The sequence below is a fragment of the Rhopalosiphum padi genome, chromosome 1, assembly GCF_020882245.1.
Source record: "Rhopalosiphum padi isolate XX-2018 chromosome 1, ASM2088224v1, whole genome shotgun sequence".
NCBI lineage: Eukaryota > Metazoa > Arthropoda > Insecta > Hemiptera > Aphididae > Rhopalosiphum > Rhopalosiphum padi.
Window position 1 is genome coordinate 672,698 of NC_083597.1, and position 72,089 is coordinate 744,786.

The window sequence follows — 72,089 nt, forward strand, 5'->3', positions numbered from 1 at the left end:
TAATAGTGATTAATAAATTCGTATAGAATATTAGATCGTTATGTAAGTGGTATTTGGATTGTAGACTGTAGTATTAAATCTTTGATTGAGAATATTGAGACGTATCTCTCCCCTTCAAATTACATCTCGAATACTAAGCCACACATTATATTAAAATTATATACGCAAACTTCGGTAGCCTATCAAAATCTAGGTTCAATAGTATATTAAATAATATATTTGAGTGTATAATTTATAATTATTTAACTTTTAGTCGATATATTATTTAATTGTATCATGTTTGAATTGTTGATATTATCACTTTTACATACATATAATGAATAGGTACTTGGAAGACTTGTCAAATTTTTATCATCCTGAAACAAAATCTTGGATTAAGACACTTCAAGGACTAGCTATACTTATCCAATGTTTCGGTGGCGAAGTACCATCGTTTTTTCTATCGGGTATGGTTATCTGGTTAATCGCATAAATTATATAATCATTTTAAAAACTATTTTGTAACCAATGAATGTGTGTTTTTTTCTTTTTAGGTTTTATACTAAAACGCGTAAGTCACATGAACGTATTTTCCATAATATTTTTTGTGTATGCGTTAATGTTTTTCCTATTTTCAATTATCAAAAACCCTGTTTACATCTTACCAGTTGAGATACTTAATGGCGTAACATTTGCATTGTTTTACTCTGGAGCCATTTCGTATGCAAATCTTTCAACTCCTGCCGGCGCCGAAGGAACGTTTCAAGGAGTTATCGGAACAGCTTTAACAGGATTAGGTTTGTCATTTAACATTTTCTACAAATATTCTGACCAATTTATCTATTATTTCATATTTTTACGACTATCAGGTTTGTCTTGAAAATTGTTTTGTTTTAGGAACGCCTATTGGAAACTTAATTGGCGGCTATATGTTCAAAATTGTCGGAAGCATTGTTTCCTTCAAAATATTGAGTGTGCTTGCGCTAATTACGTGCATAATACAAATTATTGTAAACCAAATAATAAATCATTTTTCGAAAAATATAAATATTAATACAACTTCTTGAAGAGGTGAATCAAAAGTTGATATTAATTTTATAACGTTATAGCTTATTAATATTGTAAGTTTAGTGTTTACTAAAATATTTTAATTACCTGAATTACATATTAAATATATTTTTATTTTTTATGCAGCAGTTGAATATTATACTATAGTATAATTATGATTTATTTTTATATACTGTATTAAATTGTATAAGAAAAAAATTTAAAAAATGTTATTTTAAGATACGGAAATATTATTTGTTATACATTAAATGAGTGATGTAAAATTTAAATATTTTTATAGTATGTATAATAAAATAAATTTCACCACAACGATGAGGTACATATTGATTATAGTGAATATATTTTGTAGTATGTTCTAGATATTAACACATTGTATCTTATCATATTTGATTCTAAATAGTGGCGTGATATAGTTATATAATAATAGAGCTATATAATTATTGAATTCAGTCTTGTAAAGTATTAAAATACTTTTATAGTTTTATAGTACATATTTAGAATAATTTTTAAATACTTTTTTATGTAAGTATTTGGAAAGTATTTTAAATACTGTCTAGGACGTATTTGTACTTGAAAATAAAATACTTTTATACAAATACTTTTGATAAACTATAATTATTCGTCAGTTGTCACATATTATTTTTTTTTTTTTTAAATTATTATACTATTTGTCTATTTTATTTATATTTTTCATTCATCAATATTAAGAACCCTTGTCCCCTATTGCTGATCTCTCGTTCATTTGTGAACATTTTTTGGGAATGATTTTTTTTTTTAATTGTTTTTTATATCCTCTTATATATATTTCATTAACAACCTACTATTAAAAAATTGCTATAATATAACAAGTTTTATTTATTTTCATTTTTTAGTACACAATTAATTAATTGGTATAAAAAGTTCTAATAATACCTAGTTGAATGTAACATCACAATTTTAAATTAGTTATTACAACATTAACTTGGGAAGCTAACTAGAATAAAAGTAAAAATAAAAAGTATTTAAAAAGTTTTTAAATACATGGCAAGTATTTGTATTTGTTCAATACTTTTTCTTAAAAGTATTTGAAATTTTTTTTAAATACTTTCTGAATGGATGTACTTGTATCTGTATTTAAATACAATTTTAAAAGTATCTTTTACAAGACTGCTATTGATAAATGATAATTTATAAAATTGAACATTTTTATTTATGAAAATTCAATATAATGTTACTAATATCATTGATTATACTATGTTGTATATTGTATCACTTCTATAATCAATGCTAATATTAATACTTATATTGCTATTGAAATAATTAAAAAAAAATTGTAATACTATCTTTTTAATTTATGTAATTTATAGATCTCCAAATAATAATATTAAATCTTTTGTTGATGAATTAGAAAATCTTATTTTAATTAAGGTCAGATCATCCAAAACTATAAATTTAAAGAACAGATATAAACTTTAATCTGTTATATGAATATGATAATGCAATCAAAAATAAATACCTTATACTAATGGCAATTTAAAAATGTATATTTAATTTATAATAGTGTAAGAATTACTGGACTTCCACACGAGTTCTTTCAGTAGGGCCTAATAGATTCATCGTAGACAATTCATATTAAATAAAATATATTATTTAGTAAGTCCAAAGAACTCAAATTATTAAGCCATAATCTACTTTCAATCATTTTTCAAATGTTTATGAACGCTAGCTGTGTTTAAATTATAATGTGAATAACACAAATTGTTTTAAATTATTTTATTTGTTAATTATAATAGGAGAATAACATCACTGCAATCCCACTGCTTAGGACTCTTGAAAGATGTACTTAACATATTGGAGTTTAGTATATCGAAAAAACTCAGCGACTACGTTTAAAGGTTAAAATATATTAAATATTATACATTCATAAAATGTTTTAATGCTAAAAATATAATATAAAATAATACGACGTTAAATACCTAAACTTCACGAATTATATTTAAAAATCATATTTGAATACATCCTCATGCAATATCATAAATAAGTATGAAATATTTTAATAATATACTATGTGTTCAAAAAGTTTTAAAACACTTTTATTTCAGTATAAATATTTAAATACTTACAATTACATTTATCATTATTCATTAACAACATTACTGTACACTTATTATTATTATATTTTATCATATTTATTAACACAGGTATAATATAATAAAATAATGTTTACCTCATATAAATAATATTGACTATATTAAAAATAAATAAAAATATTTATTATGTAATAATATAAATTGATCGCAAGGTCATAGTTAACAAATAAAAAAGTGTTTGTTCTAATTCTCCTACTTGTTTACTGTTATAATCATTCATAAACAAAAGAAACAATGGGTAAATTGTAGAATAGTACTTAAAATGGAGACTTCAATATGCTTTGTTCTGAAAATAAACATAAATGCATGTTATTCGTTAATAGATTATATTAATATCAGTTTGCTATTTTTGAACAATACTTGGTACAAAATGGATTTAAAAGCATTAAAATCAACAAATATCGATGATATGGGATTAATAGTTTAAGCTGATTTTATGAATAGTTATATTATCATTAACATTATGTTTTATTTTAACTGAAGGATGGAGATTGATTTAGTTTTTAACAATTTATACACACATAAATTACATTTTATCATTTAATTTATAAAAAAAAAAGTGTTTTATAAGAAGAAAAAATTGTAATCAAATATGCATCCACTTGATATTTTTCAATAATAATATTATTAGTTTTCTATTGATTTCATTACCTACTTTTCACACTATACTAAAGTATGAACGAGGACCAACATATTTTGTAGGACATAAATATATTTTATGCAATTATCAATTTCATTCGAAAAAGAGATGTGATGACGAACATGATTTTTTTATAAGTAGTGCCATATATTTTAAATTATTAAAAAAATTTTACTGTGAACAATTATATTACGTTTAAATTACATTTTAAAGATGTTTAACATAAATTTTAATCGAAAACTGATACCAATAAAATTTAATTATTTCTTTTTATTTGGATGTAAGTACACCATTTTGATTAAATTAGTAATATTTTGTTTTTAAAATAATGATGCATAAAAAAAAAAAAAATACTGACTACTCATTTTGCTGCAATAAATTAGATGTCATGTGTACATCGTAATTGAGTAGGTCAATATAATAGATGTGTTAAATTAGACTTCAATTACTTTCAATTTTGTTTACAAAAACAATTCTATATGTGAATAAGTCCATGGTAAAAATAGCTAAAAATTAAACTAAATATTTTTAAAATATAATTAGGTATAATTAATTATAAATTATTATAATAGTTTGGACTTAGTAGCGAATAATTAGGTTAGATTTTCTTATGAATTCTTTATGAATTAGTGTTTTTTTACAACAATAATAAACATTATTTTATATTCTGTTAAATAATTGCGTTAATAAATGTATTTATTTAATAATTTGTATTTTTGAATATATACGTACAAGATAAATAGCCGAAAATGCATGAACATTTTCTAGGTACAATAAAATTTCTAAATATTTTGAGTGTTTCTAAGCTATTTAGCTATTTTTTTTTTACATTTTTCATTTGAAATTATTTTTTTTTAATTGTCTATAAAAAATTATTCGTCGAGTAAAAATGTTTGAAAATTGAATACATGATTTTTCATAGACTGTTCATCTACTATATAAAAACGCTTGCCAAGTCAGAGATCGGCATGTAAACTTTCTAGATTTTCAATTTTTAGACATTTATTAATTGTATGCAATATGTATGTATAATGTATTTTATTTTCATTTTCATTTAGTGAGATAGATCTCCGAAACTTGAGAGCGGATTTTGTTGTTTGGGGTATTGTTAGATTCGCATTGACTAGGAGAAGTACAGTGAAGATTTTGAGAACTAAATATTTTATAGTTATTTCACTGCAGAGCTTAAAAAAAAATTGAAACACATTTTATTGGGCGTTTTTTTTATGTTTTTCAGCTTTATAGCTTTGTTACTACTAAGCAACTCACTACAGTGAGTTAGGTTAGGTTAGGTTAGGTAACAATTGAAGATAAAGTTCTGAAAATCTTCACTCCAATTCTCCTAGCCAATTTGAATCTAACAAGACCCCGTTTAAAGTAACTATCTTCAAACGATTTTTGATATTTTGTCGTAATTAAATAATGAATATACATTAGTACTTGAGATTTCCATCAAATTTTCCTATAGATAGTATAATATTCTAAATATTTTGACTCTTTTTGAAAAATGTATAAGTATGAGACATTTTTAATTTTCTTTAGTTTGTTTTCTATAAATAATGATAAACAATTTAAATCAAAATCACAATAATTTTCAAATTATTTTGCAATAATAAACTTGTAAAATCAAACAATTTTTATAGTTAAGACTTAGAACTTAAGTAAAAAGTTTCTTATAAGTAGTTCATATTGAAACAAATAAATTTTACCTTCAAATTTGTATAACAAAATTTTCCCCGGGTATTTTTAATATTTTTAAATATCCACAAGTACAACTTATTATTATTATCTTGTTTTTACCCTTTTTTTATTAAGTGTAAACATTTTTATCGACATTTATAAAAAAAGAATCAAATTATTTCGAAAATTGCAATTTCCTTTAAACCACTCAAAGTTATATACTCTAAATATTTAGAAAGTTTTTCTATAAGTACAGAGGAAATGAAAATTTAAGTTAGGTATAATGAATTTTTGAAGTTTTTCTGCACTATAAATTTTGTTGAATAATAATGAAAAAATAAAAATAGTTTAAGAATAAATGTCTTCAAAATCGAACTTCATTCGATCATAAAAATATACATATATAATATATATGCTACATTTTTTTTCATTTCACGTGAAAAATTCTTATAGACAATATCATCATTAATATCATATTAAATTTTAACCCTTATCTGTTAAAATTAAAAATGTTATGAATAATTAATATTCACTTCAAAATAATTTACATAATTTGTGTTTTTATATAAATATTTGGTGAAAAATTATTCTAGTTCAAGATGAGATAATGACTCTGACACAAAATACTAGTATACTACACTACACACACATGCACATATTAAATTATAATGATGAAGCGGTTTGACAATGATTGGCAATTTTTACATTTTACAATTACATATTATATTATATTCTAAAAAATAAATAAATAATAAACATAATGATGAATTAATATTAAATCGACAAATTAGTAATAGTATAATATTGGTATGTTAAATGTTTTCATAATATTATCTATAAGTACTTAACTTATTAATAATGGGTTTTAAAAAAAGAAACTTAGTAATTATTAGTTGCTGATTAATAAATTTGATAAACATAATAATTATAATCCTTTATTTTTGTACACACAAACAACTTATTATAGTGTGCATACTGCATGGAATAATCATTCACACAATACTTTCATAGAATTTAAATGTGTTTTTTTTTATCGTGTCCGTCTTCTGATAACTAAACTTGTGTATTACGCATAATATCTAACAACATTATTGTTGTCCTAAACTACTAAGCATTCTATATTATGATAATGTTAGGCAGTCATTATCGCTTTGACACTATTTATTTCCCTATAATCTAGACGAATATATTATATTATTCTTACTATGACTAGTAAATTAATATACCCATTTTTAAAACTTTCTTAATTTTTATGTGGGAAAGCGAAGAGTTGAATACAATTTAATTTAATACGAAAATCATAAATTTAATCATAATCATAAATCATTAAAGGCGTAGGACGTAGGTATACTTGGATAACCACGAGTTAGATCCTAAATTTCAAAAACGGCATGAATTGGGTCACGAGGTATTGTATTAAGTACATAAATTGGGTCCAACTTATTAGCATTAATCAGGAGACACCACATGGAAGTTGGCTAGAAAGTCTCCCAAAAATGTTGTTTTTTATTTCGTAAAAGTGACGGTGTAATGTAAAAATTATTAAAATATTAAAAATATTATTTAATTAGTAATTTTTTTTCTATTTTTTGTACCTTTATTTTGATGTATAAAATTATTAAACTATTAAAATTATTTTTCATTTAGCTTAATTTAAGCTTAAAATAGCTTAAAAAGGCAATAACATAAAGATAAAATATTACCGTGGACCCAATTCCAGTATTATCATATAACACTGCAGACTTAATTCATGCTTGCTTAACCTAAGCGATCAATTATTTCGGAACCCATCTGATGTTTTCATGTACACTAATAAAACCTTATATAAGGTAAAAATAAATATCTTTATAACAATTGTTATGTAAGGAACCTAAATGGCCTATTATTTATCATTTATGAAATTTCCTTAATTATATTTTCCATATAGATTTAAAAATTATTCACCGTCTCATATATCAAACATGTCTTAAGCAATGCATAAGTTTGAAAATACTGACCATATGGAATTTAATAGGAAAATTATTATAAATTCCGATATTTGATTATGATTAAGCTTAATATTAATTTCAAATTGTATAAAAATCAGTATGTCTTTGAAAATAATTAAATATGATCAATTCAAATCGTATTATATATTAATATCACGATCATTTTTCCAATGTTAACATTTATTTTAAAAACGTATATTTTATTGTACTTTTATTACATAGTGTGTTTTATTTAAGTTTCTGTAACCACAAAAAGCTATGCTTTAGGGGCAACATTATAATTTATTTTTCGGTGTATCTAATTATTTAAGCTTATAATTTAAAGTTCTCATTTTGTACAGGTATAGGGCCTATAATTGGATTTTTACCTACGATAGCGAAACAATTGGGATACTCAATAACCACATATGGTATTACTATGACTTTTATGTCGATAATATCAATGGTATTATCACCTGCAGCTGGTATAATCGTCGACAGATTCCGTGTGAAAAAAACATTATTTTTTATAGTAACACTATTGATAGGCGTAATTTCATTTTTCTTCATATTTGTACCAAAAGTGCCTTTGGAGGTGGGCGTGGAAATGAAATGTGACTCGGAAATTATTTTGATTGTTCGTGCTGATAACGTTCAACAAAATACACATAATACATCAATATTCAATCCCGAGAAGAAAGATGAACTTATCACATGCAAGGTGAGATAAAAAAAAAAATATTAAAATCTGTGTTGGCTTAAGACAGTTGAAATGGTTTCGTTTGAACAATTGTAGAATAATGATTGTTAATTTCTGCGGTGAATCGCTTAAAAGTTGTCAGTTCGTCAAAATTAAATATACAGTGTCTCACGACAATTAACTAAAATTAAAATTAAAACTTTAAATCACTGTAAAATTGTACCATGAAACACTGATTGGATGATTTTTTTGAACTTAACATTTTATTTTTGCATCGTATTATTATTATTATGAAATAAACGTTATGTAGGTATCACACATATACATGTATTATATACTACTAAAATTACTGAAATTACGAAAGTTATTTTAATAACTAGATAAAAAAGTATTTAAAATAATCTATAAAAAAAAAAAAAAATACAATTGAATAATTATTTTATGTATGATCACCTCTGTCATAAGAAACTTCAGTTTAATATTTTTAAAAACAAATTGAATTCATCTGATTCAGTTAATTTGTCAAAATACGAAGTTATATGACCATCAAATAAATAAGTTGAATAACCAATCCGATTTCAGTGATTATTGGATGACAACTACCAAAAATATAAACGAGAACGATCATAATCGGATTGATGTTACATTAAAATTGAAAGATATGGAACAAGTATTACCATTATAATTTATTCATATTTATTTGATATTTTCTAGTAAATATTTAATGATTTTTATTTCAGACTGAAAGTTCGTACGTTTTCCATCTATTGTCTATTCAAATGAATGGTACGGAAATTCCTGTAACATGCAAATGTAATTTAAAAACATTTTGCCACATCACAGCATGTTCTAATGAAGCTATAATGCGCGTGGCCACTATACCAACATATAGAGGAAACGTTCTTAATTTGTATCAATTTTGGATTTTTTTCTTTATTTTATCTACATTGTCTGCTTGCATGGTTATAGCAACAACTTTACAAAATCCAATTTGTCTTGATCTTTTAGGTAAAATATTATTCACTAATAACATTAACATTATTTTTGTATTTAAAATAAAATATACATCTACTTTTTTTTTTTAGAAGACAAGCCTGAGGATTTCGGAAAACAAAAATGTTGGGCGTCAACTGGTTGGGGAACTTTTTCTATATTCATTGGATGGCTTGTGGATTGGTTTAGCGTTAATAAGAATGAAAAAGAATATTCACCAGTTTTTTATTCATGTATTTTACTCACAATTTGTAATTTATTTGTCATTTATAAAATCAAAGTACGTCCTTCCACACTCTATACTATAAAATTAATCTAAATCCACTTATATCAATATAGTTTTTGATGTTTAATTAGTCTTGATAAATATTGAAAAATATATGTTATTTTATTTCAATTTATAGATGATTGAAACAAAAAAATCCGAAGGAAAATGGAAGAATGTATGTGGACTGTTTACTAAACATTATGTGATTGCATTTTACGTATGGTCAATATTCAACAGTTTTTTCCATACAATTGTAACTCACTTTCTATTCTGGTATGTTTTCAATACAGAAAATATCATTTTTATTGCATAATAATTTAAATTTAAGTCGAGTTTGTACTTATTTTACTTATAGATATCATTAAATACATTTCTCTATACAAATATTATACATTTTCTATTCTGGAGAGTTTGTAATTAAAGATTTTTTCATTAACCAACTTGCAATTGTTTAAGGGGATTTTAAATTATGTTAAGTTTGTATAAATTATTATCATGAATGTGTAAACAGTCGAAATCGCACGAAAATTTATAATACAATAGACAAGTACCTATTAAGTAAATTCTGGTTTGGCCAATCTTATACAAAAGAAAACAAATAAGAAAAAAATGTAATATTTGTTGTAATATCACTGGAAAGTTAAATCCTAATTAATCAATTTATAGGTTTAAAAATGAATGTTTTTATTTTAAAAGTTAAATAATAAGCTAAATATTTTTACTGAATTTCTGTAGTAATGTTTAACGATAAGCATAACTAAACATGATCTATGATAAATACAAAGTAAAACACGTTCAATGCCGACATCGGATACGTTCAGACACTGGATACTGACAAACCTGACCGATGTTGAAGAGTAGTTATCCGATAAATATTATATATATTTTCATAGTGTTCTAAATACTCGACGTGTATAATATACAATTTTGGTTGGCCACTCAGAATAAATTTTTTAATTAAGTTGCTACAATTGGTTTTAAATTTTCGCCATTTTTGTAATTGTGGGAAGATAATTATTATTTTTAATATATTAGCATGGCGTGTAGCCTAATTCGTCAAATAACGTCGGCATTGAAGGTAAAAATAAAAAATAAATTGTTTTAAATTATCTAATATCGATACATCTTTTTATTCCTACTTTAATTTTTATAAAAAGTTTATCTATAAATATGTATCAAATTTCAATTGTTTTGAATAATATACTTATACTCGTACAACTCGTACAAGGTGATTCTTTTTGCTTCAAAATATGAAAATAAAAATATATGTTGTCATTCACAAAAGTAAAAACTAAAAAATTATAATGATAAAAAATGTATTTTTATATCAACTGTAAATTATGTAAAAGAAATATTTTCAAATATGTTAATAGCTCTTAAAATAATTAGTGGCTTATGATAAAAGAATAACCTTGTATATTATGCTTATCATATCAGTTGTCTAGACTCTAGACTATAGGTATTAAGAAAGTAAACGACGCGCGTATCATATTAATTCAGTTATTCATTAATATATCACTTTCTGTGCTACAAAGAGCACTACTTTCAAAAAAAAAAAAATGTATATCGATAAAGAGTTAAACGAATTTTTTTAAAACGTAGGTATCTATAGTGTAACGAGACCCTAACCTTTGATGAGCTAATGATATAATTGTTATTAATAGTTATATTAATAGTTAATGATTCCATACTCCATACATGAATATGAGGAGATATTCGTATCCCTTACATACATAGTATATTTAACTTTAACGTGTTAAAAATTTCTTTGGAAATTATGTTAGATTCCTTCAAGTATCATTGAGTTGATTACAAATTTCGCAAAATAATATTTGATTATATAGTAATGTAATATTTACTTAAAACATATTTTATTTTAACGTTTAAATATGGCTATTAATTATATAGGTACATGGAGGATTTGGTTTTAGTTAACAATGACCACAAACAACGAGCATGGATAAAAACACTTCAAGGTCTAGCTCAAGGCGTTCAATGTTTTGGAGGTGAAATACCATTTTATTTTTGGTCCGGTTGGATAATCAGAAAGATGGGTCACATTAACTGCATGGCTTTGGTGCTGGGATCTATGGCTATCAGAATGTATCTTTACACAGTCATCTGGAATCCAGCTTGGATTATTGCAATTGAGTTATTGAATGGCATATCATATGCATTGGGACAGTCTTTGAAAATGTCCTACGCAAAAATTATGTCACCTAAGGACGCCACTAACACTATAATTGGGATAATAGCATTTTTCGATTGCATAGGTAAAGTATAAAAAGTTGTATACTTGATATTTTGTATTTTTATTAGGTATAGTAAAATATCCTTACAAAAAAAAAAAACAACTAAGCTGCCTACCATTCATGGTTTATAATATCATAAAAAAATAAAAATACATTGAGGATGATCGTACATAGTGAATAATAAAAAAAATAACTAAGATAATAATTGTATTAAGGTAATTGTTTGAATAGGGTTTTCAACATTTTTCAAGAAATTTTAATACCAGTCTAGTTAATTTCTACAACAGGAGAATTTTCCATATTTTATATAATAATAATAAATATTAAAAATACATGTTTATAGTGTGTAGGTACCTATTATATAATTCCAAACTTAAATTAATTGTATACTTCTTAAATAAATAATAAAATAATAAAAATAAACATTATAATTATAACTAGTAATAACTAATATTATTTAACTTACCCAAATATATAATTATAAATGTTATAAATAATTTAAATTTTCATTATTTTACCAAATATGTAATAAATGTTATAAGCTCACATCACATGGTGATAAATATAATGTACTCATGATTGGAATTATTTTAAGTTACACATTTATATATGATATATTACTATAAAAAAACAGTATAAACACTATAAACTATGGGTTTAACTAAACATATTATGATATTTTTTCATAACCTTAGTAAATATTAAATTAAAATTTAATTTACTTAAATATATAAATATAAAATGGGTAATGTTATTGAATTCCTATAAGTTTTAGATTCTGAGCAGAGCGATACATGTATTGTTTTACGATGTTTGTATTTTTATTTTGGTGTCTGTCATAAAATTTTGGGGGTAGTAAAAATGTACAGATATTAATTTTTAGGGATAAATTTTTGGTTAAAAATTAATATAATTGGTACTTTTAGGGATAGGGAGGTAATAATATATCTAACTATATTTTAATAAATGTTTAAGTTTAAAATATTGATCTCAAGAATTTTCAAATTATTTTATAGTTAGAAAATCACAATTTTCTTTTTTCATTTTATATTTAAGATAGAAACTTTAATACGAAATTTTTCCATAAATTTACCTATCTATAATAAAATAGACAATATTATCGGAAAATCAAATTATTTTTAATTACTGTTAAACACCTGTTAACCGAATGCCTTCTGTGTCCTAACAAAAGACTCCAGAGACAAAAATACAAAATGATGCTCCCCAATAATCTTTGTGAAATACTATCACCAAACAGAGAGAACATCGTCGCTTCTAGAACTCCTCAAAGAGACGAACCTTTTTCAAAAAATATAACATGAACACTTAGATATATCACATATAATTACATTATCTTAAAACTTATGGTACCATATTAATTATATGCATCTTTTTTTTTTTGTTTTTTGTAAAAGTTCAAATCATTTTTTTATTCAAATTTTTATGACAGGATATTCACGCACATACCTGTATTTTAATAGATACTTCTCGTTAAACGATTTTGATATTTTATTACAATTCCAAAAAAATAACCACAAATAACTGAAATTTTCACCAAATGTTTAAATAATCATTTTCTATATATTATTATAATATTTAAAAATATATATTGTGATGCTATTTATATACGAAGACATGAGAATTTTTTGATTTTTTTTTTCAATTATTGCCAATAAAAAAATGCAGTCAATTTAAAATTTAATACATACTGTTTTAATATTAAAAATATATTTTTATATGTGGTTGAAATTTGAAATTTTTAAAATTATTATCAATAAAAATGTTTCTGCTGAGTTAAAAACTAAAATTTAATACACGAGGGTTGTTATAATTATAACTATTTAAAAATATTAAAGATACATATACGTACTATTTTTTTATAAGCATTAGAAGTTCAAATTTTGACAAAATTCCTCAAAATCACGAACAGTAGTAAAAAAAAATGTATACAATTTTCAATCTTTATTTTATTTTACTTTTAGTATACGATATATTAGTTTAATATTTACCAAAAATATTGTATTTATTGTATTATTATTTAATGGTTATCTATATAGTATATATTATGTATATAAAAGAGAGTGGTATGTTCCATTAAACACAAAATCTCGAAAACTATTTAACCTATGAAGATGGAATTCGGTAGGCAGGTAGTATAGGAGTAGAAGATAGCTATTAAGAACGGTTTTTTTCAATTTAAATCCCTAAGGGAGTTAAAAGAGATAAAATGGATATTAATTGGGTAATAATAAAAAACTTTATTTTTGGTTGGATTTTTTTGAAACTTAGCATACACATTCATATTGTAATAGAAATAATGAAACGTTTATTATCCTATTTTCCATTATTCAGCCTTTAAAGGGGTTAAAAGGGGTAATACTAAAAAATGTTATTTTTTCTGTCGGGTTTTTAAAAATTGGTTAGGAGTGGCATGTTCAAAAGTTGATGTTGATACCGTTACAAATACCTATCTGTTCTATCTATATTATATTACCTATTACCACTTCAGTAGTACAGTATTACACTTTAAGTATAATTATACACTGTGTTAAGTTACGCTGTGTTTTTTAAATAAATTCAATCGATAGTTTGCAAAAGAAAACACAAATAGAATAAGTAAATTTTTAATGTAACAGTGGAACATAATATTTTTTATTTTTAATACCCGAAAATATCTGTTAATTCAGATAGTATATATATATTATATATATAAACATGTCCTGACAGATTGATTCATCATCGCCTAACCGAAATCGCTGAAACTATAAGTATGAAATTTGGTCAGTAGTTTTATTTAATATTGTATAGGTGCACTAAGAAAGGATTTTGTAAAATTCGCATTTTAAAGAGGGACTCACACAGGGATATATTGTAGGCTAAAAAAAAAATGATTATTTTTTTGTTTACATAGGTTTGCCATTTGTTATAAAAAATTCCTATTGGTAACAACTATTAGATAATGGTGATTGATGAAAGTTGTATCTTAAAGATATTACAGATAAGTGTTTACATGTCAATTTAAATAATAGTTAATATCTAAGTCCCGGGTTTCAATATAATACAATTTATAAAAGATTTATTATTTATCACTTTAAATTTTGGTGAGTTTTTATACCACCATAACATAATAATGTTACAATTATGACGTCCCAACACTTAATAATTTTTTTTTTGTAGAATATCCATATACAAATATTTTAAGTGATCTAATTAATGATAATAATAATTATAAAATAAAATAAAGGCGACCTCTATCTGCAATATACATTTTTAACACTAAAAAACTGCACGCAGGTAAAGCAGGCTTATTAATCTAGTTTTTAGTATATTTATTATATATAAACATTTTGGCTTTAGTTTTAAAAACAGCTAATTGTTGGTTTTGGTATCTGTTTCAAACAAGGTTTAAAAATGAAATATAAAACAGTTTGCTTTAATTATAATTGTATATATATTAATAAAAATGTTTTATTTTTTATTGATAAAACTAACAATCTATACATATAAAATACTCCGAAGACTTATGGTTACAAAAAATATAGCTCTAAAAAATAATCAATTTTTTCTAGTTACTCTTTACGGTTTAAATTTAAATTTTGTATTGATTCGTTATACAAAAAATTGCATAACACGATTTTAAATGGATTTTTTTTTTATAGCTGAATCTTTAGGTAGTCTATTGGGATCATATTTATTCGATTCATACGGTGGAGTGTGGTCATTTCGATTTTTTCGCCTACAGTTCAGCTTTTATGTGCTTTATAAATATACTAAGCAATCGTTTTGGATTAACAAAAGATTTGACAAATTTTAATTTTGTCACAGTGTCTATGATAGAAAATAACAAAGATGATGATGATGAACTTCATTAAGGACTAATTAACTTCATTAACAACTTGTTAACAAAAACTAATTTAATTTTACTGAATATATTATTTTATAAAAAATTGTAAAAAAATGTAATTTTATTATGCAGAACAATTCTAATATAATAAAACGATGAACAAAATCTTACATTAATATATTACCTACATTATAAAATATTAAAATAATTCATACGGCCATAGTTTAGCAGTTTAGCTTGGTGATTCGCATCTATACGTGTATATGAAGTTCTTCCACACCACTTTGTTCTACAAACTTCAACATACCACTTAGATATTGTGATTGTAAATAATTATAATGTAATTTTTACTAGTATTACGAATCTTCCATTTATACAAACTTTTTTTTTATTGGTGTGTCATAGATACGAAGAATAAATTATCATAATATAGGATTTAAATAGTCAAAAACCTAGTGCTTAGGTTTGCTGCCAAAGATTCTAGATTTGAAGACACGAACCTACATGCATTTAAAAACCTAAATAAGTTATGTAATAATGTTTACCTATGTTATTATATTAATAACATAATAAACATGATAGCATACTTGTAATTATTCATTGAACTCTGGCAAGGTTATTAATCTAATTATTATAATATTCAGATTTAAGGTGTTAATAATTACGTATTTGATCAAATGTCACTTTATTATAACTAGCCTCTAAGCCAGTGGTTTTCAACTGAAGTGTGCTGCGAAAAAGCTATTAATAGTTTTATAAGTATGTATTAAATGTATATATATATATATATATATAATATGCTTCACATATTATAAGGAGTGGTGTGCTGCGAACATTTGATAGGAGATGAAGTGTACCTACCGCATCGTTAAAAAGGTTGGAAACCCCTGCTCTACGCCTATGCCACTGTATATTTTGACTAAATCACAACTCACAAGATGTGACCTTAAATACAGAGAAATTAACTGTTAATACCCGACTATAATAGGTACAAAGTTGGTCGACTTAAGTTTTCAATTCGGGACACACGCCGATTATCTTAAATAATTGACAAATCGTTTGAAAAACAATTTGCAAAATGAGTACATAATTTTCAAAAAATCGGTCATGGTGGAGGGAGGCAACTTTATGCACATTATAAAATGTCATCAAAAATTAATTTATAATCAACTCACCAGGTATAAAGTTTTAAATTCGTGCTTACAAATACTTACAAATTGCGCATGACAATTTGGTATGGTCAAAGTTCAAAAAACTCGACGAAGCACGGCCAACTTTCTTTTGGGGATAAGTAAGGGAGGGGACGACTTACAAATTTCAAATTTGTGCTTACAAATACTTACAAATTGCGCATGACAATTTGACATGGTCTAAAACTTTGAAATGATGAAACGGCTAAGTTTTGCGGCAGTTAGCCGTGATTTAAACTTTTGGGGATAATTGAAAACGGCTGAACTTACAAATTTAAAGAAGTAGGCAGTAAGAATCTTCGGAACTACCAACACCATACGTATTTAAATATTTATTCATAACCTAACAATTTAACTACGAGTGTATTTCAAACAAAAAATAAAAATGAAAGCTATATTCATAGTCAGTTATGAAAATGTCAATACTTCAGGTCAATAGTTTTTGTTAGTAAAAAAGCATTTCTCATTTTAAAAAATAAATGAAAAATAAAATATTTTTATTACATATATATTACCTATGTCCTATAAGATGACAAATAACAATATATACCAGTTCTTTATTGATTTATTTTATGCTTTTTAAATAAATGAAATCATTACGCACTATACACAGAAAATACATATGCGTATTACCATTTAGGTACTATTATAAATATAAATCAATAAATAATAAATAATAACAATAAACTAACACAAACTATTATAGTGAACGTTATAAACAATTATTATAAAGTATAATTTCATATGTACGTTTAAGTATAATTATTATTTTAACTTTTAAGTATATATGTAATTTATTAAATTGTGTGTAAGATTCTCAAAGTTTTCAAGTATACAGCAAGTTTGTAGTATCATTTTTTCAGTTAGTATCTAATGTAAAATTATAATGATTAGTGATACTGATGTTTTTTATAAAACAAGTTTAATGTTAAGTAGTCTACCAAATGAGTTATTTGGTATAAAATCTTAAGAAAATAGAATGTTATTAAATCAATAAATTTGTATATTAATATTCAATGAACTCTTGCCTTATACGTTGTACCACACAGAAACAGTATTTATATCACGACAGATTCGTGGAGCTACAAAATAGATGTGTAAAAAGTTATATATTTTCATACTTATATGATAAGAATTTCATTGAAAGACACCACTTTTAATTTATAAAAATATATTTAATATTTTTTTTCTAGGAGAGACCAAACATTGGGTCGTAGGTAATATGTATATTCTTTTATATTAATATAATAATATATAAATATTAATAAATAAATACAATCAATTGTATATTTGTATGTTAAAAATACCAAAAGTCAAAAAATAATTTTCCTTGTGCTTGCGTGCCTATTAAATAATGTGGTTAACTTTTAAATGCATTATTGATGTTGAATTTAAATTTATATGACATTCTCAGAACGTTTTTTGATAGTTTTTACTTTTTTAGGGTAAATATTAAAAAATTCGGGATTCGGGTCCTAATTATTATTAAGTAAGTATATAAAATATTAATATTAATTAACTTTTATATTGAGGATTTTGTAAGGATTTAATTTAGGAAAGTTTACACACAATTCAAGATTATCTATTATTATTAGATACTCGATCGAGTACTTGCCGATGGGCGATGGACGATGACATTATCTACATTCGAAAATATCACAACAATCCTTAGATAGCACCATGGAAGAAGTATAGTATGATTAGTATGAACATGTACATTTATACGCGTACTGCGTACATGAAGTTTCTCCCACCACTTTTTCCCACCGACTTAAAAATACTATGAAATAATATTGAAAATTGACTTTCACTAATACTTACAAACTGCAAGTCTTCCATTGGGTATTTTATTCATTTGTGTGGCGTACAATTAATGATTAGGGTCAAGAATTGATTGACCATATATAATTGTTCTCCACACAACCACAAACAACCAGTATTATTTGCACGATCAGTGCTAACTGTTAATGCATAACATAGTACAATATTATACCTATTCACTCGAATATTCATGCAATACGGAGAATATATATTTTGCTCTCCGCGCGACGCGCTACTACACAGTGAACGTTACCTAACCATAATAACGCTAAAACCGGTTCTAGAAATGTAGTAGTGAGGTATAATATACGATTTTAACATGACGCCGCGGCTAACTACAGGTATATTTTTGCAATTAGGTACATTTTTGTTAGTGACCACGTAAATATTAAATATTAATAGTAGGTATACTACGTTAAAAATCGTCTAAAGAACCTGTGCAATTAACAATAAAATCTAAAAATTCCTCGTCGATTGAAATTTATTATTTTGGAACATGCTTAAAACTATAACTACTTATAACTTCAATAAAATAATCATTCATTAAATTTCTTAATACAATAAAATATTATAGCAATAATACTTATAATTTCGTCGTAGGTTGATCATAATGGTCAATAGTTATTTGGATTTATTAATAACAATCATTCTGTTGGGAAAGGCATTTTTAGCACACAAACCGGGAACAAAGGTATACGCGTATAATAATACAACAAATACATAATGTATATTATATTGTCGGCCCCCCTTAATTTTTTTTTTACATTTACCCACGCGCCATGACGCGTTATTCGATACACGATCGTGCGGTCGATTACTTTACTACATTTTATTTTTGTTTAGTAGTTTAACACTGAATTTCGTGTAACCATCATGGAAGTATACGACGAATAACATCTGCAGCTTGGTTACTGATTTTTCCAGAAACGCGTTTTATTATTATTTCGTATAGAAGTAACAATTTAAAAATTTAACACGATAATAATAACGACTACATACATCGACTTGGAGCGTTCGCGTAACAACAAAAACATGCCTTACATCCAGATCAATAGAAAACTTCTGCTGATGAAAATTCACTACTTTTTAGGAATTGGTGGTAAGAATATTATGCATACAAAATTTAAATATACAATATAATATGCTCCATTGAATATTATGCAATTTATAGGTATAGGTATATTTTAATCTTCTAAAATGATCATACACTATTTTATTTTCGTTGTGTAAAAAGGATTGATAAACTAGCTGGTTTTGGGCTGCATATTAGTCGCGGTCACGCCATTTGTAGATAGTAAAAGAGTTGCGGTCACGGCAAAGACAAAGCTTTTATAGTGATATTATACTGAGTTGAAAATTTTTAATTAAAATTAAGTATTAGTAGTAATAAATATAATTATAATGAGTACCTAAAAAATTTAATTTGAAATTTGTATCCCACAGTTTTCAAGTAGTCCAATCTGGAAATTTTTTGTCTATGCATAAGTTCCATGCTTTTATAATGGAGTTGACTTTAGAGTTATCAAATACCATTTGATATAAGTTTATACTGTATGGTTAATAGTGGCGGCTCGTAGTAGTTTAGCACAGGAGTGCGATGAAAAAATTATAATACATCAAACAAAAATTAAACACGTCATTGCCGTCCGATTTGAGCGACAAAATTCACCGCACATCGTAAAGCTTCTATGGCTGCCGTGCCGTCGTGATATTATTACTGGTATATTATAAACCTATAGTTTATACAGGAAACCGGTATTTTTATGTGCATTCACAATGTCGCACAAGCTGCAGCGTTGCATAAGCGTTATTGCTATCCATATACTCGTACAAAATATCATGATATTCGTGCACGAGTACGTAACGATATTATAATAAACTATGAAAATAATTTTAATAATTAAAAATATATTTAATTATTAATTTGCTAATATATAATATACTATATACTAAAATATGAACCTATTTATTTTATAAATATATTTTACTATATGAATTGATCATTTCTGTAGGGAGTGCGACCGTATACCATCGCACATAATATGCACGAGCCGCCTGATAGTTATCTTAAATGATTATTAATCGTCGCCGTAAATTAATTTGTTACGACTAGTTAGTTATGTACAACTAATATTTCTTTATACAGAATTTGATATTAATATAAAAAAAAAAAATACAATATTTTTTATATATTTTTTATATATTTAATATTTATTTATTTAGTTTATGGTCAAAGGTTATTTCATTCGATCGACATTTAAGTATGAGCCCAATCTTGCAGCTTATCATTGTGCTATACGCTAATTTTTATAATATTTAAAATTTACAACCATCTACGAATTACAAGATAATTATGAGATATTTTCAATTTAGACAAATAATAAAATGAGATTTACTACTAACCTATAGATTAATAAAAAAAGTATTGATATGATTTCTTCATGATTAAAAAATTGAATTACATTTTTATTTCGGATTAAAAAAGCATAATATTTTATTAAATTCCCCACTAATTGTATACAATATCTGAGGTTTGATAACATTTGTGATTATGTAACAAATAGTTATGATAAAAAAAAATTAGTGTGCAAGTACATTTTTTAAAGTACTCCTATACCTATAGTGTTACTTATTAATTATATTGTTAATATGTACAGTAATTACTAATTAGTATCATTTAGGTATATGCGGGAGATATGTTAGACGTGTCCATTAATTAATTCATTTAATATTATACCATCAATTCCATACAAATATTATCTGAGTTTTTTTATTAAATTATAATTTTTATTTTACTACAAAATATGCATACTTAAACGTATATACTTGGTAAACCTTGCACTGAATAATAGTTAATAATATATCGCATAAAATAATATATTTATAAAAATGTAGTCAATACCAGAAAATGGAATGATTATGGTCTTGAGATGATTCGGGTCAAAAAATTGTTATTTCTTGTTTCTTATTTACATAGGAAATTAAATAGATATAAGTCATGGACAACTTTAGTCTTTAATTTTTCATTTTGTGATAAATGTTAAATGTAATGTATATTATTTTCATAATATATCGCATTAACAACTGGTTTTATCATAAATTAATAATTATTAATAACGTTAAAATTGGCAAAACTGTTATAAATATTTATTAATTTTCTATTAACTGTTGTTATTTATATTTAGTATCTAGTACATATTAAAATAATATATTTTGTACTATTAGTTTATGAGCAGACTGCAGTGATAAATTTATTGTTTTTACGATGATGTGTGGTTTTTTTGTATATAATGTGTATATAATGTACATGATTAGTAAAAGTAATTTTCTAAAATTAATTAATTGATTTTCAATATAAAAGTGGTTCTGATGTCTGATCGGTTTCCGAATTGGATCTTGTTTATACTTTGAAGATGTCAAAATAAATATTTCCTAATATTTTTTTAAAAATAACCTGGAAAAACCAAAAAAATACGGAAAACGATAATTTTTACGCAAACCCACTTTTTTACAAAATCGGTTTTGTTTTTTTGGTGTAACTCAAAAAAAATATTCATATATATATATCTAAACTTTACACCAAATGTTAATAAAATTTTCAAAATATGTAGTTTAAGAGGACATCATACACACATGTGTTGTCTTTGTCTTACTAACTTACAACATGGCAAATTTGCGTTCAGCAGAATCTATTTTATGCTGTTTAAAGTCAATTTACATACTATAGAACTTAAATGTAAGAATATTATATCATATTATAATTTCAAGATTCGAGCATATCATAATTGATAAGCTTTTATTAGTATTATAATTTTAAAGTGAATCATAGGCATTTTAGTCGTAATATTTTACATAGCTATAATTTACTTTAAAATTATATCAATAAAAGTTTATGAGGTGCCTTACTTTGGCCTAAAATAAATCTTATTATTTTTGAGTTTCATAATAGGTAGATCTATTCTAATACTAAAGCTATAATAGTATAAAATGGATTATGCTGAACGAAAATTGACCATGTTGCACGTTAATAAGATGGAAACAACACGTACGGGTACGTCTTCTTACTTCTTACTCTTGGTACTAAAATAGCTAGATATATGTATATCAAAAAACATATCATGAAATATACCCTGACAGTCTTCGCTCTGCAGAATCGTCTATCCGATAGACTCTATCGTATACAATAATGATATTATATTATAAAATTTAGTTTAACACAGTGGCGGTCATATTGGGAGGGGGATAGATCTCTCCATGACTTTTTTTCTTTAATATTTATAACAATTAAAATTATGAATATTGTACAATAATGTTAATGTATTAAATTTTGTTTTATTTTTTTACGCCTTACCCCCCCCTCCCAATGACAAAATCATTTGACCGTCACTGGTTTAACACACCTATTATAGTGACCCATCTGACACGTAAAATACAGTAAAGAGGGTACCACTTGCCTATATTTTTTTAATGTACCTATTTTTTTTTATATTGGGATTTAATATTTAGTATTTACCTATGCAATTTATAAGTAAATCATTTTTTCTTTTTACTTATTCAGGTTATGCGCCGTTTTCTCCATTTATGACAACAATATTAAAACAACGTGGTTATTCAGCATTCATTGTTGGATTAATATTCATGTTACAACCAATTCCAGGCATTTTGATAAGACCACTTATTGGAGTAATTACAGATAAATACAAATGTCGACGATCAGTGATTATTTTAAGTTCAATAATCACGTTTGTATTAGTTTGTTTACTATCAATAATTCCTGGTACGATCTCAAAAGAAGAGATGAACGATTTAGATGTAATCAAGTCGCCGCTGTTTTGGTTATTCATAACTACAATTGTCCTAATCAATACGGATGGAATGGTGAAAAGTGTTATAGAGGACACAATTTGTATGGATTTATTAGGTAAAAATAAATACTATGATTTTATTAAGTTATTGATGAGGAATATATGAAAATTATACTTTTGGGAAGTAATAATGTATGGAATGTATGGATACATTTCATATCGACGACCATGTATTTCTTTTTATCGTATTCTCATCGAGTCACTATTATAAACTTTAAATCTCTACTTAACATGTTCTAAAAGACTGAAATTGTTCTGTAGGTAGGTATTACCTAGCTAGTAGTAGAATAAAACTATTACTTTCATTGTACATTAAAAAGCTACTTGAAACGTAGATCAAGTACGATGCTTAGTAAAATTTGAGTTATATTCCGAACACAAATTTACAAAAATACGAAGAAAAAAATGTTGCAATTATAAAATCATAGTTTATCTCCTGATTAACTATAACACTAAGAAACATGAAAAAATATACAGGTTGATGAGTTCACAATGTTCACATTGCTTAAAGAATAATCACATAACTCAAAATTTTCGATTTTCAGATATTGATTGATTAATATAGAAATCGCTCTGTTGTGTTTTTCAGTTAATTTGATAAAATCTTGTAACATTACTAGAAGTCAACTGCTCTAAAACATTTAATATTTTATTATTATTGCTGAACGTTGTTATCACTTTAGCGCATGAGTCATGAATAATATCACGACTCAAAATTATTATTTATATTTTAAGTTGTGACACTATATTTGATTGACTTTAAACAATTTCATTTTTAGCAAAAAGAAAAAAAAATTAGGTACTTTTGTACCAACTCATCGTTATTCGTTATAATTGTTTGTCAATAATATAAATGATGTAAATACTAAATAGCACCTGTCAGAATTTATATTATAATCATAGAAATATTATGTTGAATTCCTATTATTAATTTTATGGATTGTGTAAGCAACAACTTGATAATCGTAATTTTATAGGTATAAAATATAATATTATTATATACTGTAGTGGCTTATGTTTTAAACGATATAACAAATACCTATTATAATTTACAACCATTAAGAACTGTGTAATAGTATTTGTGGAACAATACAAGCTTATTACTCAGTTTTTAGTTGTGTCACTATAGTCACTATTTTTACGGCCGGGCCCACACACGTTTTCCGCCGCATTTTGTACGTCGCACATTCCGTGGCGTTTTCTGTCAACAGTATAGTCCCTCCAAATTTAAAACAATGTAAAATTAGTAGTTTGAATTTTATTTAATTGGGCGTTCGTCCGTTAAAACACAAGTTTACCGGCGTTTACGACTGCGGATGAAAACACCGCATACATCGTATTCGTCGTGTGTAGCTACTCCAATATATAAAACAACGAATTTTAAATTCGACGAAAAACGTCACGGAGTACACAGCGTACGAAACGCGATGGAAAACGTGTATTATAGCCCCGACCTTTAACAATGCGAAATACATAACAACGATAATTTCAGTTTTAAATAGGGCCATGTGTGAGCAACCGTTGAATGGCGATAGAAGTCATGGTAAAATAAAATAGTCGTACATTTTTCTAATTGTTTTTATTTGAAATTATTTTAGGCCAATTAATTAAATTCTGATATAGACTGTCGTTAGGTTCAAATTATTATACGATAAATTCTCGAAATACCATTTTAACTATTCTTGAGAATTTATCGTATATAATAATTAATAAGCGTTACTCAATGTCCTAACTTATTATCATTAATGGTTAAAATGATTTATCGATGTATTTACTAGTGTGTCATTATTGCCTTCGGATAAAATAAAATCACGGTTATAATAAAAAAAAACTAATAATTACTGATTACGAGAAAAAAATTGAATAATGCATTATACGCTCTCACAAAATATTTAACTGGTCCACTAGAGCAAACCTCACCATTGTGATTGTGCATAATCATCATATTTTTAATATAACAAATACCCATGACGACAAATAAGATCAAGTGTAAAGTTAAGCAAATAGTCCACATATTGTTTACCTACTTGGCACTTTGGCAGGATGTGTCAGTATACTTAAATAAATACAAAAAGTAACCACTATAGTAAATTTCGTGAATTAATTTATAATTTATAAACAATATATTGACTAAGTATTTAACTTTACAATTGATCTTATCTGTCGTCATAGAAATTTGTAATATTAAAAATAGCATTTTACTTAGTTTCCACCACGTCTTTTAAAGGTTTAATCATTCCCTACTAAATATAATGTCACTAGAGGAATTTTTTTAGTTTAGCTTTTTTACACAGAGTTATAAGTTATAACGAAGTGTTTTTGGTGGAATATAATATAATAACGTTCAAATATTAGTATAATATATACCTATTATACCTGCATAACAGTCATCGTAGGTCGCTATAATTGTTATAACTTAGTTTATACGCGTATTTCAATTATTTTGTAGTGTAACTGGAAATAATTTAAGTGTTATAATTTATAACTATTAATTAATTTAATGATTTAAATTGAATACAACTAAAACCACATTGGACTTTAATATTACGTAGGTATACCAATTAAAGCTGTGGCTCGTGGCAATATTTTTGTATTCGTGGGCCAAAATCGAGCAACAAACATTTTTCGCGGGCCGGGGAAATGTTTAGGCGTTCAATAAAATACTTATTCCGTCAATGCAGGGCCTAGTAATGAAATAATCATGGAGGCCACCGGTTTTGGACTGAACAGTAGCACCACGGCTAATTATATTGTATGTGATACAATAAGTACTAATAATAATATTAAATATAAATATATAATAGTGATATAATATGAGTAGGTACTAGGTACCTATACTTCCTTGATTAAACATATAATATAATTTATAAGCAGTAATCACTGTGTTTAATTGCATTAAACACTAAAACGTAAGAAGGTAAATCACATTTATATATTAACTCGGTTTTTAGGAAAAATACACAATTTTTGTAACAGCTGAAACATCCACAAGAATGAATCTACATGTCATCAGACGCTATCACGTCGGTCCCTTTATAATTTATTTATGTTTTATAATTAAGATAACTTTATTATAATATATAATATATCAATATACTATTATTAAATAATACATACAATGTCATTATAGTTGAATCGTCTTTGTGTTTTCTATCAAGGCAAAGACAAAAATAATTATGGAAAACAAAGGTTGTGGGGATCTATTGGTTGGAGTTTGTTTGCCATTATTTCCGGTGTATGTATAGACTGGTACAGCGCTGGGCTAGAATACAAAAACTATGCTCCAGGTTACGTCATTGCATTGATATGTTTTCTTTTAGATATATATGTGGTATCTAAACTCAAGGTATAGTATATATTATTATCTAAAATCGAATAGATTTATTATATTTATAATTATCCACCATGTGCGTTAAATATTTACTTGTGATAAACGAATTTTAAATTTCAATTAGATATTTCTAAATTTTACTAGTATAAATACAATTTAATCAAACTTTATTTTTATATAGATAAAACAATAATAATAATTTAGAAGTTAGTAATTTTAATTGTAATTTATTTTCGAAACGTTAGCACTTAATAGATTTTGTTCAAAATTATTTTACAGTTAGTTAAATTGGAAATAAATCTATCTCAAATTGAATATTATGGTATAATAAATCGATGTCCCTTCTAATAATCTATTTCATGCACAATATGTCAAAATTATTGTTGTACTCGTGTCATTAATATAATTATATATTTATTTATTGTGCATTACAGATTGTACAAGAAACTAATAGCAACATTGTAGCTTCTGATGTGAAAAAAATATTTACTCAAGGTAAAGTAGTAGCGTTTCTTCTTTGGGTTGTTTTTATTGGATTTTTTATATCTTTCATATGGAACTTCGTATTTTGGTAAGCAACAAATTACATAAATTTACATAAATTACAAGAATAGTACTTCAATAATACAAAGATATGAACTTATGTTTTTATTATTTCATAAAACACTAAAAATATATACTTTTTAAAAGGACCATAACAAATGCATTGCGAACGTATACCTACAATCCACATGAATGTTGTATCTTTATTAAATTAAAATAATAGGTATTATAATTTTTGATAAAATTAAAATTATTGTACTTAACAATCTAATTTTTTATATAATATACGTAGTTCAAAATAATTGATATATGTGATTACTATTGTATTCAATTACGATAGGTACAATAGATTATTGATCCATGATAATAATTTTAATTTATTGCTTAAAATATAAAAAAATACAACTGTATAATATAGTATATTAATATATTACAATAATATTCGTTTATATTTAAATATATTTTAATATCAATAACTATAAACTGAGTATAAACATATATATAATATTATTAATATCATCTAAAACGTATTATATTTTATTAAAATAGCAATACAGACATATTTCTATGTAATGTAATAATTCAATATTATATTCTCCACTTGAATTAAACGTAATTTATAGATAAATAATACAATTCTATATCTTAATATCATATTATGATATACCTATACTTAATTAGTAATTACTATGATAATTATTACATATTTCAATATATGAATAAAATGAATATAAAAATAATTTGTGATTTAGAAAATCAATTATTTTTAATATATGTAATATTATATTAAATCTTGTTGATTAAAAATAATAAATTACAATATTATATTATATATAGGTACCTAGAAGACTTGTCGAATGTTTACCATCCCGAAATGAAATCGTGGATGAAGTCCCTCCAAGGAACAGCTTTATTAATCCAATGTTTTGGTGGAGAAGTACCATTATTCTTTTTGTCCAGTAAGTTCTTCCTTAAAAACTGTTTTACAACTACCCTATATTGATTATCTTTTATATATTTTAGGCTACATACTAAAACGTGTCAATCACATGACCATCTTCTCCATAGTGTTTTTTATGTTCACATGTATTTTCTCTGTGTACACGATCATCGAGAACCCTTTTTGGGCATTACCAGTTGAATTACTTAACGGTATGACGTTTGCTCTATCTTATTCGGCCGCCACCTCGTATGCGGCTCTTATAACTCCTACAGGCGCAGAAGGAACGCTCCAAGGAGTCGTCGGGACAGCGTATACGGGAATAGGTTCGATATTTAATGTTTACATCAAATACTATTAAATACATAATATACAGGATCAATTTCCAAGTACATAATATACTCTCTCTTTCTTCTTAATTAAGGTAGTTATTTAGAATCTAATTTTTAAATTAGTTTCAAGTCTCTATTTTAAAATTTCTAAACTACTTAAGAAGGAATATGATGAGATATAAAATTCTGTTTTTCATATGATAACCCTCTGTTTAAACAGTAAACTATCTATCAGATTATTTTTCCAAAAATTATATTGCATCAAAATTTAAATTCGAACGAATAGTTTTTAAGTTATTTAATTGTACATACTAAAGATAATAAGTCTATAATACGAGTTTGGAAGATATGGAAGCTATATTAATTTAAACATTTTATTAATTTATATAATTTTTTATTAAATGGAAAAATAATGGTGAGTATTGAGCATGCTTGTAAATTATATTATTTGAAATAATTTTAATAATATATTAATAACATTTATTGGTTATGTCTTAGGCGCGCCCATTGGAAGTTTCGTTGGTGGTTATATGTTCAAACATATTGGAAGTATTGATTCATTTAGGCTGTTGGGCGTGGTTGCATTTTTCACTTGTATTATACAAATTACTGTTAATTATTTGATAAATCGTTTAACTATAAATGAAGATCCTAAGGATATATATAGTAAAGTTGAAACTAAAGATGATAATCTCGAAGAAGACCTAACTTTAACATAACCTAGTATTATTTTCTAGAGTATTATTTTGTTATTACTTAGAATATAAATAGCTGCATTTTTGTGTTATTTATTATAATATTATTTGTATAATATTATGTATTTTAGATTTCTCAAACTTTAATATCCATCAAAAAATCCCAAATACGAACTCTTATTACCGGTAAACATATAATAATATGCCTATTAAAATATGATTTTTAAAAACAAATATCATAACATAAATAATTTAATTTCAATATTAGATACTGGTTTTTTTTTAATTTTAGTCCTATTACATAATCTACATTGGAAGAATGTTTTTTTAATAAATTGTTATACAAGAAAATAAATTGTCTGAACTTTGAATCCCATGAGTTATTATTAAATGAAAAAAATAAATCACAAATATTTATAAACGTGGAATTTTCCACAATAAAACGATAATTGATCACTTCGATAATTTAAAATTAAAATTAAGTTTTCATTTGAAACTTTTAAGTTTAAATTAATTTCGAAGAGATCATAATTACTATTATTAATTGGAAAAAGTATAAAATTTATTTTTAATTACTTTTGGTATTGTATAATTCACTTTAAATCACATTCTGTAATAAAAATTATAATTCTGTAGTCGAGTTTTCACTAACGAATTATTTTTCAAGAGTATAGGTAAAAATAATGATGACAAAAATCGTCTAAAAATGTGTTCTCAACATCGTAATATCATCAACATTATGAGAGATAAAAATAAAAATTATAAATTAGTAAATCAATGAAAATAATAATATAAGAATATTTATTTAATAAGGTTTTTGAATTTTTGTTTTGATGTTTGTAATTTAGATTTGTATTATTTTTATTGTTTCTTCTTAACAATTAAAAGTAATGACTGTATTTTAGATTCTGAATGGAGCGTTAATGTATTTTAAAATGTATTTTTATTATAACTCATAGGTATATTAGGTAGGTATAGTTCAGCACACAACATATAATCACTGCTCAAAATTGGTAAAATGAAAAAAGTAAGTATAAAAATATTGATATTAAAACTGGAAAACGAAAAATGTAAAAAAAATAATAAATTAAAATTTATAAAAAATTCACGCTATCCTTTTTAATACTCATATTCCATCATCTAAATTAAATTCTTTAATCAGTTTTGTTAAATTCTTAATACTTAATAATAATAATAATTGATTTAGGCAAAATACATGATATAATTTCTACTTTATTTTGTGCTGTTACGTAAATAATCTGTTATATTAAAGCTCTGCAAATAAATACTAAGTCAATCGTCGAATAAAAAGTGGCAAGTAAATAACCGCTCGATTGTAGATACGCAGGAATCTAGATGTAGAGAAGTATCGACAATTTGGTAGTCGTTATTACTTGTTTTGACTTATGTATTATATGATAGTAGTGCTATATTATAGTGCCAATAATATGATTTTTATAAAATAAGGTTACCGTTTTTTATTTTGAGCAAAGCTGTAAATGTTTCACATCATTACAGTACCTATTTATATTTTACTTTTATCATATACAATATTTATATCCTCTAGAGTCTAGACGGCTAAATAAACGTAACATTTTAGATTCTTTAAATACATTTATTCTGTATTATATCACGGGGTCTCACCATATATATATATTAGGTATAACTATATTTTGATCACTTAACAATATTTATGATAATTATAATATAATTCTTTGGTCTGCTACATATTCGTGTACCGATGTAGTCTTGTTTCATATTTTGTTCCGTGTATTGTTACACTAGCTAGGTCATCGGTAAACGAAAATATATTGACATTTTATTTAAATATACGTTAAATCATACTCAGTTTAAATATGTGTCTTGTCTACTATTATTAATATCTAAATCCTCTCATATTCTCCGGTCTATCACTATTTCAAAGTTCAACAACATTTTAAATAGGTAACCTACTACGTAACAGTACTAAGTTTATTTTTGTACTAAAAACAGATTTTATTGTAGAAAAAATGCTTAAATTTCCATTTTTTATTTAATATCTTTTAATTTTGTATTGTTTGTTGAATCTTTTGGTATATAATATCGTTGGCACTTGCTGATTTTAGAATGTTTTAACGCCATAAGTTTTTGCCCATACGTACATGGTGAAAAATACTTTTGCTTCGATTTTCCAGTACAGTTTTTTTTACAAATAATACCAAAAGAAAAAGAAAAATTCACCTTCTTTCGATCGATTTATAAATGTTTAAAAAATAATTGTATTTGTTACTCAATTTTCTAGGTTTGTTCGGAAATATATTTACGATTTTATACTTAGTTAATATAATCTAATAATGCATGGTAACTGATAAGTTTAATTTCTTTCTCAAAATAAACTTATAATTGACTTAATTGTAGATAGTAACGAAACGAAAAACATACTATAAAAATTAATTTCCGGGCAAACCTATAAAAAAAGAGTACCTAAAATAAACCAAATTTAATTTTAAAAATTAAAATTGAGCTACTGGAAGTATGTTTAATTTATTTTCGCTTATTGGGCTCAATGCATGAAAAATGTAGGTTGGTCCAACCACTAGGTTCCCCGACTTAATGATACTATGTACACTGTACACATTTACACGATAGTAGCATACGCACGAACATATAAAATTGCCTATATTAAACTCCTTATAAACAGTCTGTATCAAATCCTTATTATTTTTGTATTATTACACAATTTTACAATAGATTTATAAATTATATAAATGTATGATACATTGTATTTAAAAATAAAATAAATAATATTTATATATTTAACTTTACAGGTTGTTAAAAATATAGAAATAGAAAGGTTAAGAATTATAGGAATAAATATAAGAAAACTTTTTTTTTTTAAATTTATTATAACTTAGAATGTTTCAAAACACTGGGTGTTATTACAAGTATTTTGACAATTTTAAAATTTATAAGTAACATATTTATAACATTAGTAATATTGATAATAAATAATTAATATTTTGGTAAAATAATTGAGATTGTTATTAGGAATACAATTTGTCGTTTTTGAATAGAGTTAATGAGGATATTTATTAATATAATGATAAAAGGAAAAGATATAAGATTGTGGAGTACTGCTATTAGCTTTAAGTGCATTTAGGACTGACGTGAGGAGGGAGATAAGGGGACCAATTAATGAGTTTAAGTTTGATATAAAAGTTGATATAGTGTCGGCGATATTATTCTCCGTGTGTGATAATTAAATTTTTGTGGCTTCCGCATGTTTGGTCTTGGACTGGGCGTTGGAATCAGAGCCCTTGGCTGGACGGACTCTTGTGACTGTTTTTTTTTAAATAGCTTTATAAACTGGGAATCCCTTGAAATTTTCAGTGTGTTCTTTGTGCAAAGGGCGCATTTGGGCGGACTATGACGGTCTTTGGAGCACTCGTTCGTGGGGTGATTACCACCACACTTTACGCATTTAGGTTCGTGGCAGCAATTGTTTCGCGTGTGGCCGTAGAGTTGGCAGTTGTGACATTGTAGTGGGCTGCGTACCTTTTTATGTGGTTTCTCAATCGAAACTTTGGTATTGATTAGAAACTTGATGTCGAGAGCATCTTTGTTATTGTCTTTTGTTATTTTATCCACAAAGAATAAAGGTAAAGGACATTTGTTTTTATTCTTAACATTGTATATGTGTTTAACTGAGTGTCTTAACTCAGCTAAGGCACTAGAAATGTCATTACTTAAGGTGGAAAAGTGTAGGTTTCTGATAACTATTCTGTATGGGCTAAGGTGATGGGGGGGGGGGGGGTGTATGAATGGAAACTAGCATTTGTTTCGTGTAAGTGGTCAATGATTTTATTGAAATATTCCCGATTTGCAGGTTGTATGATGTCATTGATGATGTATGACGGCGTTGACCTACAGGTAAAGCCATTTGAGTCGGTGATATTGGTTAATACCTTATTGAAAGCGGAGTAGTTTTTTATATTTTTAACATGGATTGGTGGAGTTGGAGGCCCCTTGTCTCGTTCAACGCGAGGCGAGTTCACAGGATCTTCCTTGCGGTTGATTAAAGGCGTAGTTGTTTCTACATCGTTGGTGTCATTAGTGGCGAGTAGGGCGAAACGGTTTGGTGTAACATAGACTTTGGTTTTTTTGTCATTTTGACTTGGCGAAATTGACGAGTTTCATTTTGTGGGTTTTGGTGTATGTGATAAAGCGGGACCAGTTTTCTGAACGTTGTTCATCATAAAATTGGAATTGTTAGTCAATATAGTGACCGTAATAAATTACTAATGAGCGCTCACAGCGATAACGGAACGAATACGATACAATGCACGTGTGTTCATGATGAACATAGCGTTCATAGCCGACCTGAAGAAAACATATAGCATCAGATGTTAATAATTTCTAAAAAAATACTTATCGTCAAGATATTTTAATTTAAGTACAGAATCCAAACAGCCTAATGTAATTTAATTATTGTAATTTAAATCTATTTATACAATATATCATTTATATTTTATAATATTAAAGGTATCTGGAAGCATTAGCAAACATTTACCATCTGGAAACGAACCCATACATGAAGGACGAAGGTGATTTAAGGGTTGTCTCTTTTAATTCAATTTTCCGCGAGTGAATTCCCGTTCTTTTGCTATTTAGTAAATAGTTTTTTAGTACGATGACGGTATACTATTTTAATATAGTATAATGATGACTGTGTTTTATATAGGTTTTGTCATCAAACACATATAATATACTACATGAATGTATTTTTTTATGTTTGTTGCTTTCGTTGTTCAATTTTTCCTATATTCAATTATAAAGATTCCATTTTGATTTTATCAGTTGAACTACTCAACAGCGTGATATATGTACTGGAGTACCTACTTAGCATACACTTCGTATGCAGCACAATTAGCTCCTGTTGGTGCCGAAAGCACACTTCTATGGTTCGTCATCAAGGTGGCTTTAATTGAAATAAGTAAGTATGTAGTATGACAAGTATATTAATTAAATCGATGAACTTGTTCGGCTATTAAGAATTAAGTAATATTACGAATAATGTATTTTCTTTAAGGAACGCCATATTTTGGAGTTTCGTGGTTGGTATTATTGTAAACAAATTGATAAAAATAGGTTTTCTAATGAGAATTTCAAAGTAGAAGTGTCTGGTACTAATGATGTTTTATGAATGACATTTTAATACGTATTTAAAATTGTTTTTCTTAAATATGTAGACATTATTAAAGAATTTTAATACTTATTAATTACCAATATTAGTATTAAAAAATTGATAATTTTATTTGTATATAATGATACAAGAAAAGTTATAAAAAATATTAATGTTTAAAAATCAGCAATTAAAAAAAAATTAAGTTTAACGTAATTATATACATAGAACCATAATGAAATCATATCATTTATATAATTAATTTATTAATATCATTAATATTAGTTTTCTCTGGCCTTAATTATTATCTTCGTAGAATTAGAGATAAGGATAAAAGAATCTTTAGCGGAGACTTTAAAATCGATATATCACACTGTAATTACTAATATTATTATACATCGGCAACAGATATGGTTCTAGGTCACTTAGTACAGACGAGCATTAAAAGTGCAAGACGCGGACACTTTGTACTAATATAGTATTATATACATAGAGTATACTTAAAATGTAAACAAATCGTTATAGCATCTGTTTGAAACACAACTTATTATAGATTTTGAGTTGGGCGTAATAAATGTAATAAATCAATTTTTTAATAATTTCAGTGAAGAATGGAATGATTCGTTCAATAAATCAGTATGAATAACTAATCCGAATTTTTAAGCAATACAATTGGATAAATGTGGTAATAGACTTCATAAGAGACAAAAATCCAATTGTGACAATAATAAACAATTAAATTTATGTAACCCGCGCCAAAAAAAAAGGAAATAATAAATTTCGAATTTTTAAATTTCCTATAACATTTCATACATGTAGTTTTTAACGATTTTTTTCGATATTATTTTTTATTTATTTTATTATTGTACACATTTTTAATTTACTTCTTAACATGGCTTTTAACAATATAGTAGTATAATTAAAAAACTGATTATTTTAACTTGTTAATATACTATATTTTATACGTTTTTAGCAATATTTTAATTAACTTTTAATTTTTACATTTAAATAATTGATATTATTTATAATTACTACTTAGGTATACAACTTATATTTACAATATATACTTTATGTATATAATAGTACAAAGTTGTTCTGCTCTGAAATGTACTTTTTTACTCGATCATACTAAGTGTCTGCGTTATGCAATTTAAACAATAGACTATACAAATTGACCGTTTTCCACAGTATATATCGATTTAATGAATGAATATGATTATAGGTCTTGTATAAATTAATTTGCAAAGGTTACTCAAAATTTCAAATCTTGTATTAACCATATATCAATGAAAAGTTTTTTAAATCCAAACATTAAAACTTATGATGTAAACTCAAATTTCAACTATCGAATTATTATTTTAAGTTTTTTTTAACTAATAGCTAGAAACGGTTGTAACTCAGAAGTGAATTTAATTCTTATAAATATTAAAAATATTATATTGATATCAATCAACTTAGTCTATTAATATCTTATAAAAGAGAGTCTATGATATTAAATTTTTATATTGTGAATACTCGTAAATAAAATTTTCAATAATACAACTATTTGGGCAATTTTATTTATGGAGTCAAATATTTAAAAGTGAGTATTAAAAAGAAAGATCAAAAATTAAAAAAATATCATACAAAAGGGTTGATAGTTTCAATAAGAAAAAGAGAAGAATTAAATTTAGTTAAAAAATACGTTCCATTTATAATTAATTTCTAAATTATTATATGAAATAAAAGAATTTATTACAATTATTAACTAAAAAATCTCTAAGTATATTTTAAAAAAAAATTTTGAGGTCAATAGTAGAATTAGACACTCTTGGAGTTTAATTGATGGAGCTATAAAATAGATAAATAAAATTAAAATCATGGTTATATCAGCTTATATGATGAAAATTAAATTTATTAGTAATGAATGAAACTATTATTTTTGTAAATTAGGTAAAAATATTTCTGAAACAATAATTATTGGAAAATAAGTGGATTTAATGAGATTGATTACAAAGAATTAAATGATAGATAAAAGACTAGAATAGAAGACTAGAATAAGGAGACCAAACTCATTTGGTCGTTCGCATGAAAAAACGTACCGAAATGAGTCGCACGATGAAATGGCCACACTTGGCGCTGCATATGCTAGGGTTGCTACTTTAACCCGCGTAGTATAGGGATTATTCATGTTTTTGCATTTTTTTTTAAATATATGGATTATTTTGAAGTATGACTCATTATTAATGTTATAGCTCGTGAAATTACGCATTTATACATGTGCATATGTGTATATTTCATTACATTTTTTTAATTATTATATAAACAATCCTATTATTATAAAATCAACCCTTTATCACTATCAATATTTTTCACTAACAGATTAACATCTTGTACCCTGTGCACTGTGATTCATTACTCAAATACTTAATACTCTCTAGTAGTCTGTATAGTCTTTTACGGATGTCGGGAACTGAATAATAAATCTGATACTTACTTCTATGCAGAGTACACATGAAATATATACATATGCACATGTATGAATGGGTAATTTTACGAGCTATAAAATTCATAATGGGCCATGGTTCGAAATAATGCATATATTTTACAAAAAACGCAAAAAAACATGAATAATTCCTATACTACGCGGGTTAAAGTAGCAACCTTAGCATACGCAGCGCCACCTGTGGCCGTTTAATCGTGTGACTCATTTTGGGACGTCATCAAAAGCGGAGTTTGGTCTCCGTATTCTAGTCATTATGCCTAATACAATATTCTTATCTTTCTGTTCTACTCGTGAAATTATAAATTATGTACATAAGATAAGAGATTCAACTACTTTTTAAACACTTAGTTATTCAATGAAGTATTAAAAATTACAGCTAATTGTATATCATTATCTCTTTCTTTAATAATAAATCTACTGATAATCCCTTATACATTTAACATTTAAGGAACCAATTATTATTCCTTTATATACAACTGGAGATAAAAAACATAGAACATAATAGAAGCCACAGCTATCGAAATCCTATTGTTCACTGAAAAATATTTCAGTAGACCTTGACATTTTGCCAGATGTTCGACATAATGTAATACTATCGTCATTTACATCATACATGCTCCGTCTATTAGTATAAGGTCTATGATTAAAACACGTTCTATGATTATGCCAAACTTCCTCTACTAAATTTTTCTCAAAACTAGAAAAAAAGAAATCAGGAGATTAATGAAAATAAAATTTTGTAACGTCAATATTTTAAAAAAAAATGAACCATAAAATGGTCATCTTCAATATTTTCGAAAATAAGTATATTTTTATTTTTTTTACCAAAACATTAAAATAAATTAAAACATGAAATATTTGTAGTTCTTGTCCTTGTGAATCTTAATAAAAACCAGAATTATGTTATCATAATAAAGCAGATATCGCAAAGGGTAAATCCTCACGGGACATCCTGTATAGACATAATGATACACAACGATTGAATTAATGACGATTACATAAAAATAATGAAATTTTTAGCTGAAATATCAAAAGTAAAAGGTGTTCCAAAAAGAACGCTTTTTTAAATCGGTAGCAATTTTTTATTTCTTTTTTTTTTTAGTTTTTTTCACCATGGATCGAACGTCAATTGAAAAACGTGTGTTGGCTGTTAAGACCTAGCTATTACCAATCTAACAAAAATGGTACGGAGACCGTGCAACGACTGTGTATCTCACCTGGACGGGACGTTGCTCTCAATGTGTTATTGATTCGTCGGATAATACAAAATTCGAAAAAACTGGTTCAACTATTGATCTCAAAAGCCCCGATTAGGTTAAGGCGACCTCTTGAAACTCACCAGAGAGAACTGAGAGGCAGTTATTGTTAATTTTCTTGGCTTAACTTCGGCCTATCAACAAGCTAGTGAAGGACAATCGAATAATATTATTTTTCATACTTAAACGGATGTTATATTGAAGTACAAAACCTTTTTTTTATAATTGTTTGAAAAATAATTTTTTTTTGGCTAATTTAAAAAAAGTATTCTTTTTGGGACACTGTATATTGAATACGATTTGACCTTTCGATTTACGTATTATAAAATAAAATAATATAATAATAATAATAATAATATATTGCAGCTCTGATATACAGGTTGTCCCGCGAGAATCTACCCATTGCAATATCTCATGGAATAATGGGGATATCATAATAATTATGTTTTTTTTAAAGACTATAATGTGGAAAAGGACGAACAAACCCTCAGGCTACATGTTTGATAACACCGACACTTATATCTTAGTATAAATAATTCACAATTTTTCTAACTAGAAAAAATATTAAAAATCACGATGTTAATAAAATTATAATATTGAAATGACAAAGTTTTCAGTAAAATAAACTCTTCGATTTTTTTTTTAAATAATTAAATGAAAAATTTAATTTTTAATTTTCTTACCAAAACATCAAATTAAATTAAAATATGAAATATTAATTGCCCTTGTCTCTGTGAGTTTTATAAAAAAAACAAAAATATTATATTTTCATGATTTCAGAAGATATCCCAATGAGCAAATCCTCGCATGCCATCCTGTATAGCAGTGGTTCTCAATCTTTTTAGTACCGCGGCCCAAATTTACCCTGAAAAATCTTTCGCGACCCACATGGTTTGACTTTTCAAAAAGTAGTTATAAAAAACAAAATTTGTATTATATAAATATGTATAAATTTGTAATATATATTTAGTATTTTATAGGTTTATAACCAATTTATTTTTATAAATGTACTTTTAATAATGAGGTGTATGCGAAATATGTGCTTGTTTTCTGTTATGGTTAATAACAGCATTGACATCATAATTCAAAAAATTGTTTACGACCCACTAAAAATTGACTGACGACCCACCAGTGGGCCGCGACCCACACTTTGAGAAACGCTGCTGTATAGTATATAGTAACAACCCCGAATAGAGTAGGACGCGAGACATATGGCCAATGTTACCCTGTTGATAAACTGGTTTCGTCTGGTGTGCGTCATAACATCAGTAGGGAGAAACCAGTTTATGGCGCGATAATAACCTACCCGAAATCGTATTGAAGTCTGGCCGAACCACAGGTACACGCTCCGTGTTTTCTATTGTAATGAATAATAATAATCAAAGGTCTGTATTGCATCACATTGTGGTAAACATTCCTCTCCTACCATTCCAGATGCAATGAATCCATTAGTTTAAATAAGTAGCTCCGATGGTACTGCCACCCTATGTTGTCAAATCTTGCATTGTCGTAACTTGCACTTGTCTGTTATTTTGCTTGTTAGATTATAATATTTTTTGTACTAGTTGTAACTTGTAATTAATATTATTATATTCGTTTCTCCACGACAGTGAAAAATAAATTAATAAATAAACGTTGCTGTTTCTGCTAATATATACCTATAACCTATGATATACACCCGCATAATATTGTGATCCGAGTGACATCATATTATATGATTAAAAAATTAATAATGTTTCGTAGAATTAATATAATAGAGAAAATTGTGTTTGATTCAGCCGAAAGTGATTGATAAAATATTTCAATTCTAGACTTAACTAAAATTATGACGATTTCATTAAATTGAATGAAAAAAATGTTGTACATGAATTCAAAAAAAAAATTAACCAACGTTTGTCACCACTGAAATTCTTTTAACATAAACGAAGGAATAAAACTATCATTCGATTCCCATCCCCGTAAGCCGTGTCTTCTGGTGGGGGGAGTGGAATTCCATACTATTGTCAGTGCATCTTTTGACCACTGTGCGCGACGGGTCTCATTTCGAAATTACCGTAGCCTTCGTTCCGTTGTCCGTTCATTTCTTTTTGACCATGTTTTCTGGTAAGTAAACATTTTAAATTCTTCCTAGCGCACTTATTTTTATATAAAAAGTAATATAGTAAATATATTTTAACAGTTTTTAAATATTATTATTGATTACACAAATGAGTTTTAAATTTTAAAACATTTTAGTTTTTTTTTCAGTTGATTAAAATCGGTTCAACGTATCATATTATACATCGTTATAGTGTGTACGAAAATTGAACGTTGACACTTATGAACCTAACGATATTTCTATCATTTTTCGTAAGTATTTAATTGGGTTTTTATCATTTCCTGCAGTTAAGTTCAAAAGATAATTACATTATATTATTTGTACGTACGTATACATTTATATAATAAAATTGAATTTTAAGTATTATTATACTTATTTACTCGACAATGCTCAATAACAGTAAAAAAAAATCGAACCTTAAAATAGTTTTTTTACATAAAAAATGTGAAGTTAACAATAAACAAAATTAAAATTAGCTTAAGTGAGGTAAAAAAAAAAAATTATAATAATCTAATTAATTAAAATCCGCATATTATAGTTTTTAATAAGAATAATTTCTTTTTAATTCACCTACATTTTCAACACTAATTGTATTACCCATCTTTTCGCATTTTTATGCTGTTTTAAAATTAATGAATGTTATATTATACATAAATGTTGACACATACATAGAAAAATAAACGACTGTTTATATTTTTAAGGTTATACTAAGTATAGCAGGATCTATAACCACTTTAATGACACAATTGTCAATAGTAACTGTTATAGTATTTATCACTATTAATTACGCCAAATATTAATTAGGTTGTGAAAATAATATCGTTAATTTTTTAACTTTTAATTATTTAATTAAAAATAAAATTTTGAGAATAAACCTACTAATCTTGTGAATATAATAATATTACATTTGTGATAGGTGTAGGTATATAATATTATATATATTTTAATACATAATAATGTAATTAATTTAAAAATATATATTTATAGAGTGGAATACTAATTTGAAAGAGTCATCAAAGGCAAGCTATTTTTCGTAATACCGGACATAACAAAGGATAAAATGGAAAGCGAAGGTAGTATCCAGCTCAATACAAAGAAGAATAAAAAACACCATTCAAAGGTAATCATAAGTTCTATCCATGCGTTATTGCATATATATAATTACGGATTAATCCGTAACGTGTACTTCTAAATGAGAATAAGAAAATTTATTTTGCATATTTTTGTAATTTTTGATAATTTTTGATTTTAATGTTATTTTCTTCATGTTTTTACGCCATTATAGGGTTTATATGGCATTATTGGAGTTTTTGAATCCAAAATTCAAACTAGATATTTTACTTTAAGATTTTACATGCTAATGCGGGTTTTATATACATTTTTATATTTTTTTTGTATAACAAACAATTATGTACTATCAAAATAGTTAAAAAAAAAATATTTGAAAATAATTGTTTTTTTTCAAATTAAAATAAATCCAAGTTGAAATTTAGCCTATAGAAAAATTATTTTAATCACTTTGTTTCAATTTAATTAATTTTATCACATATTATTTAAAATTTATACTAAATTTATTAAAAATAAAAACAGTTTACCTGCATTTTTTTAGTGGATTATTTATAATTTTTAGGACATTTAAGCATTTTTTTAAGAGCATTACATTCCCCGCCCTAGGTTAGGTTACCAATGCCCATTGTCGAATATCTTCAATGTATTATCTCTGATCCCCAGATAGTATTGTGAATTTTCCAAGTATACCTATTAGTTAGAATTTTAATTTAAACTGCAATAAAAATTAAATATTCTGTACATGTCAGTGTTCTATTCAATGTGGTTAAAAAGTATGTTGAACAATGGTTATTCACCTTTCTTGTCAAGCAAAAACTATTTTTATTTCATGTTGTACCTTACAAGTGGAAGAAAAGACACTTTAATCATTAAAGTGTTTGGTTGTAGTGCACATTTTTTAAATATTAATTTAGTATATTCGTGATAATGGTGGAATTTTCTTCACATGTCCTGAAAGTTTTCTCTTCAAGAATTGTATTGGAAAGGTAATATCATCTGCATACTTACATATATTTCTCCAATTTTATGTTATGTTTAATAGGTCACTTGATAAATTGCAGTACATTGTTTAGTGCTCTCAACTTTCTGATCTTATCTCTTAAAACTACTTTTTTAGTTCCCTAACATTTTAGTGATTTTGTAACAGAGATTCATGCATAGTATAGTTTATACAACCTTAGTGATGTTATCATATAGTTCAATAGTTGAAGTCTGTATTTTATGTTGTTGGCCACTATAAGTTCAATAAAAGCTAATGCAGTTTTAATTTGATTTTCTTAACAATATTCAATTTGTATTGTAAGGGATAACATTTGATCACAACAAATTTTATAAGGCCTGCGACCATTAATAATAATAATAACTTTACTTCAGAAACATCAATATATCTAGAATATATCTATATATTTAGAATTTTAACAAAGTACTTTCTGGCCCAACCTTTAAGTATGTATAGGTACTTGTTTTAGGTTGGATGAGTCTTAATATAACAATAAATATAAAAAGAAAAAAGAAAAATATAAGCATTCATAATAAGTCAGTAAACTGTATGTTTGTAGTTTAAAACTAAATATCTACTATTTATACAGAGAATTAATTTACATGTTTAATGTGTATTTTGAATTTAGTAAATATTGGGAATGAATCAATATTAATATTCTTAACATTCAAAAAATTAGTAACAGTATTTATAAGTAATATCATACCAAATAATTTGTTACATACAGGGGGATTTACATTAGGTACTTTTTTTTTTTAATCTAGTACTAAAATTGTGTACTGATTTATTAACAAAATGTTTATATTTATGTAATAATAAAAGTAAATAATTTCTATGAAGTATTTCTAAATTATTAACATTTTATATATGTATTATGATATAGTTAGATTGAGATATGGCTTTTTAAAGATATATTTTACTAAGGCGTTAATATAGTGGCATTTAATGATGTAAAATTAGTTTTGAAAGTACCATCTCATATACTTATACTATATGAAATAATTTAATTTACGACTAAGAAATATATTATTCTTAAAACTTTAGCATCTAATATTAGTCTAAAGTCTAAGTGTTTTAAATACCCATATTTAAAAATGTCCTTACTAAGCTAATTAAATTTTCAATATGGCATTTCCAATTTAATTTATTATCATGGACCAGTCCTAGGTATTTTATTTTTGATAATTCTTTTATTTTAAAGCAATTATAATCATTCTTTTGTGTACAATTATCATTATGAAAAAATAACTTGTAAATTTTAATATTTTTAATATTATTTTAATAAATATTACATTTTAGAAAATTAGATTTGTTTAAATTTATTAAAATGTAATTATTATCAAACCATGTCTTTATTAATTTAATTGATGTATTAGCTAATTTGAACAATAACTCATTTGATTTTGCTTTTAATAACAATGGGGGGGGGGGGGGCATAACATATTATTTTACATCTTATATTTACATTGTAATTCATTGATATAAATTATAAATAATAATGTTTCTAAAACTATACCCTGAGGTACCATGTGTTAAAGTTAGAAGTTTACTATGTACATTTTTATTTTCACTATTTAAGTTCTGTTATTTAGATATGATTCAAAAAGATCATTTTCTAATCCTCTTATTCCAACTTTTCCAAGATTTTTAATAGTAATCTGTATCAAAGACTTTTTTTATGTCTAGGAAAATCCCAATAACTTTATTATTATTTTGATTTAAGGTCTCCCTAATATAATTATTTGCTATAAAATTATATATTTATTTATATTTATTGTAATCAACGCCAGACGGCTTTTACAAAATTAACAGACAAGAAATACATAGATAACAAACATATAACAACATATAAGATGCATAACTTATACTAACTTTAATATTAGAGAGAAGAAAAAGAAATAGCAAGTAAATAAATAAAACAAACATGGTGAAAATTATATGAAACAAGATGTGAGTTTTCGTACTTAATTTGGTTTAATAGTCTATATGATTATTTGCATTATGCATCATCCTTAAAAGTGGGGCATTCCTGGAGAAATGTATATGTAATATGTAAATGTAATATGTTATACCATTATATTTTATGTAGATATTTTTATGAGTAGTGTACTAGTGTTTTAAATTTTATTATAGTTAGACCTTTCTATTAGTTAACAATTAAACTTTAAAGTGAGATAAGACGTTGGCTCTTAACATCGTTACTTGGTATACAAATCTTTTTATACTCATAAAACTTTTTTGTAATTTTAGATTTTTGCTTAGCTTCTTTCATTAGTTGTCTTAATTCACTCTATATAACTTGTTTGTAAAATTATATTTTTAGGGTTGTGGCTTATTTTTCTTAATTTTCTTTACTTCTTAAAATACTAGGTATAATAGATACATTTGTAAATTACCTATATTTGTTTTTAGAAAGCATCAAAATATAAAAAACGCAAACGCTCAACTCGAAATGTAAATAAATATAATAATAATGGAGATTCATCTTCAGGTAAACTATTTATTATTTATAATAAAACTTTGAGTAATAATTATTATAATAATAATAATATATAATAATAATTATTATTCTTTTAGATGCATTTCTTTCAGACTCTGAATTAGACAGTTCAAATGCTGTATGTGCATGTTGCTATGAATGGAGTGAAGAATTGTATGAATGCTATCTCTGTAATAGAAAATATCATGGACATTGTCATATTCCTGAAATCACTCACAGGTATATTGTTGTTGTTGATGTAATTTAAAATGAATAATTTATTTTTATGAATTATGAATTAGTTATATTAAGATTATAATATAATGATTGTACACTCATTATAATAGAAATGAAAACGAAACAGAATGGCAGTGCACATTGTGTGAAGACATAGCTGCCATTTCTAAGGATTTAGGAAAATATCATGACCTCAATAATATTTCCATTGGTACGGTTGGACGAAAAATTGTTGAGCGTATATTAATGGAATTATTCTGTCAATTCGCAGAAATTGATTATTTCAGAAATTCACCAAATAAATATTTTGTAAGTTAAATATTAACTAATAAATAAGTAACACACCAATAATTTCTGTTTATGTTATGTGTTATTTTATGCTGTAGTTTCGAGAGAATTTGAAACACAAGACCGAACATAAAGGATTAAACAATATTAGAAATTTGTTGAGAAAAAATAATCGTTATGTATCACTTGATATTTTTTTGGAAGACACAAAACGAGTATTTATTAAAGCTTTGTCACACTATAATGTGAGTATTAATCTGTTATTATATATTTATTGAATTATACGAGTGCAAACTCTTGTCCATATAATAAAGGCTATTTTGATGTCAGGTTGGATATTATTTTATTTTATATTTAAATTGCTAAGTACATTAAGATCTGAATTTTATTTTTATACTTACAAAATAATAATATAAGTATTGTTTATAAAAATTAAACTGGTGTTTCTTCCGATGATTTTGTTACTTTTATTAAATCATTGTGCTTTGTGCAGATGTATGTGATGTTAAGTTAACTAAATTTCATGATTGTGACGCTAAATAGATTTTTTGGCCATTAATAAAAGCAAGAGATGTGTGCATTAATAATTTTTGAAATTTATAATCATTACCATAATTATGATTTCATATTTTTTCCAGAATTATTATGTATGTTTTTTGCTCATATATCTTATATTTTGTATAATCAGCTTGCTAAACAATATATTTCTATTGAAAATGCCATTCATGATTTATCGAGTTATTTTTAAGGTTTTTTGCAAATAGTAAATTCTTGTGCATGTATATAGAACAATATTACAAAGAATACATTTTAATTTTTGTATTGAATCATTTATTCTTTGTAGATATATTATTTATAATTTAATTTTTTCACATTTTAGGTTGGCGATCCATATTTTAGATCAGCGACTAAGCTTCTTAAATCTCTCAACAATATGTATAATAAATGGATAATGTCTCCTTTGAAGAAATCCTGGAAAAAGAGGTAATTGAAAATGGTTTGTTATTTATCTTTACAATAGTTACATAGTAATAGTAAATGATAGATTAAGTTGTATTATTAACACATACTGCATTTTTTACTGGTAAATAGTAAATAAAACAATTGTTTTAAAATACTATAAAATAATAAGGTATTTTTAGATTTTAAATGTAATGAAAAATGTATTGATTTATATGATAATGATGAGTGTGTTTTTTTATATCTGTTTTTATTTTTTTGTTGCAATAAAAATACTATGATTTTCAACTTTGAGGATAGTTTCTAGTAACAAATTGGATTAAGTTAGAATTTTTGGAAGATTAAAAGTTTAAAAATTCTTATTACTTTAAAAGATGATTGGGAAAAATACAAAAATAGTTTTGAAAAAAGAGATTTTTTTATGGAAAATTAGTACCTATTTTACAATATTGATTATGATTTTGTATTGTGATTAAAAATAAATAACAGTAGACATTTTAAGTTTTCATCAACATTTTATCCTAACATTTTCTATGCATGATAAAATTTTCAAAATATTTTGTATCTTTAAGCTATTTAACACATTATCTTTTTTATCTGGAATTTGAAAATTTAATACATCATGGTTTTTTTTTATCTTTAATAAAAATCAAAAATATATTATAATATATATTTTATGACAATTTGAAATTAAAATTAAAATGGAAATCAGGTTTTAGTGCTTCTTTTAATTTTTGTAGTCTGTGGTGTTTATTTTCGAATTTTTAGAATTCAGTTAAGATGTTCTAATCTAACGGTATATTCCACTCAACATGATTCACAATGTCATGTGAGTGGGTAAGTAAATATTATTATATTAATAATAATAATAATAATAAATAATAATAATATTAATAACATATATTTAAAAAATGAAATGTTTATTACAACAAAAATTAAATCAACTTACTTTAGTAGCAATGTCATGAAATAATATACTTAGTAATATGGACTAATAGACAGTCTCCGTTCAGAATCGTTTTTCATAATTAATAATATAATATTATTGAATATAAATTTAACACATTATTTACAGACTATAGTGACAACTTGACACTTACTGTTTTACATTTAAATATGATATATGTTGAAACCAAATCTATTATTAGGTACTAAAGTTTTTTGTCTAAAATTCTATAAGTTCTTTTATTTTATGTTGTATTTCTATTATATTGTTATAGGTAGGTATTCCAAACAATAACATGTTGCTAATAGCGTTTGATTTTATATAAGTTTAAAAAAAATAACATATTATACTGATTAATATTTATTATTTTATTTATATTTTTTTATTACTCCTGTTGTTAGGTACGTATAATGAAAAACGAAATATTATTGGAAAATCTATTCTGCTAATTTAATATACTTGTTAAAGTTACATAAATGTTATTTTTATTTGTACTAATATTTTAAAACAATTATAGGAAATAATTACACTGTTTTTTAGTGGTGAATCAATGTGATTTTATTTTAAATATATGATACGAGAATTTAGTGTTCTAAAAACTAGTAAAAACTCTTATTGTTGCCATCTTGCCAGTAAATGGAAATATTAAGCACATTTTTTTTTAAAAAAATAAACACTGTTTATAACTTACATTAACATAGAATTTTTTAGACTGAGTGAATGAAAAATGTTTTACAATTATTTTTAAATTTCTATTTTTTTTTTTCATATTTACGTTATTTTAGGTACTATATATTTATAATCAGACTATCAGAATTCAACGAATTATCTCAATAGCTTTTTGTAAACCTATAAAACTATATAAATTTATAAGCTATTTATATTTTTCTTTAAAGAGTTGAAATGAAAATTAGCACAGTTTTTTACTCGTATACATAGATGGCAACAATTTTAACTAAATAAATATTGTATGAAGGTTTATCACTAGATAGCGTTAATATTTTCGGTTTTACTTTATTTTAAAAGTGCATGCAATGTTAAATGTATTTAATGCAGATTAATTTTAGACGAACTTTAGATCAAATCATTTTCATTTAGAACCGAACTAAAAAGAGCCTAGACTGGACATAGTTGCTAAGTATTATAAGCATAAAAGCATTCATCCCATTTAAATATAAACATAAATATTCACTTCAGTTCAGGATATTAGTATTTCATTCATATAGTATTTTCAAAAGCATTAAAACACTCTTCAATTAAAAAATCTATTTTAATTCTGATTTATTCTCTTAAAATTATTATAAAAATTAATTGCAGTTTGGCACCATTTAAAATTTCTAAATTGTTCTTATCATCAATGGGAGTTTAAAGGTTAAATTAATAGTATTATTGACTAAAATAATGAGTGTTCACTATACAGTTAAAAGTAGTATAATATTAATTATTAATTAGTCATTACCAATTATACATAATTAGTCATAATATCCTCATTATTCATACGGCCATACATATAGATAATATTAGAAGGGCATGAAACATTAGTCACAATACCTATATAGTAATTACAGTATTTATAATATGCATGGAATCCGCCATATATCATTAGAAACGATGATCAACGATTGACACATGTATTTAGTACTTACAAAAATGTTAAAATGTTGGATAACTGATAACAATTTTATCATTTTTTTAGATCGTTGAATTGCTTAAATTTGAAAGGTGTTAAACTTATTATTTTTATCTTATCAACCACCCGATAAAATATATTCAGCTCGAGTGAATTGGTTTTTGAAATCATTTTGAAAATCATATTCTGATTTCTAATGTCTAGAAATAATCAATGAGCAGCCAAATAAATTATACAGTTCTGGGTAATTTGCATTTTCGGAATAGGAAAGAAATAGTTGTCTGTTGTAAAGCCTGATATACCTAAGCATATCTTTATTAGAGGTTGGTAGGTACTTTAACTAGTTAAACTGTAGAATGAACAAAAAAATGCAACTGAATAATTTCGTAACTAATAACCATACTTGAAGGTTTTTATCGTGTAGTTAACATTGTTAACAATACCATTCCAATGAAATATCGAATTTATCGAATATATATATATATATTATTGTTATTATATATGATAGTATTTTTAATTCAGAACTTTTTTCTTTTAATAAAGTTTCTTTTCTGGATTTTTTTAATGTACCCATCAGTTTAAGTAAACTTGTTTTCGTTGACATTTTCCAGATAAAATATAGATATAAATCATAAATTCATAATTATAAGTTGCATGCCGTACAAACACAAACTCAAATATTATAACTTTTATAAGTATGTTGTAAAATAAATATGTTGTAACATTTTATTTAACATTAATAACATTTTAAAATATTGTTTTGAAATTCTATTGATGAGTTATAAATTGTATACTGAATGAAAAGAAAATAGTATTAATGTATTATAATCATTATCAAGTTAAGCTCTATATTTTCGGTATTATAATAATATAATATATTTTATTACTCTGTAAAAGAAAATGTGTTTTATTCGTCTTTGGCCAACATTAATTTGACAGAATTGGTCATTAGCATCTTAATTACAAAATAATTATTTATTGCTTAACTTTTTGTATACGAAAAATTCCTTTCTTGTTATACAATCAAGTATTATTATTTTTTTAAATGATCTAGAAGCAATATAACTTATAAATAATTTTTGATTTGTAAAATGGAAATAATAAATATCTATCACAGACTATCGATCAAAACAAATCAATTTATCTACTTGGTTCTGTCGTGTGATTGATGATTGAAAAGTGCATAATAAATGAATGACAAATATTGACATGCATAATATAATGTGTTATAATAATATATTAATCATATAATGAAAAATTCATTATTTATTGATTGACTTATAAAAAGGAGCTAAATAAATTTATTTACAGTTGTAGGTCAATATTTATTTTTTAACGAAACCCTCGTGTACCTACAAGGCTACAAATATGCCTTGTATCCGGCTTGTGATATAGCTAATAAAGTAGTAAATATTGTTGGGATTTTGAATCTAATGCTATTTAAGCAGCCAAGCAGATAGACTGATAGAAAGAGAATATTCTTATATATTTTATAAAGTTCATTTAGTTTTATTCTGATTATGACGCAGTCAACTTTGTAATGCTTTTTCCACTAAATTTACTTTTTTGAATTATCTAATAATATCTTTTTTGTACGTTTTTGCAAAATGTTCATGAAAATTTCACCAATTTCTATAATATTACCAGAAATAATGAATAAATAATAAGTTAAATCATAATAATATTATTAAGGATGACTGATAATAATTATTCTAATACTGGAATTGTAGTTTTATCTAAGTGATAAAACGTCATTAACATTTATACAAGCATTTCATCAAACACTAATGTAGTACAGATATCTATAGTTTAAATGAAGTATGCTACCATAAAATTATAGTCGATGACTAATGTATGTAGAAAGATCATGTTCAAGGTATTGAAAAATATATTAGAATAACCCAATAGGCTAAGTCTTAATGAAAACAATTTAATTATTAATTATTGTATATATTTTAAGCTTAAATGAAATAGACGATTTATAAAAGAAAAAATGGATTTATTATTAATAATAATATAGTTGTTTTCAAAACTCTCGTATTTCACTTTTGAATCATAACTCCATTTACTAAAACGAATTTTTAAGTCTGCTGATAATAACAACTTATTATTGCTAATAACTTTACTCATAATAATTAAATACATGACATGTTTATTTCATTTAAATTTTAACAATCGTTGATCATTATTTTAATAATATATATTAACGAAATCCTTGTCAAAGCTGCCTCAAAGACTGAAAATGAATTAATTTTTTTTCTCATAAACTCTACATATAGGTACGAGTGCTAACGCGTATGTGCTTTAACATTTGTAATGTTTAAAATAAATACGCATGATATTATCGATGCATGTCGATTACATTAACTAGGTACCACATAATGCGAGACCCGTTTAAGTAGATATTTAATTAAACCACGAATTAAACTCTATAATTATATTATTATGTCCATACGGTAGGTCACAACTCATAAGTATCATAAATACAGAGGTAGTAAGATACACCTGGTACAGAAAAGAGGTAAAGTACTTACAATGTATACAGTATACACCATATTGTGTATAGGTCACTTGTGATAAAATAATATATATATAATTGCTCGGTAGGTCACACTACTTTATATATATATGGATGTATTGGTAATAATTTTATTGGGCTATAATTTAAAATGTATTAACTTGAGCTCCATTAAAATAAAACGTACAGCATGTAAGTAACAATTACATAACGAACGTAAACTAAATCTTTGCTTTTGTCTATTAATAAAACTATTTCAGTCGCTTGCACAATATTAGACTAGTAAAATAGTAACGATTATTTTTTTTTTCAGAAAACAAATGGCTATCTGAAATATCACACAACGGTTTTAAAAAGGAAATAATCTTGAACATAATTGTTTTTCATTATATACGACAAGTTACAAGTTCATGGATTATATCGTACATTTAGAAATTATTTCGATTTTATAATAGTATTAAATTTATAGTATTAAAATATTATATGTATAAATGTATTATTATGATAATCTAGTTATATTATTAGGTACTGTACTATATATTATTATATTACATTTCGAATATATTAAAAGTAAATTTACCACCCATTTTACAATAGGAAAATAGTAAAGTTTAATAATATTGTAAATAGTATAATATATATTTATACTACATTATAATTTATATTAATAAGCGCAAACAATACCTTATCCAGAATACATTTTTAGTGCACGAGGGTTGAACTCTTAATCCCTATAGATACGACCTTGTATGGAATATAATATTATATTTCTAAAATATTAAATACGCATGTATATGAGTGTACCTGTTCACTCTAAATATGAATTTTAAATAAACGAATTTGAATTATCAAAACATGATACATCAATGTATGTCCAATTTAGAATATTTTGGAAAACGATAAAACTAAAACATTTAAGATGTTTTTTTAAATATTATATTATTTTTATTGTTATTCCATAATTATAATTGTTACTTATCCATTAAGTTATTAATATAGGTAGATAAACTATAATAAGTTAATTTGAAATAGTATTTTAAAATTGTATTTGTTAAAAAAAATGCACTAGCTATTTCATATTATTTAAATACTATTATTTATAAAAAACTATGTAATTATCAGTTTATATATAATGTTAAGTAGATTAGTCTAAAAAAATTTATACAAGTTAAAGTTAAAATTACTTATATGTATGTATAATCAAGTAAGTTCGTATTTAGTTATAAAATTGTGTTTTGATATAAACAATTAATTTTCATTACCCTTTTTTATGTCTGATATTTTAGATATTTTAAGTTAAATAAATCATAATATACTTATGTATAGAGTAAAAATAAATTTATACTAAATGCTTATTTAAAATATATTTTGGTTTTTCAATAAAATAAGTTGCGAATCATAAACAACGTCTCAAACTCTAATACCGTATGGAGTATAAAAAGAATGTACCACAGCTATACTATATACATTTTTTAATAGTTTTGAATAAATATCTATAGGTAAGTATTATCTATAGATATCACACAAATTATAAATTATAAAAATCAAAGTACTGTTAAAATATTTTTTAAATTTCTATTAATATTATTATTGAATAAGTACAGCAAATCCTTTAAATTTATTAATAATTAATGATATAAAATTAACCAATCTTATTCATAACCGTAATTGGTCAGAAATAACTAAACTTAAAGATGTAAACAAGTCAATTCAATATCTTACGGAATCAATTAATAATTTAAAAAATAATGCCTCAATTGAAATATAATTTTCCTTTAAAACCAAAAAATTAAAACCCTGGGTTAACACCATGATAATTAACTTCATAAGGCATAGGGATCGCCTCAATCTACAAGTTAGAAAACATCCTCGTTACGTAAAATTAAAAGAGTTTTACCTTAAATTTAGGGACAAAAATAGTATAAAAGAAGCTAAAAGCATATATTACAAAAAATAACTACAGAAATCCGGTAATAACACAAAATGGAAAATAATTGACGACATTACTATAAGAAAGAGCAAAACAAATAACGTCAAAGAATTATTAACTATAATATAAATAGTAATAGGTACCGTACTCAATGGATGCGAACCAGCATATATTTTAGCAAATCAATTTAATAATTATTTTATAAACGTGGTCTCCGACTTGGTAGTACAACTAAAAAATCGCAATAATAACCCTAATATTTTAGTGCTAATATTTTTACTACTTTCAATACTCATAGTAATATTCTATCTATAATTACATACAGTATAATAGGATGGGGAAGGGTATATTATTATGTTCTAGTGCAGCTTCAAAAATGTCAAAACTCAATTATAGGATTGCGAGTAAAAATATTGAAGATATCCAACAAAAAAACTGTATGAAGATTTTAATGTTTATCATATAATTTTATTGTATTTTTATTTTATTATGTCTTATATTTTAGATATGTAATATTGTATTAAGAATCTAGAATACTGTACACTCAATAACCCTGGTCTCTGGGCCTCTACACAAGTTTTCTCAGTGAGGCCCAGTAATATTTTTGATTTACAAAATAAATATAAATAGGTATATTTATAGCAAATATTGTATTCATCATAAATTCATAACCATTGGGTATAACTCCCTCACCCCTAAATGATTTCAATATATATATATATTAGTTGGAAATAGGTATCGGGGTAAATTAAACTGGTTTGAATTATTCATTTATTTATTTATGCGTATTATATGTTTATTGTTTATATAACGATTAAAATAATAATTGTTTAATGAAAAATACTAGTATACTGACTATAATATAATATATAACCATTAGGTATAATAATGTAACAATATTGTATGAAAAACTTTCAAAACTTATCATTTACTGTTTAAAATATATTTATAATTATACTTGACAACGTAATTTCTGATTTCATGACGTCACAGTTCACAAGATCACACGACGTGGTGGCGATCTTGCTTTTATATACAGGAACCGCTAATGCGGTCGATCTAGACTCTAGGTTATTTATTTACATTTTTTGTTAAAATCAACAATTAAAAGTCTGTGAGTTTTCATAAATTCTGGTGTACAGTTTTTTTTTTTCTAAATCGAAATTTACGTAATTAATTTTCATTATATCTATATATATAAAAATGGAGTCAAATATGTATAACAATAATTCATCAATTGAGAACGGCTGGGCCGATTTGGCTCAAATTTTTATTTAATTGTTCGTAATTGCCAGGAAAAGGTTTTTACGAAAAAAAATTTTTTGATGATTGATTTTTTGAGTTCCGGAATTTTTTTTTTGTGTATTTTCTTTATGGCAAAACAACGTTTGCCGGGTCAGCCAGTATTATTATATATTAATTATATTTTTATTATTATATCAACTATAGTATTAGTTATAGGTGACGAGCCAATATTTTTTCGATATTCCACATAAAAATATACTTATATAATATTATATATTTATTATTTATTATACTAAAAACTAAAATTAACAAAATAAATATTTCGAACAAAAATATAAAATTAAATGGAAAATCTGAAATATCTTGTAGAATGTAGAACGTAGTGTTTCTTCAATATTTTGTCTTGGTATTGGAGCTACAGACTGTAGTTTTGTAGAATATACTCTTTACTAAATCCTAACTCTTGAATTTACTTGAGATACATCGATGATCGATAGCGCTGACTGTTATAGATAAACTTGGCGGCTTTAGGGTGGACTAGGGGGTCATTATCAATGCTCCACAAACTCTTTCCCCCTACAAAAAAAAAAGAGAATAAATATTCACCTCCTAGTAAAACAAAAAAATAATTTTATTCCTTTATAATTGAATTTTATGTAGTATAGGTTTTTGTTATTTCAATACATAATAATATAAACTATAATATTATGTCTGTATCTATCGTTTAAATCTTAAACTGGCTTCGCTATAGCGCATATTTAAGGAGCAACATATAGGCAATTTCTAATCTCGTCACCGTTGACAGGATCTGTGTAATACACATGAATGGCAGTTCTTAAACAGGATCTAGGCTGATCTAGCAGATAAAAAGAAATACATTTATTAATTCCTACACAATGTAAATTATGATATAAGTTCCTACACGGTAAAAATATTATTCAGGTTATTGTTATCTGTGATTATTGAAATTTGGTTGTTTGTATAAAGTTTTAATTCAAAATGATACTAATTTCTTAAAACAAATAAAAATATATCATAATATATATTTTAATAAATAAATAATTAAAAACTATATTTATAAATTATAATTGATCGTATATATTAAATATAGTAAAACAGATGAAAATGTCATGAAAAAAATAATCAATAGGATTAGTTTAGAAATTGACAATTACTTTTTTTACTATATACAAAGTATATAGAATTTTTTTACTGTATAGTAACTTATATAATATATAGGACATATAGGTACTCTCGTTAGCTTACTTACTATTACCCGCAAATACAGTGCCTTGTGTATTTTTGATACATCAGGGCTTATAGTCCCGGGTTAGATGGTTTTAAATTAAATATTCACTTAAAAAACCATGTATTTTAACTTTTCGATGACAATTTTCTAGGAACCTACGAATTAGCTTGCAACGCTCTGATTCTGTATTTATCAAGGCTACCTAACGTACATTATCGAAAATATCGAAAGTTTTTTTTGTACTCTATAGTAGTTCAGTGATATAATAAATTAATAATATATTCAATAATGGAGAAGCAAATACTATATAATTTAGAAGTTACACACGTCACATACGTACTATAAGGAGGTTAAATATTATTTAGTTATCATTAATATTAGATATATGTATGTATGACATCGTGATAAATAATTTCAAATAAAAACTAAATTAAATGAAATTAAACTACTTTTTTGTTATAATTTCTGCGAAAGCTTAATGTCAATAAAAAATTCAATTTCAATTATGGTCTATATAAACAAATTATACGGAATAGTCTACCCAGAATCGCTAATAATATTTATTATTGATTTTCCATCTGACGAAATTTGATGGGTTTGTTTTACCGTTATACGTTAAAATAAATTAAGGACATATTATTTGACACAATATGAATTTAATTTCGTACCTTACCTATACATTAATCCGGTGGGTAGAAATGTACCACCTACAATAATAATAAATTATAAAACGTCAATCAAATTTAAAACGGTATAAAAATTAATTCATCTAATTAAGATATAGAAAAAACAAATATTTAAACGTTTTTTTGATATATGTATATTAATAATTAAAATAAATAATTAGTAGTATTCGGTATTGGACCTCGTCTATCGCACACTCGTTGACTCTCATCAGACGGAGAAGTATGAATTTCATATACTTTTTTAATTGTCATTTGATTTATTATTTTCAGTCAATTGAGAATGTACATGTACCATAAACTGATTTTGAGGGCCAAAACACAACAGTTTCGACTGAGTTGGTAGCCATGATTCCAAATAATGATGAAAATGACAATACGAAAAAATATAGGAAGCGGAAAACCTCACAGGTAAAAAATTATATTTTTAAAATCCACACATTGCCAATCTTAATCCTCTTATACAATTTTAATCCAATACTACTATTTTATTCTATTCTTTTCAATTCTTCTTGTGTTCCAATTCTAAATTCAATTTGGGTCCAAAAATGTTCCTAAGAATTCTATTAATTAAATCATTTATGAAACATTCTTATCATTGTTTTTTATTAAGAGGATGCCACACTGATATTTGTTGCCTCCTTCTTAAAAGTGCGTACATTTGCTATGTTAAGCATTTGTCAGACTGAGGCAACAAATATCCGTGGGGCATCCTCTTAATGCAATTATTTATGAAAAATTATTACTATTTTACCACCAATATAAAAACCATATCGATAGGATATAGATCACTACGTAACCAGAAAATCTAAAGAAGACATTTTTGATGTATTGAGTCCGAGCGAAAGGAAGTTACCAGGAAGAACTGGCCAAAAAGATGCTCAGGACAAAATAAATGTTATGGTTTGTATTTCGATAACACTACAATAATACACAGATGAACACAATGATGATAAGCAGGGTTCGGGATTTAAAGCATTTGCTTATTTTTATGGATTGACTTAAAATGTAGCAGAGTGCTATGGAAGTGTATGTCATGTTAAAACACGTTCAATTATGAAATTTGAAAGCGCTTTTTTTTTCTTTTCGATGACTTTTTAAAAACATGCTTATTTCCAATTTTCCTGATTACTTTTGCTTTTTTGACCAGTTTTTCTATTTTTTATGGTTTTTTCAGAAAATCCCTCGGAAAATCTAAAAAGAATAAGGCAAAATGCCTAGAAAGTATAGTTTGATTTTTTTTATAAAATAAAGATTTATTCATTTTTTTTCATTTTTTATTAGAAACTTTTCCTAATCATTTTGTTTCAATAGTTTTTGTAATATTTAATTATATTATTTTTAACACAGTTACAAATTATGTCTAGTACCTACTTTATCATGTAAAAAGAATTTTTTTTTTTTTATTAAATATTTTTGCTCAAATTTAAGTTTTTCAAATGCTTATTTGAGTGTTTGAGTGCTTATAATGATGTTTTATGTTTTAAAGTGCTTCTTTTAGAGATTATAAGTGGTATAAGTCCCGAGCCCTGATGATAAGACATCAAGAAAAAAAGACAACTGCTTGAAATAGCTGCTACTGGTTCCATTGTTTATGAAAATAGAGACAAAAAACTATGAATTTCATATACTATCTTCGACTAATATTTAATGCGTTATAGTATTATATACGCTAGTATAATTTAACTTAATTTAACTAGCTACTGATTTACGCACCTACATAACTCAACCCTCTTCAATATAATATAATGTATGGTGTAAATTTATAATTAATTAACCTTGAAAGATGAGCCTCAGTTTTCACGTTATTGTGCAAAGCAACTCTGAAACTCGTTCAAAGCTTCATTATTTAAATTTCCAATTACTTTTTCATTATTAATGTTGTTTAATTTGTTTCAAACTAATCCATTATATTATGTTAACTTATTATTTAGTAAGTAAATTCTTAGGGAGGTGTAAATTAATGATTTTTTTAAACTAAAAAAATAAAGTTAGACTTATACTTTTCTATACATAATACATTAATAGAACATGGGTATCCAAACTACGAAACGCAAACAATTTTTAATCGACCTCCCAAAGGACGGTAAATAATCTAAACATATTTGCAATATCCTAAGTTATTATCGCGCTAACGTGTTGATTATCGCCTATATCGGAGAAAAACATCAATTTCGTACTTCTCATTAGTCATTAGTAAAAAAACTATTATTAAAATTTAAATTTAAGAATAAGCATTTTATAAGAATTATTTTTTAATATTTATAAGTATATATATTTTTATAAAATTAAAAATTATATGTGTTCATACATTTTGGCCCGTTAAGAGCTTTTGATATTTTATGTGGCCCTCGAATGAAAAAGTTTGAAGACCCTTGCTATAGTATATTCGTCTAAAAAGGTAATTAATAATATTTATAAGCTCATAGATTTGTCTGTTAAATAAATACCAATTTAATGTAGTTATTATATTTACCAGTGATTTATATCAAACATAATTTTATATAAAATATTATAATAAACATATCTAGTAGTAAAATAATATGTAGTTTCTAATCTAGACTAGTTATAACCGCGGCCAGCTCTTATTTATAATAAATAAGTAGTGCCTTCACGATTGAGGTAGGTAACATAAATGAAGCACTACCTCTTGAAATAGAATTATATTATATATTATAAAATAAAAATAAAAAAAATATAACAATGATTAATACCAATTTTTGGGCATTTTATTTTTGTAATAATAATGCATTTTTTATACAAATATATTTACAATGATTTATAATAAATAAATAACAAATTGCCAGGTAGGTTTACAATAATAATAGCAAAAAGGCCCTGATGGCATATTATAGTATAAAAATGTTTATAACAATGACAATAAATATATATGACTTAATTAAATAATTAATTAAGGCCCGTCGGCCATACTAATACAAATATTTGGTCGACCAATACTCACATAACAGTTGGGACACACACCTGGTTTTACACCCTGCACGCTACCACACCAGGGCCTGAAGTATATCAACAGTAATACAAATAAAACAAGTTGACTCTGCTTCCATACGAATGTGTGCCTATAACTGTTCACGATGACTTAATAATAATAAAACAATGAATGCAGCCAGGACAGGAACACAAAGTAAGTGTTGACACTACTGTCCTCAAGAGGTACACCACACCACGTTGAATCACGAAGACAAATCGCTGGTAATTTCGAGAACCCTAAACTAGGAATGAATAAAACGAATCGAAACAATGAACGATAGTTACCAGACGACTTTCTTGACAAAATTCACAAAATCACAACCACGTGGTTTGGGACGACTGCAAATGACACAAAAACTTGCACATGAGTTGTGCGAACCATAGACCTTGATGGCAAAGAGAAAAGTGACATTAACGGACGAACAAAATACGATGAAAACTATACGAACGGTCTTTCAGTGTCACCACACTAAAACAATAAAGACTGGAAAAACTAAGAATTTTAAGACACTGAAAGCATGACCTAACGAAAATAACTTTGAACAATAACGAATCTTAGAAAACATAAATTGATAACGATCACGTAGCTAACCGGTCACAAACGGAAACATGATAACCTTCCGTCGATCAAAGCTACAACTGCGGACCGCACCGTTACATGCACACGAAAAATGAAAATACAAACAAAATGAAAATTACACAAACATAACAAGCTTAAACATAAACACTAGTGATTTGATTACGTTATTTGTACTTGCAAATTATTTTCTCCTTCAATGCATGGAAATTAATTTCTTGTAATTAGAATTTTTTATTTTATTTTTTAAACAATACATCAAATACTTTGTCAAATGAAAAAAAATGCTTTAGATCAGGGACGTACATAGGGGGGGGGGGTGTTTTAGGTGTTCAAACACCCCCGAAATATTTGGTTTTTGTATGGTTATTTACTTATTCTATTTTAATGTTAATTGTCATAATTATTATTATACTTTGATAAACAAGTATGATATTACAGGGGCTAGGTAAATTGAATTCGAAATACCGTTTTTGTGGTAAACTGAATCCCGGATTTGAAACGGTATAAGGTAAACTGAATCCCTGGTTATAATAGATTTAATTTCCAAAACAGCACATTTTCTTCCTCACTTTAACAGGCTTAGTACTATCTGTTATGTTAAAAATAATGAGTGGTTAAAAATGTGCTTTTTTTGCTTTTAATATCTAATATTTAAAATACATAAAAATCACAATTAATTATGTATATAACTGACGTGGTTAAAAATTTGATTTTTTTGTTTTTAATATCTAATATAATTCACTACGACTATGTTGTACATACAAATCACAATTAATTAAATATATATAATATACAAATTCAAGTCAATTTTTTTTTTATTTATTACTATTTATTGTTATTATGTACATGGTAAAAATTTATTTGATATGTTCTTAACGAATTCAAATCTTGAAATATTTTTATTTTCATATTTCAACATTTCTTGTTCAAAAAAAAAAAATGTTTCTATTGTAATTTTTTTCATTTTAATTTTCTCTTTGCTACGTATTTTTATATATGTATCTATTTGAATGTATTTAAGTTAGCAAATCGATAATTGTTAGTCATTAATTGGTGACTAGTCACTATACAGTACTCATTGAATGTATCGACTTTTTATTTTTATGTAGGTACATCGTCGTTATTTATAAATTATTCTTTTGAAAAATGTTATTACTCGGGACTCAGTTTACCTAGCTCGTTAAAGTGTTAACACATTATGTTTGTGAAAAACCGGTTAAAGCAAAATAAAAATTTAATATTGACAAATTAAAATAATTAATATAATTTTAATAAAAATAAAAATAATTAAACAGGGTTTATAAATAAAATAAAATTATACCTTTTATGTATTAACGTGGGTACTGGGTACGTATTTACGTAACAAAACTGGAGACGAAAGATTAGATAAATTAGTATTGTTATGTACATAGAGACATAGCCATAGGTGTTAACTGTGAAGATATTCTTAATATAATGGCTAAAACTTCGCGAAAATTAGATTTAGTATTGTAATTTTTTCTTTATATCAATGTTTATCTGAAAAAAGTAAGTAAATTTTGTATGTTTATTAAAAAAAAGTTCTACTTTTCTAACTGATTTTCAAAAACACCCCCCACAACTTTTTCTGCATACGTCCCTGCTTTAGATAAATATAAAATAGTGTATTATTCTACTATGAATCATATCTAATTACAAAAAATACATTTTATTGGATAAAATAATACATTTTTCAAATTAATCATATTTTTAAAAACATTTCTTAATTTTTTTTAGCTTAATTGTCGCTAGCTTAACATAAACAACTTTACTTATTGATACATATACTATATACCGAAAAACCGTATATCTTAATTAAACAATTAATTTATCAATAATTCTGTCGGAATTTTCATTTAAAAATTATTGTTTTTTATACGTTAACACAAAAGGATGCATTTTGTGCAGGTTCTCATAATTTATTGGGTCATAGAATTTTATTTGGTGGTTTTATTATATTTAAAAACCTGAACAGAACTGAACATTAATAATATTATATAGTCTATATTATTTAAATAGACAATGTCGAAAAATCAACTCGATGCTTTATAGTTTGTACTGCACCACTGCCAGTCCAGTGGTATGTGATTTGTATATCAACATTATAGTAAACAATAGTCTCATCGTTCAAGTACCTACAAAAAATCTCTATAACACTTTTGGATATTTAACGAAAGTGACTTTTATTGCTGAGGTACAGGAATGGAAAAAAAACTCTCGAATCGCTAAAGTGTGTCTTCACAAAACGTGACAATGTGACTTACATAAGATTTCTGGCTACACACATACACTCACATCATAAACACAGAATGTAACAGAGAGAAAAATAACTATACATTTCATTAACTTTTGTTTTAATCAATTTTTAATTTATAGTTTTGATTCTTAACAATTTCATACTAATAAAAAAATTAAAAGCTCCTATTATAACCAATGTTTGTTGGTATTAGTTATCAATTACATTCGTCAGTTATTTCTGTTTTCTGTATTCTGTTACATCCTGTAGATTTATAAGATTATCCCGTAGGAAGTAACGATACACACCACAAGTCCACACACGTAACGTTACAACTGAACTGTGTGTTATTATACCTGTGTATAAGACAAAAACGAGTTAATCGCGAGTTTGATCGATTGTTTCTCTTGTTGGCTCTTGAAATAACTGAAGATATTGTGTTCGGGATAACGAGAAATAACATCGTGTATTCATGTGTGTGGGTTCGTTGAGAACAATGGACAAGGAAGCTGACGAATGACGTCCGCGGGAGGGGTTAAAACGCTCGCGATTTCACTCGGGATCTACATAATAATAATATAGGAAACGGGTTCGGTTCTCTATCGCGTCGCAGACTCGCAGTACGCAAGTGAAATATTGTATTATTACGAATATAATATGATATAATAACGATAATAAAAACAACACATGTGACGCTTGTATATTAACTATGAAAGTTATTGCTATGCGGGTGGAAACCAGGAAGTGCGCGATCGGCCGTATAGGAAGGTATGCGTGAACGACACCTATACGGAGATACATACAATAATAATATATACATACTAAGGGCGAATCGCCGGCGAAGGTCGAGGGCGTGTGCCCTATCGTCCATCGTACATTCTTGTTGGCGTCGTCGCTGCTTTTTTCCCGCGTACCTATTCGACGTTTAAATAATTATATTATTACTATGTAGATGGTCGCGACTACGAGTTATGTTATACGAGTATTATCATTAACAATAATAAAACGATACTTACGATAGTAAACAAAAACCGGTCGACGGCCAAAAGTCGTGACATTGTTTACCCGGCAACACATACACGCTGCCCGTGTTATACATAATATTAATATTTATAATAACATATTATATAAAAATTGTATAAATACCGACACAGGTTTCCGGACTTTGCTTGACTTTGACCTTATTGGGTACGCGTGATTAATTTTACGAGAACTGCGAACTAAGTCGTGTGAATCGTATTCGTAAATATTAATTATTGTTTTTACGTAGTGGGCACAACAACAGGAAGCGTAGGTGGACGTCGTCGTACCTATAATAGTTGCCCGAAGCTTGACCACATGAAACCTGTCAGACATTGACATTAACTTTCGACGAGAAGCAACAGTTTTACCGCCGATAATCAATGTTACAATTCTGATTCTTGGCAATTCGGTGTTCGGACATTACAGTGCCGTACCCAGGATTTGTTTTCGGGGTGGGCTTAAACATTCATACTTAACAGTTAACTCTATAGAAAAATAAGAAATAATTTAAAAAAATATACTAGGACGAGTAGTATATGAGTTATACGTATTTAAAGTTTAGACAAGCGTGAAGCGGAGTAGTGGACAAACATTTTGCGGGGTAACCCCGTACCACTCCACTCCGAGCATCTAAACTTTAAATACTTATAACTCATAAACTACTCGCCCTAAATGTATCAAAATACTCAGAAAATTTTTCTGTTTTTGAATATGAAATTAAAACTCTATGTTGTCATTCAAAAAAGAAAAAACTTAAAAAAATATTTAAAAATATAATTTTTTAGTAAAAAGTTGTTTTTTAACAACTAGAAACTATATAAAAATCAAAATTTGAATATAATATATATGCATAATTTAAGTATGCTTAAAAAATCACCTTGTATAATGTATATACACATATTATTTAAAATAAAAGATTTCGGGGTGGGCTTAAGCCCAAAAGCCCCCCCCTGGATACGTTACTGGGACATAACATTAACAGATTTGAGTTTTACCAACATCCATAATTTCACGACGATTTTGTTCAAATATATTAAACGATGTTTATATAAATTATAATATCATATAAGTGACTTATTCACTTAGATACATATTAAAAATGACAATTATTATAAACGTAATGACAGTCACATCATAGAACGTGATCCTTAGAATTATGGGGTTTAGTCATCTCAAATAAAAATAAGTTTCAAAGTTCCACATTTTACAATTTAACTATAGGTAATTGAGTATGTATACCTAGCTTGTGTTATTGTAAAAACAATTTTTGTTCTTTAAATTGTTTATAAACCAAATTTTATTTTGTTCTTTTTTGTGGTCTACAGTTTTCAACTTTGACTACAAGTCTGGTGTTGAAAATAAAAACATTTTGTTCTAAAGATATTCAAAAAAGGTTTAAACGTATTTTTGATTTTTCACCATTTTAAGATTATTATGTCAGTTAAAAGTATAGTGTAGTATAGTATAGCAGTGGCGTAACTGGGAAAAAATCTAGGGGGGGCAATATATAATGAATGTAATATATTTATTATTATCAAAACCCCTCCACTCCTCCCCACCGGTTAAAAAATATACCTTTAGCTTTCAAAAAATTGTCAGGGGGGGGGGGGGCAAGTGCCCCCTCTTGCCCCCCCCCCAAAAAAAAAAAAAATTACGTCACTGTTAAGTATAGTATAGTATTAACACTATTAACCACCGTTTTTATTGCACTATAAGTAGGTAATATGTATGATGATACAGCTATAGTAGGGAAAAAGTATTTATAACGTTCATTGTGATTATATAAATTGGTTTGCCTGTTTAGTACCCATTCATTGAAGCTTTGTTTAAAAAAATATTAAATCTCTCCTAAAATAAATCTAAATCTCCGTCAACGGACTGGTAATTATATGGTTTTATTTTTTAATTTTAAATCAGAACGGTAGATTCGTGTCTTTAGTATATTATACTCACGCAATATAGTATAGATATACAGTGATTGGTATTATCCAATATTATAGTATTTCAATAGTCTAAAATCGGGTTCCTTTATTAATTAACAGTGTTTTGTCTATACTCTTACGGTCTGTGAGATTGTGAACATTACGTGCGCATCACTCCACAGGTGTACGCAAAGTGTATGTGTACATGGAATGGTTTAGAAATTATATTATTGTTACAAATAAAACAGAATATCTGCATAGATACCCGCGTGTACAGTCCGAGCAGACGGTTCGTATCGTGAATTGAACCGAATCGAAATGTTTACTCTACGGTTCCTCTCGAATATTATTACGTAACGCGTCACAGTTTTACCGACGGCGTTTAATATTATGTTTATAATTAATGTGCACGTGCGGCAATTTGTCATTTCAAAATTAGGCACTGTCATTTACATAATGTTTTTCCTATATTATATCCATCAGTGTTTTACCTACATAACGTCTTCATGGTGACCCGTCGGGCGTCGACTACATACAAATGCATTACTTATCCAGTTATGGCAGTTATGGTAGTTATGCATATCGGCGATACGTACGACTGTACGAGACATGCTACTAAACGAATTAAAATGTTTATGATTTCACAGTAAAAATGAATTGTACACTAAATTACATAGGATGTTAGATATACTGCACTGACTTTTCTGTATGATTATTGATTATACATATGCATAATATTCATTTTTATTATACACGTAGCATTTTGTACGATGGAGTTATAAGACATATTTTTGTTTATTTATCTATTTTATGCATAAAATACGCATGCATAAAAAAAAAAAATAATAAAAGTCGATATGATGTTAACAGTTAACACTTAACATATTGATCATGTTATTAGCTACTGCGTTCTTCTACTCCTAAGTGTCGTCCGGATACCTACTATAAAAGTGCGCCGAACTACCATCAGCTCTTAAGCACATTAAAGCCTTAAAAACAAACAGTTGTCAATTACGGGAAAACGTAATTCATGATATGCTTTGACAATAATATATAATACACGGTATTGTCGTCAAAGGTATTGAATGATTTCAATTGTCACCCGAAATAAAGTCAACAACATGATCATTAAAATATATATTGTAAAGGTAGGTTGAAAAATGAACTGTAAGAGTAAGACCATATCAAATTTTAGCCTTTAGGTTGGACACTGTACAGACTATATATATATATATTATAATACGTATGCTGCTTTTTGTAGTAGTTTATACTTTCAATTATGTATGTATACCACAATTTATTTAAGATAATATTATCTAAAATCGTGATGTATACAGCCATACAAAGAAACAAAACTTTGTCCACTTTTGTAATATTCATATTCTTCAATAACGCATTTATTAAAAATATTATAATTTTTAAAATGTCTGATAATCAGTTAGTACTGGGATTATTATGTACAATAATGTATACATTTAGTTAAATTATGAATTTTGAAATGTTTTTGTACCTATGCTTAACTCTGAGATAAGAGACAATTTTGTAAATTTTTTTTCAATGATGATATTTAAGGGCGGCATCGCCGCACCAAATTAAAATATTAAAATGTGTATCCAACAATATTATAAATAAAACAGTCTAATAAATCATATGAATTATAAATCAAATACATTTTTTGCAAATTTGCAATTTTTGATGAAATCTAAAATATATTTTGAGATAAAAACGTTACCCTTTGTCGACCGATGGTACTTTTGAGTACCACAACACAAATAAATATATAATAAATATTAAATAATAAGATTCATTTATCTTTAATGTGACCTGTCGCCTGTCGGTACGAAAAAGTACCACTTTAGCTACAAGAAAAAAATAAAACTCCGATACAAATTTAAAAATATAACTGTGTAAATAGATGTTAAAGTAAACAATGTACACGAACATTCTTAGAAGTAAACATGCAAACATAAGACTGGTTTTTAATCACGTACAAAAGCTATTTTTAGCATTCTTATCCGCTGGAATTATTAGTAATTGTGTCTATATTATAAATATTGTTATTGTTTATTCCTCGATATATTAAAAGAAGGGACAAAGTCTGCTTAAATGCGATGGACTCAAAAGTACCGTCGGTGCATTAGCTATTTCACGTTAGTCGTTGGCTGTCGTGCCAAAATAATGTATGTGATCTAATATTGTTGATGAATTATTGTTTTTGCAACCTATATTGAGATTATTATTTTATATTTATCTGTCATACTTATATTTATTATAATATACAAGTTTTCTAAGTTTTTTTTCTTAAAATGCTGATAAAAAAAATTTGGCTATCCAAAAAATTTTTAAAATTGAATACAAGGTTTATTATAAGTTTTACTTATCATAGTAAAAAAAAAATCAAAAATCGTTAGTCACAATTTTTGTTTATAAGCATTTAAAGTTCAAATGTCTACGAAAAATATCAAAATCGCGAAAATTTGCAAGGAATTGTGAAGTTGAAAATTCATAAAATGTTTGTGATTTATACTTAAGTTTCAAAAATCCAATACAAGGTTATCCATAAGTTTTCCTTCAAGTAGGAGGGGGGGGTTGTACCCCCCCAAAACCCCTCCCTGCGTACGGCACTGGTTATATACCTATACAATATTATTCATATTTCTGAAATAATATTAACAGTCATCTAGTGAAATTAAAACATGTTTTTAATAGTAAAATGGTATTTGAAAAAATAACAATTTTCGTTGGAATAGGTAGTTATGTGTACACATTTTGAAATGCATGGAGTATTCAAACATTTCAAACTACCAAATTGTTTTATTATATTCACGAATTCACGCACGTTAATATTTAATAGTATAATAATTTTTTCCCGAATTGAGAAAAACTACACAACAACTAATAATATTATATTTTATTGCAATTATTAATTATTATAAACATAATAAAAATCCGAGAGCCGAGACCATAGCTGTAATACACAAATACGCTAGTATTGCTCGGTACGATATATAAATCTAAGCAGTGTGTTATATCTTATAAATTATAATATAGTCTTTAATAAAATAATAACATAATACATGTTATACGTAACAAATGTAATTATTTATAAATTATTATTTGTTCGATGGTAATTCGTAAATTACGTATTCAAATACTTTGGCGTCTATATTAATGTAATAATTTACAGGATATAATATCAATATGATAGATAAAGATATAACGCGATAAACATGTTTAATTTATTCGACGCGTCGTCTGTACAGTATTTATTATTATTATTTAGACTTTGTGGTAAAAGTATAATATTAACGGGTAGTTATGTAACACAATATTTCTCAAACTTTATGCTGTACGAACTTCAACAATAGTGTCATTAAAGCAATATCCATTATGAAAATGAAGTATAAATTATTATTCCCAGTTAAGAAAAATAACTAGGTATCTTGTATTTTCTATAATCTATATTCTATACATCAAATTATAGAAAATAGTTTTAAGTTATGCATGTGCATTGTACGTGTAGGTATACACATAAATAAATAATTTTTAATCTCAATTATATAATATAAAAATTAAAATACTTATTTTTGCATATTTTGCTAAATAAAATACATATTTTACAATTATGTATTCCACACAAATTCTAGACCTGGTCATAAATCATCAGTCATCAGTCATTCAGTCATCATAGTTATATTACTAATATTATCTTTCTCTATTATTAATATATTTATTTCTGTTGTATTCTTTTCACTCTAATACGCATCATATATAACTGTACTGGATATTATTATTTTCTAAGAATATTTTCATTTCTCATATTATGTTTTAATTGTTGAGTCAACAACATTGTCAACTTAAATGAAATTTTAATACAAAAAAAATCCTTTATTGTTTCTTGAATTATTTCTAGGATATCTTAGGAGATTCTTTTTTTCCGAATGCAAATATTTTATATAATATTTAATATTATGACCTTGTATTGTAAACATCGTACTTTTTCATTCTCCATGTCTACGTTATTGTTTGTAAAATATTTTAACTATTGAAGCAAAACGGAAAACCAGTAAATGACTGACCACACGTAGAGTCAAACCCGAGTTTCCCGCTGATCAGACATAACATTATATAAATCTATTATAATATCATCTGCCACTGGACAGCCTTGAGATTTTTACTGGAGTTTCCGTACAATTCATCACTTGAGGGACCTGATGTGATGTTCACCACGCGCTAATGCGCTATCAAACTTGAATGAATTTGCATCTTAGTAGGTACCAACAAACGAAATCGTCTCATACAATTAGATGAGTACTGTAAGTACTTTATGACCTTTCACCCTCAATTTGCTCACGATTTATGCATAACACAAACCAAAAGACATTTACTTTTTTCCCCTTCGATTTGTTCTCATCGTGGTGGTTTTTATATGAGATCTTAGTGTAATATATTATTTTCTATTTGTATTAAACATTTCTAACGTCACGTTTCTATAACTGCAACCCAGGCTACCCAGATACCGTCGATTACGAATTTAAACGGCTCTTCGACTGTTTACAACAGCTAGTATGCTTAAACGGCTGAGGCACTGACCGGTTTAATAGAAATCGCGGTTGCACAAAAATCAACCAAATTATTTCAAACAAACTAGTAGCGAGAAACTAAAAATAATGTGGTTCTATTATCGTATGTCATTAAAACATATTTATGATGCTAATCAAATTAAAACGACTTCAGCCTTGATTCTGAATGCACTGTAAGTTTATTATAAATTTCTTTTCTATCACTAAATGTATTTTGATATACTAATATAGTTAAAAACATTAAAATCGTTTTTACTCCGTATTCTTTAATGACTAAAAAAAAAAATCTTCTAAAATATGCTATAAATAGTAATGATGCCACGACACAACAATAATCTAGTCAAACATTGCCTACTATTTTTGAAGTATTATTTTTTTCACTGCATTAAACTTGCATTTAGATATAGAGATAAAAATTATGTGTAAAAACCAACGAATAATAAAAACATTAGCCATTCGTTTCTATCGTTATATTCACGTTATTGTGTTTCCGATTGAAAAACTACGTCTTTTTTTACGCATGTATAGAAAATATTTAAACGAGAACAATTAATTTACATATAAATAATACGTACATACAAAAACAAAAATTTTGTGTGGCCATAATAAAACGGGTATTTTAATATACTTTAACAATTAATTTAAAAATTATTCTCTATCACTATGTCTATATATAACAATAATACAGATAATCCGCAATGCCTGCGCCCTTCGTATTTTTTGTTTTCATAAAATTATAGGTACACATTTATATTACATTATTACAACGATGCGGACGAGTAGTTATTTCGTTTGCCTTTATCATTTATTTAACATTTTCCATTTCCCGTCGAAATTTAGCAGTTCGCAATCGCAAGATGTCTTGGCATCACGCCCGCCTACAAAATTTCATCGCTAAGTGTTCCAGGAACCGTCAAAAGCGATAATTTCTATATTCTCTTGGTTGTAATATCACCCAACAAATTTGACAAAAATGTTTGAAAATTTCAATAAATGTACTCTTCCAATATTAAAATTAAACTGCACAACTTTAAAACACCTTCCAATTGAACTATGAACTGAAAAACTTAACTATACCATTTTGGCATTTTAAAATTATTATTTTTGCATTTAATAACAAAACTTGAATTATAACTATTTTCAATAAGGCATTTTCCAGAACGCTAATAGCAAAAAGATATTATTATTTTGTTGTTATAACATTAATTAGTGATATAACTAAGTATACCATAATATGGAAGTTTCGATTTTGTTTTTAATTGTATTTTATTATAGCTATATGCCTATATTATATGAATGGTAAAATTCGTTGTTTGAATCATATATATATATTATTATGTGAGTATAATACGGAATCGTAAATAATACAGTAGTCATCACTTAATGGACTAGTGAATACTATACTATGCATTTGACAATTATACTTTAATAAGCTAGTCCTAATTTACACGTAAACTAAAATATATGAATAAATCATGGCTTGAAATCGAATTTAAGTTTTTAGTTGTAATTTAAGTTTCAATTATCTATATTAGTTTTTTCGTTTCTAATTTGAAATAATATATTGATTTTATGGTATTATATTTTTATGATTTTTATATCGATTTAATTATTTCTTGATTTATAAATAGATTTTATGTATACTTTTATCAATTTGTAAACGGAATTAATTTTATACAAATTATTAATTTTAATTTTTTTCAATTACAATATACCTAAGCGTTTTTAGTATTAATAAAAAAATAAAAATTCGATATTACAATATTACTTTTTCTGCGGGGTTCCAGACTCCAGAGTATAATTTGGTATAGGTTTAATAATAATCAAACTAGTGCTAAAAAGATTTTTTTAATACAAACGAAAGAAAATAATATACCGCAAATACGAATGGTATCGAAATACAAACGCAAAGTAAACGTAAAGTTAGCTATTATAATATATAATAGACCATACTACATAAATATTCTATATACTATAATATATATATATATATAGCAGCAGCAACAGCAGCTATAATATGTGTGTATATTGCACAACGCCGCTAAAAACACATTGCGGACAAATTGGCGTGTAGGTATCGTGTCATTATCGTGCAGCGTACGTACGCATAATGTACGAGTATATTATAATATCTCGACTATAATAATAACAATAATGGTAACTATCCGGTGTAGCACATTATGACTGGAGTGCTTGAGTGAGTGTGTGTGTGTGTGTGTGTGTGTGTGTGTGTGTGTGTGTGTGTGTGTGTTTGTGTATGTATATG

General features: G+C 25.9%; 4 protein-coding genes across 10 annotated transcripts in view; all 4 read left to right on the top strand.

The window, feature by feature from the left end:
• Positions 1 to 1,330, top strand: part of LOC132917536 (major facilitator superfamily domain-containing protein 6-like) — a 10,514-nt gene extending 9,184 nt beyond the window's left edge. For all 6 annotated transcript variants that reach the window (XM_060978321.1, XM_060978336.1, XM_060978328.1 and 3 more), the window contains 3 exons: positions 325 to 446; positions 534 to 776; positions 877 to 1,330. In XM_060978321.1, the coding sequence (XP_060834304.1) occupies positions 325 to 446; positions 534 to 776; positions 877 to 1,046 (535 nt within the window). In that variant the 3' untranslated portion in view covers positions 1,047 to 1,330. The remainder of the gene's footprint in view (positions 1 to 324; positions 447 to 533; positions 777 to 876) is intronic.
• Positions 1,331 to 3,850: 2,520 nt separating this feature from the next.
• On the top strand, positions 3,851 to 15,692 carry LOC132917493 (major facilitator superfamily domain-containing protein 6-like). The gene is given in 9 exon segments (XM_060978261.1): positions 3,851 to 4,096; positions 7,826 to 8,184; positions 8,678 to 8,833; positions 8,904 to 9,171; positions 9,249 to 9,436; positions 9,561 to 9,697; positions 11,333 to 11,697; positions 15,336 to 15,403; positions 15,405 to 15,692. Coding segments are annotated over 9 exon segments (1,752 nt in total). The 5' UTR covers positions 3,851 to 4,029; the 3' UTR covers positions 15,549 to 15,692.
• A 3,630-nt stretch (positions 15,693 to 19,322) lies between these two features.
• LOC132917525 (major facilitator superfamily domain-containing protein 6-B-like) lies at positions 19,323 to 29,353 on the top strand. Its single transcript, XM_060978309.1, has 7 exons — positions 19,323 to 19,630; positions 23,090 to 23,452; positions 26,555 to 26,742; positions 27,162 to 27,298; positions 28,108 to 28,229; positions 28,294 to 28,536; positions 29,041 to 29,353. The coding sequence occupies exons 1-7, from the start codon at positions 19,564 to 19,566 to the stop codon at positions 29,259 to 29,261; spliced, it is 1,341 nt and encodes a 446-aa protein (XP_060834292.1). The 5' UTR covers positions 19,323 to 19,563; the 3' UTR covers positions 29,262 to 29,353.
• A 10,699-nt stretch (positions 29,354 to 40,052) lies between these two features.
• Positions 40,053 to 52,342, top strand: LOC132917067 (nuclear body protein SP140-like protein). 2 transcript variants are annotated; one of them, XM_060977599.1, is made up of 9 exons: positions 40,053 to 40,242; positions 40,375 to 40,488; positions 41,225 to 41,357; positions 44,718 to 44,796; positions 44,883 to 45,024; positions 45,132 to 45,330; positions 45,408 to 45,554; positions 46,190 to 46,293; positions 51,677 to 52,342. In XM_060977599.1, the coding sequence occupies exons 3-9, from the start codon at positions 41,298 to 41,300 to the stop codon at positions 51,693 to 51,695; spliced, it is 750 nt and encodes a 249-aa protein (XP_060833582.1). In that variant the 5' UTR covers positions 40,053 to 40,242; positions 40,375 to 40,488; positions 41,225 to 41,297; the 3' UTR covers positions 51,696 to 52,342. The 2 variants fall into 2 exon arrangements, with proteins under 2 accessions (XP_060833582.1, XP_060833581.1); XM_060977598.1 differs by having other exon boundaries at positions 40,387 to 40,488.
• Positions 52,343 to 72,089: the final 19,747 nt, after the last annotated feature.

Excerpts from the sequence above, each read along its gene's own strand:
- LOC132917067 (XM_060977599.1), top strand. The coding sequence starts at position 41,298 with ATGGAAAGCGAAGGTAGTATCCAGCTCAATACAAAGAAGAATAAAAAA. Across the intron at positions 45,331-45,407 it reads ATTCACCAAATAAATATTTT|TTTCGAGAGAATTTGAAACA; the intron begins GTAAGTTAAATA and ends TTTATGCTGTAG. Across the intron at positions 45,555-46,189 it reads AAGCTTTGTCACACTATAAT|GTTGGCGATCCATATTTTAG; the intron begins GTGAGTATTAAT and ends TTCACATTTTAG.
- LOC132917525 (XM_060978309.1), top strand. The coding sequence starts at position 19,564 with ATGCCTTACATCCAGATCAATAGAAAACTTCTGCTGATGAAAATTCAC. Across the intron at positions 23,453-26,554 it reads AATTTGTATGGATTTATTAG|GCAAAGACAAAAATAATTAT; the intron begins GTAAAAATAAAT and ends TTTTCTATCAAG. Across the intron at positions 28,230-28,293 it reads ACCATTATTCTTTTTGTCCA|GCTACATACTAAAACGTGTC; the intron begins GTAAGTTCTTCC and ends TATATATTTTAG.